At 40.1% G+C, this 70418-nt stretch overlaps 6 protein-coding genes across 7 annotated transcripts; 2 read left to right on the forward strand and 4 right to left on the reverse strand.

Annotated features, from left to right (window-relative positions):
- The first annotated feature begins 5769 nt into the window (after positions 1–5769).
- inpp5kb (inositol polyphosphate-5-phosphatase Kb) lies at positions 5770–12778 on the forward strand. The gene is made up of 12 exons (XM_078266727.1): positions 5770–5990; positions 6485–6589; positions 6710–6818; positions 7374–7490; positions 7986–8161; positions 8303–8414; positions 8495–8604; positions 11020–11233; positions 11365–11502; positions 11630–11713; positions 11910–12014; positions 12536–12778. The coding sequence occupies exons 1-12, from the start codon at positions 5770–5772 to the stop codon at positions 12602–12604; spliced, it is 1560 nt and encodes a 519-aa protein (XP_078122853.1). The 3' UTR covers positions 12605–12778.
- Positions 12779–13982: 1204 nt separating this feature from the next.
- Positions 13983–19862, forward strand: nle1 (notchless homolog 1 (Drosophila)). Of its 2 annotated transcripts, none has more exons than XM_078266078.1 (13): positions 13983–14218; positions 15584–15741; positions 15907–16127; positions 16308–16387; positions 16493–16569; positions 16652–16749; positions 17529–17721; positions 17854–17989; positions 18110–18156; positions 18243–18445; positions 18569–18728; positions 18825–18895; positions 18995–19862. In XM_078266078.1, the coding sequence occupies exons 2-13, from the start codon at positions 15604–15606 to the stop codon at positions 19005–19007; spliced, it is 1437 nt and encodes a 478-aa protein (XP_078122204.1). In that variant the 5' UTR covers positions 13983–14218; positions 15584–15603; the 3' UTR covers positions 19008–19862. The 2 variants fall into 2 exon arrangements, with proteins under 2 accessions (XP_078122204.1, XP_078122202.1); XM_078266076.1 differs by lacking the exon at positions 13983–14218 and adding an exon at positions 14842–14926.
- A 467-nt stretch (positions 19863–20329) lies between these two features.
- Positions 20330–26578, reverse strand: slc25a1a (solute carrier family 25 member 1a). Its single transcript, XM_078266079.1, has 9 exons — positions 26259–26578; positions 25626–25733; positions 25428–25527; positions 24687–24825; positions 24492–24576; positions 24205–24309; positions 22580–22695; positions 22433–22506; positions 20330–22341 (listed from the first exon to the last, which is right to left on the reverse strand). The coding sequence occupies exons 1-9, from the start codon at positions 26494–26496 to the stop codon at positions 22227–22229; spliced, it is 1080 nt and encodes a 359-aa protein (XP_078122205.1). The 5' UTR covers positions 26497–26578; the 3' UTR covers positions 20330–22226.
- A 1064-nt stretch (positions 26579–27642) lies between these two features.
- On the reverse strand, positions 27643–29960 carry LOC144527306 (F-box only protein 39-like). The gene is made up of 6 exons (XM_078265216.1): positions 29500–29960; positions 29200–29371; positions 28748–29035; positions 28195–28419; positions 27857–28033; positions 27643–27768 (listed from the first exon to the last, which is right to left on the reverse strand). Exons 1-6 carry the CDS (start codon positions 29958–29960, stop codon positions 27643–27645), a joined length of 1449 nt encoding a protein of 482 aa, XP_078121342.1.
- Positions 29961–30857: 897 nt separating this feature from the next.
- LOC144527663 (uncharacterized) lies at positions 30858–33534 on the reverse strand. Its single transcript, XM_078265870.1, has 6 exons — positions 33397–33534; positions 33125–33227; positions 32799–32967; positions 32550–32623; positions 31323–31553; positions 30858–31197 (listed from the first exon to the last, which is right to left on the reverse strand). The coding sequence occupies exons 1-6, from the start codon at positions 33435–33437 to the stop codon at positions 31153–31155; spliced, it is 663 nt and encodes a 220-aa protein (XP_078121996.1). The 5' UTR covers positions 33438–33534; the 3' UTR covers positions 30858–31152.
- A 7210-nt stretch (positions 33535–40744) lies between these two features.
- On the reverse strand, positions 40745–42760 carry LOC144528240 (uncharacterized). The gene has a single exon (XM_078266728.1). It carries the CDS (start codon positions 42758–42760, stop codon positions 40745–40747), a length of 2016 nt encoding a protein of 671 aa, XP_078122854.1.
- Between the last annotated feature and the right edge of the window lie 27658 nt (positions 42761–70418).

The following is a 70418-nucleotide window of genomic DNA, read 5'->3' on the forward strand; positions in this document are numbered from 1 at the left end:
TAGTTGATAAGACATTTTGGGGGCAAACTGTCAGCTGTAGCCAGAAAACGCATTCTAACATATTGTTATACATGATTATGCTGCAGATTTAAGGATGCTCCAGCAAAGCACTGCTGTGTAGCTTGTAGTTGAAGGAAAAAAATAAATACAAATCAAAAACCCTGTTCACTATTTCCTCTCCTTCTGAAATTGTTCTTACCTCACAGGGACCATGTCTCATTGGCAGGACAGTGTATAGATATATATTTTTGTTCTGAGTGTTGTTGTACCTCTGTTGTCAGTCTCTGAACTACACTCGCTTCTCTCTCTGAAAAGGAACATATAAGGGCAGCTTGGGTCAGTTCATTGATCCACATTATTAGCTGATAGTGTCAGCCCTACAGTAAGTGGAGCCTCGGTGCAAGGTAGATTTTCTCCTCCTATAGTTTGTCATGGGGATTGAGGGGAAATTATTCTGCATTTAGAAGCACTGGGTGCTGGAGGGTTGGAGTTATAGCTATACAGAAAAAAAGACAATTAGATGTACTGGTTTGAAAACATACTGACACTAGGTCCCTTTTACAAGTATAAAGACACCATACAAACTTGTGAGAGAACATGGTTTAACAGAGACAATCTCATAGATATCTGTTGTTCGATTCCTCAATTTATAATCAGAATATAAAACCAAATGATTCCACAATCCCAAACTGTTTTTAAATCTCTCTTTCTCTCTCTTACTCCCTCTCACTCCTGTTAACTTGTCGCCTGTTTTTCTTTCTTTTATTGTGAATTTGTGCCTTTTTGTCATCTTATCTTCCAATAACACTGCTGTACATTGGAGACGTAAAGAAATTAATAAAAAGAAGCAAAGCAACTGTACATACATTTTGATGTGAATGTTTTTTTATGTAATGTGCAGTACAAGATTAATGATTTCCTTACTTAATTACCATTGTGGCAGGTAAGAAGAGAATTGATTTAGGTTTTTAAGCACAGGATCTTTAATTAACAAACCCCATGTGTACGTTTCCTATAGTCATGGGAAATCTGAAAATCGGACATCTTCTCATTTCCACAAAAGCTTTAAGATAATTTGAAATATTACAAAAAACAAAAAAACATGATGCTTTATAAACCACTCATTAATTATGAACTAATTATTAGAAGCATTAGTTGCAACTTTATAATAGCCATCCAACCAATGTTTATGGATGGTTTACAAAACAATTATTAACTGTGACTATATTAGTTAACTATATTAAAGAGGCTAAGTCGCCAGACGCTTTGCAAATTACCCGTGCTGGTCTGAGAAAGCGAATATTAACAAACTATTCCTATTCCAAAACGTTGAACACACCATCAATCTGGTAACCTAAGGAAAACGTGAAGTTCCAGAATGATCATTTGGGATCACTATATAAATTGACTTTGATCTTTACAAATGAGATATTGATTATATATTAAATAAATACACCAATGCTGTGAACAATATTTTTTAGAGTTTTGAATAATATTTTTCCAGACCCAATAATTCACATGACATATGTCACTTAGATGGCATTGCCCGGAGTCAAGGATAAATGACTTTTTTTTTTACTGAACACACAGTAAAGCAAAGCACACACATTCCAAACTGTTAAGAAAGTAAAGGATTATTTATGAATATACAAAGAGGGCTTTAGTGCAACAAATACCATGCGTCATGGTGACATTCAATAAACAGACATGTCCATTCATGAATTAGATAATACTTTCTCACCAGGTTGTTAACCAACCTAATAGCTTGATCCGATGTTACGCTTTAAGTCCAGAGCAGGTTGAGTTGGGAGCTTGATGGGCAGCAGCAACAGTCAAACAACGGGACTCACCATAGGAAAGCAGATCCAGTCTCTCAACATCCCTTTGGTGACTTTCGTTGTCTGTGCGCAAGGGGTCTGTGGCTTTTTCCAGACACCACAAGAAAGACACATAAAGAAAGGTAGGCTACTGTACTGAATTGACGGAGGCTACTGTACTGAATGAATGATAGTGTTTTTTTCAGCAGCTACTTGAAAACTGAAGAAGCAACCATTCAGATTTGATATTATTAATTGTAATGAAGTTAAAGGACACTGAGGAGGCAAATGTGTCTCTTTGTTTCAGACAACTGGGGTTCTCAAAGGTCACGAACACAGGTAGAAGTGTCCTAAAAGGGGCCAAAGCATTTACGTAACTTCATAGGTTGAATATGGTTACAATGGCTGGACCCTTGAATTATTTAGAAAATCAAAAAGCACTAGTTTGTGGAATTGGTTTTAGAAAAAAATCAAGTAGGGATATTTTTTATGGTTGTCAGTGCTTTTTGTTCAATGTCTGTGTGGTATTATGAAAATCTAGTCCCTTAATGTGTATGTGTGTGTGTGTGTGTGTGTGTGTGTGTGTGTGTGTGTGTGTGTGTGTGTGTGTGTGTGTGTGTGTGTGTGTGTTTAGCTGTTAGTGTTTAGACAATTTAGCACTAACGTTAGGGCAGGTCAGGTTTGGGCAGAAAGCAGTTATGGTTAAAGCTACACTTATCAATATTTAAAGTGAAAGTAACTATCGGAGTTGTGATTACAAAGCCTCAGATAATCTTACCTGACTGCAGTTTCCTTCCACATTTTTAGCATTTTAGCATGTTTCAGCTCATTATTTTAGGTTTACGACCCACCACTTTACTGTTTTATTTCCCTAAAAAAACAACTGTAGAGTAGAACCTGCCCAGCACCAAACAACAGGAGTACCCTCAGGAGTTGGTGGAAACCAAAACTGACCTAAAAGGTGAGAGAATATTGGACATTTGTCAGGTGACTAGAAACACAACTCCAAATGAATGTGTATCTTAATGTAGTTCTGTGTCTGCTGCTGCAATTAGCCAACTAGTTTGCTAACATGTTAGCCATAAGGTGATAATATTTCAATCCAACTCTATTAACACGCTTTAAGTCAACACAATGTCCTCACAAATGACAAAAACTATTGTCTATTACAGACTAGTCACAGATGGTGACTCAGTAGGCGATTTGAGGGTTGATGAGAGGGCCCTTGTTAACAAGTCACCAAAATGCATTGGTAATCTGGTATCCCCCATCTCCATTTCCTGGTAGCAGAGAGAGTGCAGGGGCAGAGAGCTTGTTTAGTTGAGTATGTTAGTCTAGTCTGCCTGACTCATTGATCCTTTATCTGACTGAGGTTTTTGTAGATTAAAATATATGGCCCCGACCATGGCTCTGAAATATCAGTAGAAACTTTGTATTGATAAATCTGTGGCGCTGTCCGTGGTGCTGAAGTAGCAGACGGATTTGTACGACTTTTACCCAATAAATGATCCCAACTGCCAGATATTCACCTTAACAATGTAAACAAATCTAATCATTTTTTTATATATCACAATATTTTGAGCACGTTTAACAAAATATATCCCAGTTAAAGTGTTACTGTTTTTACATGTGACCTTCAGGGCACTGGTTCTGTAACGTGGATGAAGCTAACCGTGATTTGACATGATTAAAAAGCCATTTCAGAAATGACTTTCAGGCATGCCTGTCAGCTCTGTTTTGTTCGGCAATGGTCTGCGCTCCTGGTAAACTGTCATAAAAGCAAGTCTTTCATCTTATGTGTGTTTTCTTTTTGTTTCCACTTTGTTTAGGCATACATGTGTTTGTGTATTCCCACAGGGGATAAAATGAGCACTGGAAGATTACAAAGTGGTGGGAGAGACAAGTTCAGGTAAGATCAGAATCCAATACAAATATGTTCTTCTTTGTCCTCTGGTCTTAAAAGAGCAATAGGAAGGAACAACAGAGAGAAGATGGTGATGAAAGTCATTGTGGGAGAAAGCACAGACTTCAGGCAGAAAAGGGTGTATGTAGAGACCAAGAGAGTCCGGAAAAAGAAGGTATAACCCTTCTGTTCAGTAAGTGAATTGCCTAATTGTCATAAGAAGCTTTGAGGCAGCAGGTTCTGAATCTTTGCAGGGTCTGTGATAAAACTTAAATAACCTCACATTCTTTACTTCTCACTGAACCAGTGAACCCCCTTGCTTATCCACTTCACACTTCTGCTTGCTAAAGAATGTGCCCTAAGTCTCTGCATGTGACGCTGTTACATGAAGAGGCAGGGAGAACTGGGGCATCCAAGATTAGCATTTTTTATTTTGTAAGGGGCAATCTCTTCTGGTTGTTTCTTTCCTATTGTCCCCCATAGCTTTCCAAAAAATAAAACACTGTTGACTTTATGGCATGACTTATTATTTGAACTCTGCTACCATGTCAGTGACTCAATCAGAAATTATTTTGTATTCATAGGTTGTAGAGTCGTTATTTATTCATTTCTGCAAACGTGTTTATCAGTTAGGAATATCCAAAATGAGATTCAATGATGTAATCCCAAAAATAATGCAATATAATAAATTCCCAGTGCTTTGGGTTAACCTACATGATAATAATCAACACAATATCCATATAAATTGAATTCTTATATTATTACCATGATTTTATATAAATCATTACAGCCACATAATGATTCTGTCCATAATCTCAGAGTCAATGATCCAACAAGGAAAGACTGTTTTCTGTAAATAGGTGTATGGGGTAAAAATAAATACTGAAGGGAATGTATGAGGAATTATTGGGGGAAATCATTGTGGTGTTTATAGTTCAAAATCTCTAAATTATTGAACCCAGTGTGTAAAACTGTATCCTACTGTTTCTAATCCTATTCTTTTTTTAGACACATTTTCCGATACTGACAACTTCATTCTGGAACTAAACTTTGCAGCTGAATAAAAAAATATCTCACAGCATTCATGGTTTTGAAATCCTTAAACCATTTAAGGATTGCGCAAAATGCTTTGGAGTTGCTGATTGCTTCATGAATTGATCCGATTCAATTCTATTATGCAATTTGTCCACTATTTACAGTGCTGTAACACTTGTTGATTAGAATAATTTAAGCTTTTGTTCTTAGAAAAAAAACGTCCATGTCAGAGCTTACAAAACTGTGTTTAACCCCTCACTTCTCTCTGGGTTTACAAAGATAACCTTTCACCTATATGAGGAGAGAGTGGATTGAGGCCAAAAGAAGCTAATGCTATTGTGCGCTGTTGTCCCCTCACTAATGCATGACTATAATTGCGGGGTTACATGCATTGTTCACTCAGCTGATAGAGAGATCGCTGGTGGTAAACCTCTTAGGGATCTGAAGGGTTACTCTAGTCTTGCAACACTACTCACAATGATGGAGGATCAGCCTCCAGTCCACCTCTTCTACTCCCTGCGACTACACACACTCACAGACAAACACACACATGTTCACACGCCCGTCTCCTGCCTGCGATTAACGTCCAAATCTTAATTCTTGCCTACATTTCTGAGTCAACCCCACTGCTTTGTCAGTCGTTGCTCCATTGCTGCATGACTCTGCCACTGAGAGGACTGCACTGGTACAGGAAAACTTCACCCTGGGCTTTCCAGTTTTTCATCCTGGTCAGTTTGGAGGACCTAAATCAGATACTGCCTGAAGAGAGATTTGACTAACTAGGAATCCATTCATGTTAGTTTCAGCGGCCTGAGCAGAGTGAAGGCCTTTCAAATCAAATGGCTGCAACCTAACCAACCAAAGGAGAAATCAAGCTAAAGGAATTTCTTCCACTGGATTTTGTTTGTTTGCCCTTGCAGGACAGCATCTTTATTTTTTATTTGAGTAATCTTAAATAACATGCAGGTAACAAAGCCAACACCGGAAAGACCTGTTTCAGTCCAAGATCCAACGATGGACCTGTTTAGATTCAGTCCACGTTTGCGCTCAGACAGTATGAGCAGCTCAGCATCTCAGGGCTCTAGGTCCAAGGTGCTCCTCCGCCAGCGTTTGTCTCAGCTGTTGACCTGCATAGAGGACATGAGCTCTGACGACGAAGCCAGTGAAGAAGTGTCCCGCACGCTGGACGAAGCGTTTCAGCTCTGCGGGTCCTCCATTCCCACAGACGCATTCAGGTTGATATACGCATGTGCTTGTTAATGTATACAGAAGTTTACACTGATAAACAGGCAGGAAGTGTTTGCATTTATCTGGATGTCTTTGCAGTTTGACACTTCTTAGTGGTTTCCTATTATACGATTAAAGAAAATGCGGATGTTGAAAAAGTAAATATGTTATTAATATTCTTCTTTTCTTTACTTTATTATTTTTCCAAATGTCCAAGAGCACAAACTGTTGAATGCTGTGTTATATGTTGCTGAAATGAATAAGTACGAATGAAAGTAGACATAGAAATAAAAAATAAATAAAGTAGAATTTAATATTAGGATTAAGATTAGGATTAAAATGTTGTTTTCCAGTATTATCATTTGTAGTATTACATTTGCACACCACCAACTGAAGATAATAACTTGGGACTAGGGTGTTTACAACAAGGCAAATGTAGCAATGCAATTGATATTTGTCACTGTTTTCTCTTTTTCCATCACTTTGGTCAAAACACTGACAGGCTGCACATGATGACCTGGAACGTGGCCACAGCAGAGCCTCTTGAAGACGTCACCTCGTTGCTGCAGCTAGATGTCCAGCGCCCCACAGACCTCTATGTGATTGGGTGAGAAATAACAATACTGAATCTGGAATTTAAAACCTTGTCAGAAATGGAACTAAAGGATAAAAGTATCTCTTTTTGCCAGTGTGTGTTTTTTCATTTGTTTGTGCCGGCGTGTGTCAGCCTGCAGGAGGTGAATGCCACCCCTGTGAGGTTTATCTCTGACATGTTAATGGAGGACTCTTGGAGCCACGTCTTCATGAACACACTGGCACCCAGAGGCTTCGTCAAGGTGAGAGAGGACAGAGGGAAGTTACACATTTGGTTGCTGTGTATTTTGTGTGTATGTGGATGCGTGTACCTAAACAGTGTCTTTGAAAATGTATGTAACCATGGGGCTACGTTGCTTAAAAATCCTCAAATTATTTTAAAGAAAACATTGCTTTTTATTTCTTCTGTAAAATAGTTTTTTTAACTTGAGTTTCAAATGACATACTGTATATTAGGCACTGTAATTTGTATTATATGAGAATAAATATATTGCATTAAAGTTAAAATTAAATGAAACAAAATGCTACAAGTCTCAAACTGTAAGTACACAAGTCAAAAAGAAAGAGGGTGTGTACTTACAGTTTGAGACTTGTAGCATTTTGTTTAATTTAATTTTGACTTTAATGCATATATGTATGCTCATATAATACAAATTACAGCGCCTAATATATGTCATTTGAAACTCAAGTCAAAAAAATATTTTACAGAAGAATTAAAGGAAAGGTTTTCTTTAAAAAAAATTGAAAAATTAAATAAAAAAAAAATATTATTGAAATCTATCTCCATATCTGTCTAGGTCACATCCATCAGGATGCAGGGTTTGCTGCTGCTGGTTTTTGCCAAACAAATTCATCTCCCCTACATCAGAAACATCCAGACCACCTACACTCGTACTGGCATCTTTGGCTACTGGGTAGGTTATCACGATGGGAGCGCTGGTTAGGTTAGCCCTGAACCTTAAACAGAACAACACTGTTAAACTCTGCACACCAGGAATCCCATTGCCATCAGATGCTGTAGAGTTTAAACACAGTATGAAAGGCCTATTGTGTTTGTTTAGTGAGATGTGCAATAGTTTTGACTGAATGAGCACTACAGTAAAACTGCTGCGCTACACTGGGGCAATTACTTGCAAGACAAATTGTCTATTCCAAGTTAAAGAAAAAACATCACCTGGCTGAGTAAAGACCAAACTTTTTTTATTCATAGTAAAAAGAAAAGTAGTGATAGTGGGGGGGTTAAACTACAATATATTGCATTTTCCTGTAAATTCTGCAGTAAAATGAATCTGTATTTTTACTGCATCATTCCTTAAAGAAAAAAATGTTTGTTTGTTTGAATCTTTGGAAATCCACTTTATCTTTCACTTCACATGCTGTATCCCTGCCCCTCTGTTTATCTGTGTCAGGGTAATAAAGGAGGAGTGACCGTGCGTTTTTCCTTCTATGGCCACATGGTGTGCTTCCTTAATTGCCACCTAGCAGCTCACATGAACTACGCTCTGCAGCGCGTTGATGAGATTGAGTACATCCTGGAGACACAAGAGTTTGACATCGCTGACACCCCACATGTCCGGGATCACAAGTTAGTGCACTGTACATAGGGGCACACACACACACACACACACACACACACACACACATACACACACACACACTGTAAAATAAATATGCACTTTGGGTTGTCGTATAGAGAATGAAGTGAGGCTCCATCCCTCTCACACAGGTTGGTATTCTGGTTTGGCGACCTGAACTTCCGCATTGCAGACCACGGCTTGCACTTCCTCCGCTCGTCCATCAACAAGGAGCGCCTTCATTTGCTGTGGGACAAAGACCAGGTGATGTGTTGGAAAAAGCACACACATGCACGCATACACACAATATCACACATTCACTAATTTATTTCATGTTCCTGCAGCTCACCATGATGAAGAAGAAGGAACCCTTCCTGCAGGAATTTCAGGAAGGGCCATTAAATTTTAAACCCACCTATAAATTTGCCCGTAACTCTGAAACCTATGATACCAGGTAACTCAGTATACACACAAATACTCAACAGGTTCCTCAGATTTCATCTGTGCTCTTGTTTCCGTTTGATTTGTGCACAGCACTCCGAAGACATGGTTGGGTTTTAAGTAAGACTCACTCTATTTTTTTAATCTATGTTTTTGTATTGCATGCCCCGCAGTCCCTTATTTCTTAGACACTGCGCCTTCTGTCCTTTTTCCTGAAGCTTTTGCCACCACGTCTTTAGTTGAAACGACACATAACCCCAGAGACGTACTAAAGAGGAACCGAAAGCAGTAAACCCTGGTGTCTAGATTATAGTGGAACCATCCCTGACACTAGCACCATGTATGTGTCTCTCTCAGAAAGAGCACTGTTGCGCTGCCACTAACCATATACAGACCCAGGCCCCTGCAGCGCAGAAGCACCACCCTCTTCTTCCTCCTCATCTCCCTCACCTGGGGGCTGCTCTCTGTGTGGTTGGGGGCATGGTACAGGGAGATAGACCCGCCAAGGTGGGTGTCTCCATAGATATACTGAGGAATATGAGTGGGCCCCATAGAATAGGCACCTTTAAGGTTTAATACAATCACTTAAAGGAATATTTCACTGCTGGAAAGATGAATATATCTTTAAATTGGGTCACTTATGTAGTAGAAATGTGATTTTCTTTTAGAAATTGGTGCCTTCTAGGCCGAGAAAAGCCAGAAAATGTGTTTTTGGCTCATGTGGATGAAAGACACCAAATCCCAGAATGCACTTGCTTTGCTTCACTACGAGGCCACCCCAAGCCATGCCTACCGCTTACAGAGAGGCAGTCAACTGAGTCAAGTCTATTGTGTTTTATTGTCATTTCAACCATATACACGAAACAACTTTTCACTGTGGCTCAAGTGGTGTTACACATTTAAAATATATAAAAACGACATACAAAACAGGCTACATTTAGTGCACAACACATTATAGGCTCCGTAAAGTTCAACTAACACATTGCATTAGCGCTTGGTGTAATCACCGAGTATAAACAGCCGTGAATTTGCGTGGAATGTAGCTAGAATGATCGGCATTTAACAGTCACAAACTCCACCAGCGGTGAGCAGTAGTTGGATACAAGCATACCATTTCTGCACCAGTCCGTATTAACACAGCCCACCTCCATGAGTTTTATCCGGCGACACAGCAGGGCTAGCAGGCCTGGTAGCTGGATAGTCCGGTACACTGTTGTTCAGCCATGTTTCCACAACAACGTTGGGAGTTTTGTTGAAGTTGGATGTAGTCCAGTTTGTTGTATAATGAGTCGGACACTTGCAAGCAGGATGGATGGAACAGGTGGCCTGGCTAGCGTTAGCTTTCCACCTAGATCCTCCCCTCGTCCTGCTTTCCACACACCGCTGAGGATGTGCCCTTACCGGCTACCGGCATCGAGCAAAACCGCAGGCTAAGGTGCTGGTCTCCGTAGCAGGTGAAGCTCGTGTAGTGTGTCGAGTATTCTGCCTGTAATAAAGTTTCCTGCATATTCTCTGATCTGTACTAATGTATCCCGGTGGTACACATGTGTGGTAGTTTGAATGCACATAATTGTTGTAAAAGTTTTCGGCTGAAAAGACCTTTTATATACTGTCTATGGAAAAGACAGACCCTGTTTAGCGAAACTTCAAGATGGATGACACTCGGCTTACTTCGGCTCACTTCGGATAAAGACAACAGTCCAACCCCCTATGGGCGGGTTGAAAACATGCGGAACTAGCTGGCTGTAGTCCACAGACGCTGGGCAAAAAATGCCTCAGATGACGCAAAAATTACGATTTTTGCGTCATCGGAGGCATTTTTCCAGACACACAATACAGAGAAGTCTCGTCTCAGGGGGACATGAGGGAGGGAAGCACGGTCATTCGAAAATACTACCGGGTTTCTACTGATACAAAGCTTAATGCTAAATCGGTGAAGTATCCCTTTAATAACTGGAGACACTGATATAAATGACAAGACACAAATGGGATTTAGTAAACACAAATAACCTTGATGAATTTCAGGGATGCTCTGCAAATTCATTATACCTGAGAAAACTCTCTGTACTCAGCATTGCATTGTTTGTTCTTGCATTATGTATGTGTTGCTTTTTATAGTGAATGTACATATATGTACATAATACTAATACCATGTGAAATTGTATTGTCCACTTGGGACATCCATTATTTATCCACAGCATGCTACATTGTAGGTATAGCTCTGCATTATATGTGCGTGTGGTGTGTGTTTTTTCACATGTAGTATTGTTTCCAATATTTTTGTATAAGAATAAGAATTGTCACTTAAGTTGACATAGATAGACACAAATGGAAATGTGACACATCTGGTAAGAATTACAAATAGAGAATTCAACTCAATCTCAAATTTGAAGCTGTGTGATCAACACCTGCCTTTTGCTCTGCTCAGTGGCAAGAAAAGGAAACCGGCCTGGACGGATCGGATTCTCTGGCGCATCAAACCCAAAATCCAGACTTCAGAGGACGATGATGAGAAGGCATCGACTTCTACTGATGATGAGCTCGATGAGTATCCACTCCTGGTCACTCAGGACAAGTACACCAGTGACATGAGCTTCGGAGTCAGTGACCACAAGCCTGTCATTGCAACCTTCAGTCTGGAGGTGAGAACAATCTCACTGTAAGACCCCAGGACTGTTAATCAATACATTTTTTCCTTCTAAAACAACCACTAAATGCAGTTTTTTCCCGCATTATTAAAGCTCCTTCGATTTCCTCCTGTCTTTTCCTGCAGCTGAGGAAGTGCTTTGACACACCACTGGTGCACGTATCTCCTCTGGGTGTATGGAGCGCCGACCAGGATGTACTTCTTAACTACACCATCCAAGAGGACTTCATGTCCTCCACATGGGACTGGATCGGCTTGTACAAGGTACTGGGACAGACATAGAAATATATATATATATATATATATATATATATATATATATATATATATATATATATATATATATATAAATACAGGAAACATTTAAACTCTTGGGTTTATTCTCCTGTAGGTGGGATTCAAGAGTGTGTTCGATTATGAAACCTTTTTTTGGGTTAGAGAGAAGGAGTTGCCAGAGATAAATGAAGTCATACAGGTAAGTAGTGCAAGTTCTATCATGTTTGGACAAATACTATATGAATTCTTGCTTCATTAATATGCATGTGTGTGTGTGTGTGTGTGTGTGTGTGTGTGTGTGTGTGTGTGTGTGTGTGTGTGCGCGTGTGTGTGTGTGTGTGTGTGTGTGTGTGTGCGTGTGTGTGTGTGTGTGTGTGTGTGTGTTTTGGCTGCAGTTATCTGTGGATAAGGATAAGGTCCCTCTGCTGTGTGGACATTATGTTTTGGGTTACTACAGTACAAACATGCAAAGCATCGTTGGCCTCAGTGCTGACTTCCAGGTAAGTGTAGCACTATCACATCTGTAGTTATACTTTATTATGTGTATCTAATTTTCAGTTGTTTACTCAGAACAGGATTGTGTCATTTATGCCCTTAGACACTTTAGTCTGTGCTCATTAACATCCACTGTTGTAGGTACTGCCAAAAATAAAAGAAAGGGCTTGACTAACAATAAAATCCTTGATGCCAAATAGTACTAAGCCTAGTTTCTCTGAGTAATTGTTAAAAACAAATACAACTAAATAATTGAAATGTCATCCTAATTGTGTCATGCATGTGAATAGGGAGGACAAAAATTAGAAACACCTCTCAGTTTATTGCACATTTCTGACAATATCCACAAAAACAGAACATTAGAAACATTGTGAAGGTAGAATTTATGGCAGAGATGTTGTATTGAATTCCAGTGGATTGTACAGATGTACCTAATCAAGTGGCCACCGAGTGTATAGTTGCCGTAGGAAATTTGCGTGGCAGCGGCCTACTTAGTTTTGATCTCATCTTTGTTTCGATCTTGCAGATCCTGGAGTCAAAGCGTGCCGTCATGGAAGGTCTCGTTCCTGAGAACATCAATGGTCTCAACGAATAAGAACAAATTCACCACAGCGCCACATCGTATTCCTCTCCCCTGGAAATGTACTGCTGATTCAGTCATTAAAAAATGGCCACCACACTGTCACATGGACTGGAAACTTTAATTTGTTGTTTCCAACTGTGCCTTTAAAGAGTTCACTTTAAGTCAGATTCACTCTTGAAGGAACAGTTTATCTACAAAAAGAGAGGCATTTTTTGCCCGTTAGAGCAAAAAAAAACTATGGAATAAGTTACGTTTTGTTTGTGAAAGTAGTGGTCATATACTGCAGGTCAATGCCGTCCTTGGTCAAATTGTATTTGAAAATACATTTTTATGTTTTGGTTTGGTCTACATTAGTGCCAATGCAGAGGATTCTACAATAATTCTAAGAAAAATCTGCTTATCATGGGAAACTGTTGTTTAGAAGATTCTGTTGATGCAGGCTGTTTTCTTTATATGTGCTGTCCTAATGCAGAAGGATGCATTTGGTAATTGAGTTTTTCAAATTCTTGTTATTTTATTATTATTGGACCCAAGTGTTTTAAGGTGAAATGGTAAAGATGGGAGACACATTTAAAATATAAATCCTCTAAGAACATTTAATGATGTTCTTAATGATGTTTGATGTGGACTTTTACACTGAGGTGTTTGAGTCTTATATTGCTTTATAACAAATATGTGTCATGTACATGAGATCATATAGCTAAGTCTAATGTGTACCATGACAGACTCTAAGGCAGTGAACAGAATTATATTATTAATAAATAAATTTATAAAATTCTTAATCGTGTTTTAAACTTCTTAACTCTAGTTTCTCACAATAGTGCAATACATGATGCTTTTTCTATCCCAATGCAAACATTATGATTATTGACAAAGAATAAAGTGTTAAAATGCCTGTGTGAGTGTGTTTTATATTGAAATTGTGTGTAATTGATTGATTGATATATCACATTCACAGAATACAATCATAAGCATGTATGTGTATTGGGATGTGTTTCATTGTGGTAATAACATCCAGTACAGTATATGAAATACAGGTTGTTGGTTAGGGAAGTTCTGAAAGAAAAAGCCTCTCAAGTTCAGCTTTGACCACTGTTGAAAGCAAGCAGAACTTCTGTTTCTCCTGATGAAAATGTGTTAACCCCCACCCCCAATATGGTCTAATTAAAAACTGAAAATTAGCAAACTGACTGAGCGATAGCCTAGAAATCTAGACGCACCCTAGCGGCAGCAAATTTAATTTGCAGCCAGGGGGGTCTAGGCACTCTCCGTTGGCTTGCGAGCTGGAAAAACCAAACTGGTCAGGCCAATCACATCGTGTATAGAGTCAGTAGGCGGGCTTATGGCTGCTGCTGCTGCTGCTGCTGCTGGGAACAGCGGTCTTCTGGAAAACTTGGAGTTAAGCTTTTCTTTGAGAAAAGAACAAAGAACGGCACTGAAATCATTCTTTAAAAAAGGAAGATGTGTTCGGAGTTTTGCTGACCGGATACGGCAAAAGTTTAATCTATCAACTAGCTCTGCTACCTTCTTCGTTGCTCTGCCTGGTTGTAGTGCTGTCCTATTGCGTGCAGAGGGAATTTGAAAGACAACCGTTTATCCCGCCCCTCGGATTGAGCCCTGTCAATGGTGAGTTCCCAGACCCAACATCTTGATGTGGGTCTGGCTTGTCAGGCTAACTGAGAGAGTTTCTTGGCATCTTAGGAGTAATTAATTTGTGATCGTAGATATTCTTGAAAATGATACAACCTGTTTTACCCCTAAGGTTAAGGTATAATCAGTGGGATCATAATACATTACCAATAATTCAGGAATGTAACCTATAACCTATAACATTTTATTTAACGCCAGAGTGCTAGCATACTACGACATCACACTATTCTATGACACATATGGGGACATGGTTTAAGACTAGGTTCTAATTTATATTTTATTTTATATATTATATTTTATTTAATACATTTATTTAGAAACCATCATTATTATTATTATTATTATTGACAATAATAATGTACTCTTATAATCAAACACTAATAACATAAATGCATTTTGTGGTGGAAGGAAAAAATGTGGAACCTCTTTTTAAAGTGTTTATTTTGACGTAAACCACAAAGTTGATGTCGAACTTACAGAAATATTATAAAAGTAATGAGTACGGCAAACCAACAGAGGAAACACTGTGGACGGTTCTACCCATATGGCGCTACCCTACATTACACTCCCATAATACCTTGCGCAGGTCCGTTCACTGACAGTCGTTTTTGTAGAGTCTCTCCTGTGAAGGCTCTTCGATGTTATACACGTGGGGAGTTTGAACACATCGCTACCTCGCTAAAGGTAAGGTTTTAGCACATGTACGTGTCAATTCAGTGTCATATAAAACTAGACAGAGTTGTGTGAACAAATTACGGTTATATTACTCTACTGCGATCGCTGCTAAAGGGAATTAGGTGTCCAAAATGTTAGCTAACAGCAGGTTAGCGGAGTTAGCTTAACTTACTGAAGCACCCATAGGCTACGGTTGACTTTGGCTAGCTAAAAGTAAACCGCTAAACAGTTAATTTCAGGTGATACAATTCGGTCAAAATCTACATTATACATTATGTTGCTTAGTGTCCTGTTTTCTAAATTACCGTTAGTTAACGTTAATGGGTATTCTGCTAACGTTACAATGTTGCCTAAATTGAGAAATGGCAACCCATCAAAATCCAGCGTTATCTACTTTAATGCAAATACAACGCAGCATCCAAGAGCCCCAACACTTAGCTAATACATGATCTATTCACCTTTACTAAGGGACTGGATGTGTTCTTCTTTCAACAAAAATAACGTTTAGATTTTACAGCAGGAAACTCTGCCTCTGCCGTTCAGATCTCCCAAACACTAAGAAGAAACAACATTAACAGTTGCCTGTAGGCGTTATTTATTTACATTATGTATAGAACATACGTGATTATAACTTCTTTATAGTCAATATAACGTGTTGTTTTTTAGGTTAAGATCCAACTTCGAGGATGACGAGTGAGGACGTGGAGCGGCTGTTGATCCAGTTTCAGGATGAAGAAGGGGAGGTTCTGGGTTCACCTTTTGATGTGCCTTTAGACATCACCCCAGACAAACTACAGCTCGTCTGCAATGCACTGCTACAGAAGGTAACCAGCTGCCATTATATACTGTAACATAGATGTAGAATGTAAGTTGTGATGGCTGCACATGAAAGCGTTCCCTATTATATGTTTAGCCAGGCCAATATAACTCAAATCTGAAATTTTAAATCCAGTGAACATCTCTTGTTTTTTTGCTGTTATCCACTGTAGGAGGAGCCAGTGCCACTGGCATTTTTTGTGCGCGGAGAGGCTGAGGTGGTGTCCAGTCTGAGATTGTGTGTGCAGGCTCTTGGGGTTGAGACAGAGCAAGTTCTGCCAGTGGTGTACCAGCCTCAGGCTGTGTTCAGGGTTCGAGCTGTGGCCCGTTGTACCAGCACACTACAGGGACACACAGAAGCCGTCATCTCGACTGCTTTCAGCCCCACCGGCAAGTGAGTAACTCTTATGCAGAACAGCTGCCTTTTTGTCACGCTTTTTTGTACTCTGATTTGTCTACGAGTCCTTGTAATATAACAACAATTAAAGGGTGTGAAACTATAAATCATGTTTCGTACACAAACCCATGGGCAGATTTAGACTAGATTGACATTAAATTGTCATGTTTGTTTCAGATACCTTGCGAGCGGTTCAGGTGATACCACAGTGCGTTTTTGGGACTTGATGACAGAGACGCCCCACCACACTGCCAAAGGTATGAAACCACTTCTATAGGGAAGCATGATCTGCTGTGCATCAAGATACAAATGATTGATTAATGGGTTTAGACACCATTGAGCTGGATTCTGCTTTATTGAAGGACACACACATTGGGTACTGAACATCGCCTGGTCACCCGATGGCAAGAAGCTGGCTTCAGGGTGCAAGAACAGTCAGGTCAACTTCCAACACACATATAGTATTAGGATGTATGCCATGAGTGCAGTGTATTTATTTTGTTGTGGTGCTGTATATGTAGATCTGTCTGTGGGATCCGGTGACGGGTACACAGTTGGGAAAAACTTTGACTGGACACACCAAGTGGATCACTTGGCTCAGCTGGGAACCTCTCCATCTGTGAGCACTAAATTCATCACTTTCTCATTTATTTATTTTTTATTGCTGCCTATGTTACTGCTGATCCAGGCCGATTCAGATGCAGCTTCTGCACTGATACATTTTAGCTGTGAAACTTTAGAATTACAACTAAAAGCCTTTTTTCACAGTGAACATTTTGACATGTCACATTAGGAAAAACACAGGTGTCCAAATATCAAAATGGCTGAATTCCATTTAGCTGCTTTAGTTTTGGGGTCCGTCCTCGCGCATGCTGGCTCACTGTCACACTGTCAGGACACGTGAATAGAAAGGAGCTATCGTTAATGCTATTAGCGACACCTGTGCACACAGTCAAGTCAGTGCAGACCTTCCATCTTTTCCTGTTAGTACAAAATGTTACAGTAATTGAGTACTTGAATGAGTGACTTACTCCCCAAACAATACACTAAAACATTGTTATATAGGGAGCCAAAGTAAACTGGATCACCTGAGTTCTGTTCCAGAATTAAGAAAATTTCATTAAAATTACTTTGACATTTTCCATGTTTTGACTAAAACCGTGTTTGCTCAGTGGGTAGAGCAGGCGCACATATACTGAGAGGGTTTATGTCTTGATGCAGAGGTCCAGGGTTCGAATCCAACCTGTGACGATTTCCTGCATGTCTTCCCCCCCTCTCTCTCCCCCTTTCTCAGCTAGCTGTCCTGTCAAAATTAAAGGCGGAAAAGCCCCCAAAAATAACAAAGAATTCTGTCCTGATTTACTGTTTGTCTGATCTGCCTCTTCCTCTCCCTTTCAGTAACCCAGAGTGTCGGTACTTAGCCAGTAGCTCCAAGGACGGCTCGATACGTATCTGGGACACTGTGTTGGGGCGCTGTGAGAAGATCCTGACTGGACACACTCAGTCAGTCACCTGTGTGAAGTGGGGCGGAGATGGACTTCTTTACACATCCTCCCAGGACAGAACAATCAAAGTCTGGAGAGCCAAAGATGTAAGTGTGCGTGTGTGGGGGGGGGGGGGGGGTGTGACTTCTTTAAATGTTAATTGCCACTGACAATGAGCTGTAAGAGGCTGTGTGTCAAAGCAAGACTTAATGTGTGATAACTTCTATTTGTGGGTATAGGGTGTCCAGTGCAGGACTCTGCAGGGTCACGCCCACTGGGTGAACACCCTGGCTCTCAGCACAGACTATGTCCTGCGCACTGGAGCTTTTGAACCTGCAACTGCCACTGTCAACCCCCAGGACCTCACTGGATCATGTAAGAATCATGTAACTTTCTTTAAGGAAACAGTGCTAGTGTGAGCATTTCCTACTCTTTGAAGAAGAGGCTTTCTGGCTTATATGTTTTTGTTTAACAAGCATTTTTCTTTTCCCCCAGTGGAAGAGCTGAAGGCGAAAGCTTTGCAGAGATACGATAAAGTTAGAGTAAGTACAGTTGGTTGTCTGTATTAGTGTGTTAAATTCAGTATGTCCCTTGTATCAGTACCCTTACTCCTGTTATCGTGCTGCAGGGTTCAGCTCCAGAGCGCTTGGTGTCTGGATCCGATGATTTCACCTTGTTCATGTGGAACCCTGCAGAAGACAAGAAGCCTCTGGCCAGGATGACTGGCCACAGCGCTCTGGTCAATGAAGTGCTCTTCTCCCCAGACGCCAGGCTCCTCGCCTCTGCTTCATTCGACAAGTCCATTAAAATTTGGGACGGACGCACAGGAAAGTAAGAAACTCCTGAATCCATGTGTAATACTGTTGTTGTCCAGGCGATTGTGCTGTAGGCAAACAATTTGTGTGTTTGGCACCGAGTAATTATGTCTCTGCCTGCTTGTCCACTTTTCCAAAGGTACTTAACTTCCCTGCGTGGCCATGTGGCATCTGTGTATCAAGTGGCGTGGTCAGCGGACAGCAGGCTGCTGGTCAGTGGTAGCAGTGACAGCACACTTAAAGTTTGGGACATCAAGACTGGGAAGCTGAACATGGACCTGCCTGGCCATGCTGATGAGGTGAGGGAGGGACAAGTGCTGCCTCCTCATAGTTGTATATTAATTGTGTTTTTTATTTAATTTTTTGTCAAATTGCCTTGTTTCTTGTGTGTAAAGGTTTATGCAGTGGACTGGAGTCCTGATGGACAAAGAGTGGCCAGTGGCGGGAAAGACAAATGTCTCAGAATGTGAGTGAAATCCAGAGAAGCAGTCTTTATCTTTGGGTCAGTTATTTAAAGTTAAATACCAGTGATTCCTAACCCTTTGGCCCTGTGTTGTAATTCCAGATGGAGACGATAGCCGCACATCTGTTCACTTTCATAACTTTGGCAGAGGATTTCCCATCTTCTACTATCAAGACACCTGACGGCTGGAGTAAAGATGGCTACACTGTACCTAATCCACCCATTTGGCTTCATTACACCGTCTGTCAACAATGGCATTGTGTCAAGGAGCTCTAACCCAGTCATGATGCAAATGCTCTCTCCAGGTTTCGAAAACCATGTGGAAATATTAATGCTGTAAAGGTGTTTAGCGGAGTGCTAATGGAAAATGGAGAAGCTACGCTGTAAAATGTGTCAGTGTTAGCATCTCAAATTGAAAGGGTTTCCATTCATGTAGATGCTGTTTTGTACACATCAGGGGTGCTGACATGTTGTAAAGAACTTAACTCTTAAGTTTAAAGCCTTATTAAAGGGCCACGCCCATCTGCAGAAACCCACAAACATTATGTATTTAAAAAATAAATACATAACTTCAATACAGAATATAATGTAAGGAAATGAGATGCATACATAGAGATTCAAAAGGGATTTGACTTTATTAGGTGAACTATATACTGCAGGTGACAGGTGGACCAGTGAGGCAACAGGTGGGAGTGTTTTAATACCATCCTCTGTGATGTTAATGCCGACCGCTCGCCCTGCACCTTCAGCCTTTAATCTCCTCTGTCCTGTGCTCGGCAAAGCCTCAGTCTGCTGATTTTTCTGACGCTGCAGTGAGGCCAAATGCCACCAGCTCTTTACTCTCTGATCCTCCATCCCACTGAGGAAAAACCAGACTCACCATTACAGTTAGAATAACCTGTTTTACTTTCTGTATTTAACCGGCTTTGTGAATATTTGATATGAATAAATATTTACATCACAACTTTAACCGTGTCAGACAAAACCTCATCACCTGCTTGACGTCACACGTCCCCAACGTTTAAAGACGCTGCTTTAAATTAAGTATTGGTTGCAAACCCTTGAGCAAATGCTTGGGTGGTGGTCTAAAAATGGTGGAGGAAACCAACATGGGATTAATCTTACCCATAAGTATTTAGAGCTCTATAGCATAGCATGTAGTCCACTTCCAATTCATTTATTAACATATTCCTATTAAGACAATCCAAACCTATAAAAAAAATAAAAGCAACTCTAACAGTTTATTACTATGCAGATACATGTTTTTCATATGCACAGAGGCTTTTAGATCATTTGTCACACATCTTTGAATACTTTTTTCATAAGTCATAATTTAAAGTTTTCTCTGGCCACTTGGCCCATATTTACACATACACCTCTGACTATAGTATCTAAATTACAAGCTATTTTTAACACACATCTCCAGAGTCACACAGATTGGGTTTATCAGTCAGTTTATTGAAACCATGTTATGTCTAAATAATTTTTTTCCAGAGGTTTCCACATCTGATCATGTAAGTCATAAATTTTTTCTGACATCCTCCCAACATATTCCACAAAATCTCCTCATTCTGCACAACAGGATGTTCTGAAACGTGAATGATCAAATCTGATATATTGTATGATGAGGTACATGTGCTGTTGGCCTTTTTATGAAAAGCAGCAAAGCGTAAACGCAAAGATTATATACAGTAAAAATGTGCGTTAGTTAATGAAAACAAAACAGTAAAGATTAAACAATATGTTGCTCTTGGTTTAAAATGTAATAAAGATTTGCTCCTATCAGGGATACTACATTGGAGATTCTACTGAAGTAGTTTGGCAAAGAGGAGTAAAAGGCTTGTGTGGTGCAACTAGGTCCATCAAAACCAAGCCTTGCTTAAATACCAGTCACTTATGTTATCAAGCCTCTGAAATATCTACCTTTCCCTTGTTGTCGCTCAACACATGTAAACACTTTATTAGACAAGAATAAGTGCATTCAAAGATTGCTAATTTCATTGGTTAGCATACAAAAGGCTTGTGAAGCAGGTTAGCTTGAGGTAAACAAAGAATATCAAAGTGACATAATATCTGACTAGAGGACAGTCTGTTGGATGAATAAATCAATAAGCACAAGAAAACATTCAAGGCGCAAGCGCACTGAAGTCATATGGCTTACATAGTCGGACACGTCATCTCATCTTGAGTAGAAGTGAATTCACTTACGTTTCAGCACCTGCATGGAAATAGCAGACTGACAAAGTATTACTGGTCAAATATTTCAAAAGAAAGCCTTCACATGCAGCTGTAGAGAACTCAACCACCTACCGAACCGCTCAGTAACCTGTCTGATGTTTAAAAATGTAATAACGAGCTCACTAACTTCTATTAACGACTTTCATCTCCTCTTAAGACTGCATGTGAAGATAGTGCTACGTATGGATTTTTTTTTTCTACGTGTGCTTCATGACTACTTGTATCAGGTTGTAACACTCCACTCCACACTGACTCCAGACCAGTTTGTGTAGCCTTGATAAGCCTGCGAGTCCTGTTATCAGTCGGCGAGTAACAGGACAGATGCCACATCAAGATCAATGCAGCCATACTCCGCAGCAGGCCATGAAATGCACAATGAACAGAATCGAAAGGTCATCACCAAGACGCAGCGAGGAAATACCGCAAATGTTTTAGTGAGCCGACACTACAAGCACAGTCAGGTACGCAATTACAACACAGAAGTGTAAAAGTACTGCACAGACATCTTAAAGTACTGCAGCGAACTTGTTTCTGTCCAGTAGCATCTCTGTTCTTCGCTCAGTATAGTCAGGACTCAGTGAATCAAAAGACACGTTTATGGTTTCAGTACAAAGTGTTCACTCTACAACTCTGTACCATAACAGTCGTTGAAAGCTAAAACATTAGACATACGTAATATCCCTTTCTTAACCAAGTTTTCTTTTTCTTCTCCTCCCTCTAATGTGAACCTTTGGTAATAAAAGTATGCGTGTTTCTTTTCTAAATACACTTTCTGGTAATAAGACTCAAGAAACATTTGACTTTGCCTTTTCCTGTCGTCCAAAATAAAAATGATCCCTCTTAATTCCTAAGTGACCACAAAAGAGAAAGTGGAGAAATGCAAAACTGAGTCTCTCTCCCTCCCTTTCTTTTATCACCGTTTTTAAGGATATGCATTTATTTTTATGTAACAAAGTGGAAGCTGGTAATGATGAAGTGCCATCTGCCCAGGGCAATGCAGAGAGCTAGTATGAACTAGAATAGAGGTGTTCAGTTGTGCGTAGCATGAGGCACTGGTCTGTGCTTCCCTCCGGACCTCTGTTGCCGTCTGGCCAGTCTACTGGGTCTTCCACACATTGTTGAGTAGTTTGACCACCTCCTCATAGATGACAAAGACTATGGCCACGTCCAAGCACACGCGGCCAAGCCTGGGCACTGTTCCTTTGTAGAACCTGGGTACAAGATGAGGTTAGACGGTTTGTCTATAGTAGTGAAACCTAACAGCACACGGCATGCACCAGGAGCAGGATCATGGTTACTCACGCCTGTGGTCCTTCATGCTTCAGGATCTGGAAGGCACAGTCCACTGTGTTTTTGTAGCGGTGGGCCTCCAAACCCTACAGAAAACAGAGTATTAAAAATGACAATCCTGATGACCGTAATAAAATCACCACATGGTGCGTTTCCTACCTGCATCCTGGTCTTTACCACATCCAGAGGTGTATTTCCAAAAACACTGGCTGCTCCCGCCGTCGCTCCAAACATCGCCGTGACAATTGGGTGCATGTCTCGTCCTGGGTCGTCACCTAAGAGGCCAAATCCAAAAGTTGAATTCATGGGGAATGGAGGGAAATGGGAGAAGAATCAATCCACTGGACAGAAAAAGCACTAATACTGGTCAAAAACAGGGACATTGGGCCTCATTCACCAACCGTTCTTACGAAGAAATGTGTTCTTAAACCCCACTTACGCACTTTTTACGAAGATTCTGACATTCACTAATGTTTTCTTATCTTGGATTTGTTCTTAGCTAAGAACGAATTCTACGAACACTCAAGAGCACTCTTACGCACATTTGAGTGATGACAATTTGCTCCAAATAATTGGTTACTGCATTTTATTTAATTCTACAGTTGTTTACAATGATAGTATTGTACTGTAATGTATTTCTGATCATTTGTTGAAAAACAAAATCAGTATGCAAAGAAACACTAACACTGCAATTTACATAAGCAATTAAACTGACTAAATCCTGCGTTACTTGGTGATTGATCACGCTATTTATTGGGCCAAAATGGAGTGGTTTTTACTTCGTTACATTTTGCAGCAATTATCTATACTTTCTACTCCATTACATTTCTACAACGTTCCGTTACATTTTCTGATCAGTTTTTCCCCCTGCCAAAACGTCTTCCTGACCGTCGCACGTTTGTCTCACCAGTGAAGTTTGGTTGCCATAGATATATATGGGGCACCGCTGATCCTTCATCGGCTTCCAAGCCGGCTCCGGTGCTCCAGAGCCCGGGCACATCGCCGCTGACCCTCGGTAATACAGCCTCCGGTAAAAGTGAAAATGAAAATGTTTGTTTTTTATTATTCCCGTTTTTAAATCATAGTTGCCTCTCCACAGCGTCGTTTACTTCTCCGCCAGGCAGCGTAACGCATTCATATCTTATTTATTTGGCTGGACCTTTTCACATCTCCTCCCCATTGTCACTGCTTCACACACTTTATTTGCTTACATGGTTAAAGAACATAAAACCGTCTTAAAATGCATCCATGAATAAAACCAACTGCATTCCGATTCTAACAACATATTTCCGTTTTATGCTGGTTAGGATAGGAACTTCTTTTAAAAGCCAGCTGGCCTTGTTTGTGGTGGTGGACATCTTCTACTTTTACTAAAGTAAATATGTCTCTGGTTATTTGTACTTTTACTTAAGTACTGAGATTCAGTACTTCCTCCACCACTGCAATGTACAAGTCATCTGCGACTCTGACAATTATCTCTTGAACGCAGTCTCCCGCTTCCCAGGAGGTGCACAGGAAATGTCATGTCCTTTATATGGGAATTTGCGGGGCATTTTCTTATGCTAATTAGGAACAACTGGCACGCGCTTTCAATTACGAAGACGTGGGATTCATCAATCCTAAGAACACAGGTGTGAACAATTCAGCTGTTTAAAAACACATCATGAATCCGACGTAGACTTCTCTTAGGGACTTTCTTAAGAACATATTTAAGAGAAAACTTAGGAAGATATTGGTGAATGAGGCCCATTGGATTTTGTTTTGCAGTCAGTAGGCTTTCTTACCTTTGTACCAATTGCGCAGCGCGTTCATCACATAGAATCGGATGGCCTGATTGGTTCCTTGCTTGAGCACAGTCGCCGTCAGACCTTGATACGTCCCCCTCACGCCTAAATTAGTCAAACCGATTAAGTTTCTTTATGGAGCACAAACCACACATATGATTATTGGTAGTTACAGACTCGGTTATCAAACAAAATGGAGCAGAGCCAAAGTGACAGCACAACAAAAGATGTAACAAATACCTGTGTGAGAGCCACTTATTCCATGTTGAGCGCCCCTGCTCTCTTACCCTGTTCTCTGATAATCTCACTGACTCCGTGAAAGAAGCCTCTGTAGCGAGGTCTGAGCGAACACTGGTCATGGATCAACTTCACCTGGAGGATGAGGGAAGAAGCACCTCATCAGTCCATTGTTCATTCAGATCATTGTTGATAAAAGCTTCCTACAGTCAAAGAAATGTGTAACAGCATCCAGCTCCACCAACCTTGAGCGTCTCCATGGGGCAGACGACCATGATGGCCTCCGCTATACCTGCTCCTAAACCACACAAGAGGCTCCGCGTGTTGTCTAGCCGACCTGTGGCGTCTCGCATTGGGTTGCTGAGAATTTCAAACGTGCCAAACCTGTGAAAGATAGGAAGGTGAAACATTCGAGAATAACAAGGGTCAAAATAAACAATAGAGTAACATTTGTGTGATGGAATACACCGTAACCAATTTGTTCAATGACCAAATTAGACGTTTTCTGACTCCACAAACAACTGACTCAACGGTAGTATCAGTATACCAACTCCAGTAAGTTTGTAAGTAGGAGTAGTATAATTGATTAATTGGTTAGTTGATTGACGTTTGATTTTTTTCAAGCAAAAATAGCAAACATTTGATGGTTCCATGTCCTCAAATGTGAGAATTAGCTGCTTTTACAAGTTGTACAAAACAAGACATTTGATGAGATTAATAAATCGATAATAAAATACTAATTAGTTGCAGCCATTCAAATTTGGCCATCTTTAACGTAAGTACAAAGACATGCTGAATCACTGCTTTTACATCAGTCGACTGTTGAATTAATTTCAAGTTTACCACCCTGCCTATCTATGATGCTATAAAGCAAAAAGATGCCAGAGACAAATTGCAGCTCCATCTAATTTATCAAGCTTTTATGTATTTTTTTTACATTCAATCTGTGAAGTAAAATCTACTATATATCATGTGTGCATCTTCACCTCACTGCAGACTTGGGTATTGATCCATAGAGCAGGGAGCTGAGACCTCGATACAGCCCTCTGAGCCCGTGATCTTGCACAGTCAACTTCACACAGTCGCCTGCACACACACATTGCATCCAGGAGTGAGTAACCCAGCAGAAGCTTAGCACACAAACCTGCAGTCAGGCAGCAGTCATACATGTCCCAGTGACCTACCGATCCCTCTGTATCGTGGTGGGTTGGCTCTCTCATCTAGCTGCAGCTGGGTCTTGACATACTCTGTGGGGAAGGTGATACAGATCTCTATTCCTCCTGCAATGCCACCTGAGTGAGAAAGGATAGAAACACAGGATTTGTTGACTCACTGTGCAGAATTGTTCTTGAATAGTCTGGGAACAGGAGGAACTCACTAGCGTTTCTATTTTCGTAGTAAAAACATGGGATGGATTAATTGCAGAGTGGTGTTTCTACATCTTTCCCCTCTTTGTGTTTTAATTAAATGCTAATGTGGTGTGATTACACAGCAGGGCCTGCATTGAGTTGGAAAGAATAGCTGAGGGCTACTCAATGTAGATCTGCTTCTATTCAATATGCAGCATAAACCGTTTAGCATATTTAGAGATGTTTATAGATGAATGCAAATGAATCAAATTTGAGCATTTAAATAAACACACAACAGACACACGCGACTACTATAGCATCACTGGCTGAGTGCGTTTTGACCCAGTTCTGCATGGACAGTCTTAATGGGCGACAGACTGAGATTAGACTGAGCTGTGCAGAAAGCAATAGGCGACTATGAGGGGGGAAATCTGCGGACTAAATGAATATTTGGGTTGCAAAATCAACCTGCGAGGATGGCCTTTCCAGGATGCGTGATTTTCCTCCCCCCGACTGCAGCAGCCGCGAGGTTTCTCCTCGCCCCGTACGGCGGCTGGTGGGCCGGCAAAAAGCCCAGCCCCGCCGTGGCGGCCAAACGCTGAGATGGAGGTTGCTGATGTGGAGTTGAGCTCCGGCATCCTCTCCTCACACTGCAGCTATCGCACGGTCCCTCACACACCGAAAACGGCTTCAATAGGGACGACATTTTGGTCTTTGGGGCAGGTTATAGAAATCTCCCACTGTGGCGATGGTCCCACTCGGACAATATGTCAGACAACAACAACACAGGAAGGTGCACCAGTGCCGGTGTGGCGAGTGAGGGAGCATTAATATTCAAATAGCGGTCGGGCGATCGGGCAGGCCATTGGCTGCAAAATGTCTTTACTCAATCACATGACTTTGCCTGACTTTTGGCGACCAATAACGTGGAGGTTGCTGTTTTGTTAATGTGTCGAGGTTAATTTCTAGTCTGACTGTCAAATGCAATGATAATCCACAACAGTTACCAACCAGTATTATATAATTTTGCTTAAATATAACTTTTTTTTCTTTCTATGATCTAATAAAGGTTTATATTACTATATAAAGGGTGTCTAACATACACACAAGATAGATAGGGTACACTATCAATCCCAATAGGACATTATGTTGTAAAGCCAAGTCACAAGTACAAAAAATAAAATACTCAAGGAGGTATGGTACAACAAAAAGCCACAAATAATTATATAATAATAAAAACCTAAGTAAAGTGACTGACCCACAACTAGGACCATATATGCCAAATATATGCATGTACACAAAGTGTGCAGGGATAATACCCAATAATACACTGCAAAGTGCCATAAGATTAGAATGGATGTATAGGCTACATTTACAGAAGTGTGTGTGTGTGTGTGTGTGTGTGTGTGTGTGTGTGTGTGTGTGTGTGTGTGTGACATGTATGTAATAATAGAAAGCTATTGAGGTATAATACAGAGACTAACACTAATAGTTATACTCCAAGAGCAATGGAATGCTGTAATAATAATATGAATTAGAAGAAATCAAATGAATAAGATTAAAAAAGTATTGAACCAGAGTTTGATACATTGCTGCAGCCTCTTAATCCTTGTTCCCTTAAATAGTGCTCCCGCCATGCCAGAGCACAGACACACACTGCCTCCCCCCATCACCCTTTACAATGAAACTAGGTCAGTGTTTCCACCCACAGCCCCCACCCCCCTGAGAAAAACAGAGAGCCAGTCAGTGGCAAAACTCCAAACTACAATAAATTATTATTCTTCATTTTGGGTCATTGATTTGAAAAACAGATGAATTTAATGCTTCATTAATTTTATTTATTTATGTGTGATCATACAAAGGGGCAGACTTTAGCGAAAAAGTCCAGTTCAGGAGCGAGATGCAGGTAGGAAGACAATAATTCCTTCAGCTGGTCTTCCTGCTCTTCAGTTTCGTCATTTATTGAGTAGACTCTCACCTGGAAGACATAATGATAAACAAGAGCATTAGTCTCATCTCAGTATATGTCCAGATTTGAGCAGTATCTTTTAGTATCTTTTTCTCACTCTGATCTTGTTGAGTAAGCTCTTTTTTGTCAGTCTGATGTGTAGCAGCCTCTGCACAGTGCTGATTTCCAAGAAAGCCCAGATTCTCAGCTGCTCCAGGCGCTCACACACCTTAACCAGTTCCAACAGCTCTTCATCCAGGGATTCGCTGCAGTTGCTCAGGTCCAGGCTCAGATACTACAGACAGATGAGATAAAGGTTAACTACAACTCATTCATGTCCCACATTTCCTCTTCCCCAAACCCCTTCATTGCTATTCTTTAACTATCCCTTCTTTCAGTTTAACACCATCTCTCTACGCTTTGCACTCTGTAATGCTGCCAGCTCAGCACCCTGACCTGCAGACTGTGCCTGTATCGAGGCAGCATGCGACAGAGGAGCGGCAGGGTGCTCCAGTTTTGATCGGGGGAGTAGAAAGCTGTCATGGAGTATTCTGTCAAGGGAATCTCAGGCAGCAGTATCCCTGCAAGCCTGTCAGTGTTGATGATTTGGTCCACTGTAAGCTTGACTTTCAGGCCAGGGCAGCTTGATGCCAAAGTTGCCCATGAGCAACCACACACCACCTTGACAGAGAGACAAAGGAGGGGAGATTCATTTTCCCCAGTGGTATTTCATTTTTTCTTCTTTTTTTCCACACCTAGGACTTCTTATCTCACAGCACCTACACTATTATGTTGCCAAGAGGAACATTTCACTTGTGTGTGTCCTTACACTCAGTTCTCCAAAGCTGACGTCTATGATTTTTCAATAATAGCCTTCAGTGTCATCACACTTTGGCCATCTACATAAGCAGTTAGGTAATTTTCATTGGGGATAGTCCACTGGAGCAATGGCTGCTATTTCTCATTTTTCAGATAAGCAAGTAATGTGATCTATGTATGTCTTACTTACCTGTTCATGGGGCTCATTCAAAGTACAGTGCAGTGAAAATGTTTGCAAGTAGGTGACATCTCTCCATCCTCGCTGTCTGTGCTGGAATGCCATTAACAGCTCATCTGACAAGCAGGAGTAACTCAGGCTCAGGTCGGTGAGTCCTTGCAGGTAGCGCAGGATGCGGGGCACGTCAGAGTTACGGTGGACTTGCAGTTCACCAGAAAAGAATCCCCTCAAGTCCAAAGAAGAGCACCGGGGGTAGTAGCACCTCTGTGAATGTGCCAGGACAGAAAGCACCTCCAGACCCTATGGTTAAAGGATCAGGAATCAGAAACGGATCACATTTTTTTAAATGCCCTCAGATGATGAGGTCTGACTTATTTCTTTGATTACCCCTGGTACTTTGGGGAAACCCCTGCCACAGTGATATATCTGCTGAAACACTATCTTTGGACTGGTGTTGTAGTCACCTGATTCATGCAGATTCGCATCTCAGTCAGACAAACAGAGGTAAGCCTTGAGGCCCCTCTGCGGAGGAAGAGAATCAGGCAGTCTACTAAAGACTTCCTGAGCTCTAAAGTCCAGGAGGGCTGGTCCAACCCCAGTCTCATGAGGGAGAGGGACTTCAGTGGTGCATTTACTCTATGGAGACAAAATCATGATCAGGAAATTGTCAGTTACAGTCTGATGGATTGGGATTAATTGGGGTGTTGAATTGTGTAAAACCAAAATCCTGTTTGGATGGGCCTGAAGGAAACACACTCCTTTACCTAGTAAGCTCAGAAAATAGCCCGCTGATGGCTTGCTCCAGTCGCCGGGCTACTAAGGACCTGCGTGGAGGACACACACACACCTCCAGCTGCTCCAGGTAGACTCCCAGAGAGCGGACATAGGCCACAGCAGAGCAGTATTCAGACTGCCTGTATTTGGACAGCCGACCATTGAAGTGGAAGAAGTGGGAGCGCCAGAGAGAGGGAGAACGCATGACATTGTGCCAGTGGTGACAAACCAGGTCTGCATTACTGCGATTACGGTCAGTGAGAAACCTGAAAACGTGCCGCAAGCACACATCAGGAAGTGACCCCCAACCGCTCACCCTCTCTGAGCTACACCCATGACCTGCAACACTGAGCACTTGTCCCATCTCTTCTTTTCTGTCCTCTTCTCCACCAAAGCCCTCCTTCAGAGTGCTGTCTTCTCTGTTTTGCAATGGGAGAAACTCCTCATCCATTTTTGTTTCTATGATTTTGGCACACAATATTCTATAGTAGAGGCTAATCCCTCTTTAGATTTATTTAAATTCTGAAATGTGAAAACTGGTACTCGGTAAGAAATGGGAGACAGAGAGATTGCCTGTTGCTACAAGCAGTGAATGGAACACTGTGGAAGAACATACTACAGAACGTTAGGGTTATATTGTGACATCACAATAAATCCATTCTTAGTTCAGTTCTCCATTCAGTTTTATTCAAAATACTTGGAACCTCAAGGGGAAGTTCAAGTCAAGTTGGTTTGCAAACATAAAACTTATAACAAAAAATGAATTGACACATAAAAAACATTTTTTTTAATAAAAAAAAATCCATTTGACTGGATGGATTGGTTGACCACTCTATCTTTCTTTCTTTCTTTCTTTAGTTTTGCACAAAGTACAAAGTCAAATAAGAGAGTGGACATGTACAATATTTTTCAAAAAGAATAGGAAGCAAAAGCAGAGGTTACAAAAACAACACGTTAACTTATTAAGATTTATAACCACAGATATTAGTGATTTATTATTGGATTGCCAACATTTATAGCTGCATTCTACCTAAATGATAGGATGAACACCTGCCAAAGGAGGGTTTCTAAACCTGGCAACCCTAAATGTGTTCTTTGTCATTGCTCATAATGAATCTTCAAACATTTGTAAATGACTTATTAACTATTAATAAACATATCACATATAAGCCCTTTTATAGAAACACATTTCTGATGGTAGCTTTGCTAAAAGTCTTAAAAGAAATGTGTTGATTCATAAATAACTGTATATGGAGTTTTGAGGACTTGTGTTTGGACAATTTTTTAAATGTATTTGAGAGCTATGGTTAACGAAACAAGCATGCTTTTTATCATGTTCCTCTCTCTCTCTCTCTCTGTTCTTTTTTTGCAAAGAGAGGCCTACATCAGACAATCAGACTGATTTTGTCCACACAGTTTATTTGTATTAACACAATATTAAAAATATCACAGAAACTAAAGATGAACTCAAAATGAAATAAGGAATCGACATGGCTAAACTAAACAACAGAGAGTTGTTTACAAGATTAGGCAGATATTGCACATAACAATTAGTTATTAGTATTTCCTGAGAGCATTAACACAGAAAGTAAACAGCTTTTTTTTTAAGTAAAAGCAACATTTTTCTCTGATGATGACTCCATTTATTTCTTTGAGTCCCTCTGCTCTTCAAACAGGAAACACTTAGCCTGTGCAGAGATAAAGAAAACAGTCAGAGGCTCTCTGGTAAACAGAGTGACATAATCTGTGGTATGTTTGGTGGAGACTGTGAGCGTCTCTATGTCTGTGTGTGTTTACAAGTGTCTGTGCCAACCTCATGCCAGCGCAGTGTGTCAGGGGGCAGCCCCAGATGGCAATGGGGGCAGGTGTGTGTCTGATCAGGCACTTCCTGGTTCCTTTGCCCCCAGCCGGGACCCTCACTGCCCCACAGGGGGCGGCATGTGGAGTGGGAGGACCAAGCTACGCCAAAGTGAGGTCGAGGGTCTGTCTGGTAGCTCACTTTCTGGCCACTAGAGGGCGACGGTGACAAAGGATCTGAGTCTTCCTGCAACACCAACAGCAACACAGTCCAAAACAGGATTGCACAACATATTTTACAGGTCAGTTTTCGGAGGTGAATTTGAGTGTTTAACAGCAAAGAGGCAAACTGTAGTGATTTCAAATCCTGGAGCTGCTCAACACAAACTGAATGGATAAACAATGCAGATTTTACTGGGATGTATTGAACTCATAACAGCATGATGAAACTACATCAAGCAGTTCTACCAACCCACAGACTCAATATAACTTAGTCTCAATGGGCCAACTCCCAAAAAGTGTTACTCATGAATTTAAGTATTGATACACACCCTCAGAGTCAGATTTCTCTTCTTGAAGTTATTGACTTCTTTAAATTATTGAGCAGCTTGATAAATAATAGAGGGTTGTTAAGCAAATTATTTGACTTTAGTGTAATGTTAGAATCAAAAGCAATAACATATGGAAAAATGACCTTTGATAGATAAATGTATGAACTTGTACATAATATATGTCAGCCACATGCGGTATGGCATGTCTAAAATAGGATTCATTTATTCCATACAAACTTTATATTGTACACTTTGTATATTTGTTTAACATGTTCTTCTCACTGGGCCTTTACTCTGTATTCTAGAACTTTTAAAACTTTTTTAAGCATTGTAACGCCAGTTGATACACATCCTACAAAATTATGACAACCCTTTTCTTTTGGTACTATGAATTAATATGAATGAATGTTTTAGTTTTTTTACCACACAAACTATATTTCCTCTGATCTCAGTAGTTCACAGAAAAAAGCACAAAGATGTATTTCCATAAAGAAGATATGGATTCCCTGTAAGATCAGGCTGCTTTATATCCTTAAAATGGCAAATTTTCTTTGCAAGAGGTTGTCCATTCAGTTTGTTTTTGTGAAATTACACAGCTATTCTAAAAAAAAAAAAAGCTTTTCCACTTCTCAATGTATCTGATCAGCACTGTCACACAGTGAAATAATGTGTTTAGTCAGAAATGTTAAAACCTGTTCAGGAGTTTCAGGACGATACTCTGAGTCAAGAGACCTCAGGCAATACCAGCAGGGTTCAGATGGACGATCTGCAAGAACACAAACACAAAGGTACTAAACCACGGTTCTGTTCAGCGTGTGTGTGTGTGTGTGTGTGTGTGTGTGTGTGTGTGTGTGTGTGTGTGCGTGTGTGTGTGTGTGTGTGTGTGTGCGTGTATGCACGTGCGTGCGTGCGTCCCTTCGTGCATACGTGTGTGCGCTTACGCTGTGTTTTGTTGGAGGGATGAGATGACACTGAAGGGAGGGTCAACTCTTCCTCTGTTGGCAGGGGGGACAATGGGTGGAAGTCAGCATCGTCCTGTGTGTTTGTGGCTAGGAGAGTCTCCTGTGGTAAGGTCTCTGCGTCACTGATACATAGATCCTCCCCCCCGACCTTCATCATTCACACCAACCAAGGGACAAACACTTTGAGTAAAGATTTGTGTTGTACCAATTTATTTGAGTTAAATTTACTCTGAGGGTGAATAATAATAATCATGCTGGTGTAGTGTGAATTTTGTCCTGTCAAATATGACCTGACTGGGCTCTACCTCTCCATCACAGGCTGAACTCTCGGCCTGGTCGTTTTGGGGCTCTCTGTTCTCCTCACTGCAGCTCTGAGTCGGTGTGTCAACCTGGGTAGAAGTCGTCCCACTGAGGTTTGAGAGAGAAGCAGCAGAATTAAAAAACATGCCCTCCTAACCGCCTGACTAGAAGGTTATCAGCCAATCAATCTTCAGCTGATTACACTAGCGCAGCTTCTACTGTTACACTCAAGACGAGCACCTGTTTAGGCAAAACATTCACTCTCTCCTTTCCTTACCTCTGGGTGCTCTCTGCCCGTTCCTCCCTTTCTTCCTCCATCCCTGTTCATGTGTCTCCCTCCCAGGGTGCCTGATGTGTTATTTCCTCTTAATTCCACCGTTCTTTGACTTTTCCCTCTCTTCCACTGCCCCTGTTTGTCCTCCTGTCTGTCCGCCTCTCTGCCGTCTCCCCTCCCTCTTTGTGTGTGAAACGGAAACTCCAGGCTTTTAATATTTGATGTGTCTGAATAGTTCACAAGCAGGTTTCTGTAAAGAGTAATCAGGTGAGCACTCTAATGTCTCTGCTGTGTGTGGAGTCTGCTTTGACATAAGGAAGCCTGCTAATACCAACACTAAATACACTTTCTGCAAATTTTAAACCTATAAAATGTCTGACAACTCCATACAGCATAGCATACTCCTAGAATATACCGATGTTGATAAAGAGAATTATTTTCAACATCACAGTAAAATATATTTATTTTGATACAAAAAAATGTCTTAATCTTAATTTGCAATTTAAGATATTTACTACAGAGTATTTCACACTCTGTTTTATTGGTACTTTTACCTTGTAAAAAAATGGACAAAATAAAAATGTCTCACATTATCTTTATCAGCTGCAGCTCAGTATGTGTCATTCTGTCCATTGTGTTCATATGACTGCCATCTTGTGCACACAACAGCAACATGACTGCAACATTGTAAGTGACTTATTCCTCCAGCAGATGGAGGAAGAGCATTTGCTTTGCCGCTCTTAAACTGTTGGTGGACAAACAAACTAAAGCCACATCACTACCCCAGGGCATTTCTGTCTTTCTCTCTTTTTCTGTGTCTTTTGTTCATTTTGTCCATTTCATTAAGTCTCCCCTATAGTCCAGGAGATTCTCTTGCATGAGCACCTCTTTATTTAGCTCTGCATTCCTGCGTGTTAACTTCTTCATTGACACAAGTTTACACTATAGAAACTTCACATTAGCCTGTAAGATATGAATGAATGCCATTTTCAAAAACAATTATCAACTAAAAGTTTTTATTTCAGGGTTTTAAAGAGCTTTTGTGTGTGTGTGTGTGTGTGTGTGTGTGTGTGTGTGTGTGTGTGTGTGTGTGTGTTGTGTGACACGTATGTGTTTCTGTACGTGTCTTCCTGTAAGTGCACAGCAGGTAAGGAGTAATTTGAATGTTTTTCTTGTATATGTGTGTGTGTGTGTGTGTGTGTGTGTGTGTTTTTGTGGGAGGAGGGGGACAGGAACATAAGTGGCGATGACTCACCAGTCTTTTGTGACAGTGGTGCAGAGAGAGTGCTTTTCACCCATTTCTCTACCTTGGGGCCTGCATACAAAACAAGAAATGGAGAGAGGATAAAGAAGAAAAGGAGAGGAAGATTAGGGAGCATTAAGGAGGAGTTGGAATGCATGGATAATAAAGGAAAAAAGGAGAAGATGCGGAGAGATGAAAGGAGAGAGCAAAAGCACAAGGGTTGCAGAGATCATAAACAAATGATGCGGCTTCAAGGGACAGAGGCCGTTGCAGCGCTACCTCTGTTGTCCTAATGGCTGATGAAAGTGTGGTTGATGAGGCATATTATGTGGCAAAAAATGATGTTCAACAATGGTAGTTTAACAGACAACACATTTAACAAACATGGGGAGGAGAGAGCCACGATGACATGGATCAGATTATGGGAAAGTTCATGACTGTTTGAGCAGCTTTCATATCTTAAGAAGATAGTCATTCATGTTTCAGCAACTTACTTGCAAAACAACCTAGTGTCATGTACAGTACGGATGCAAGGCATACAATTTGCTGTGCATGATTCAAAGTGATGTTTTCTGAGGTGTTTCTAGATTTGATAGCATTTTAAGTAATTTTGTGGTACTAATATGAAACCTATATTCTGGCCCAGAGGTAACAATTTGTAGGTGTTTGCCATATCTCATGTTTTTCTTAGATACTTTTAAAATTGTAGACCTTGACTCTAACAGCTGTTTTTATATCCTCAGGTCTTTCTCTAAATGAGAAACCACAAGTCACAAGCTGTTAAAGCTTAGTAATGTACAGTACACGTTAAACAATTAAATCAAACCGTGACAGAACCTGAATTTAGAGTGCAAGAATCAAATATCATAGTTTTATTAAGCAAATCAAGAGACATAAACTGATCGCAACGCTTGTGATCGCATTTTTCACTGTACAGTTGTTCGATAATGATTTGTCAAATATGTATTGGACTAAAGTTCACTGGGTCAGAAAAAGCATCCTGGCATGCCTTGAAGGTCTATAACTCTGAAGTAATTTAATCACTTCAAACAGTGCAACAAAGATGGGTCAAGTTGCAGGTTAAATACCAATTAGCAACATTTCTCAGTTACCAAATAGGCATGACACTTGGACATGCATTTTTCAAAGCAACATGAGGCAACCAACAGGGCTCTGACAAGGCTAAAATATCTTGTGTTCAAACAGGTGCATCAAAAACATTGCAGAATTAGGTAAAATCACATCAACGTACAGCAACACAGTTAAATTGATAATAAAAAACCACCAGGAAGTGTATGATGGCCAAGCGCGGCATGTTCATTGTAGTTTGTTTTCTTATTTTTCTTAATCTCAGTTTAACCTGAATCATCTCAAAATATCTTTCTTTGAGAAAGTAATGGCCAAAATAGCAGCATAATCATGTTACACAACCCAACACAGAGCAGAGACATACAGAAAGATCAAGGAAAGAGAAAAAAACATCAAAACAGGGCATAAAATACACCATTTACTGAACAAAAAAACCATAAACAAGATAGTGCTTGTTGCCATGCAACCTAATATGACCCATTTTGTATCAGTAATGGTAACTCTTGGTCTTTCGTTTGTCTGTTCATTGCACCAACTCTTGCATAACCAGAACTTTTGCCAATGTTGGTCTTTTTGCACTCTCAGCGTGTAAACGTCTGTATTACTACAGTGTAAACTAGTGTAACTCTACTTTATATGCATAGATATGCATAGTAAATTCTGTTTAGTTAACATCACTCTGGCATAGTTGAGCCCAAGTCCCACTGCTGTAGAAATTCATGATCATCATTTAATCAGATTTTGAAGGTCTTATAGCTGTATTAATTCAATATTCACTCTACTAACGGCTGACATTTTCTCTCATATTTCTGCTTCTGTAAATGCATAGGCTTCTTGGGGCCATTACGGATGAATTGCTTTGCTGTCAGACTCTTTTGTGCCAGGATCTGGATGTATATCACATCATGTGCCTGTGAAAGCAAATGCATTTTAATTATATACACCCAACAGGCAAAACATAAATGATTATAAGGGTGTAATGTGATCTAAAGCTTGACACAATTATCCCATTGTGCTGGAAAAAATGTAAATCTCATTTGTGTAGTATGTCCTCTGCACTGCCTCTGACTTCTCAAGACCTACTTTTAGCTTTAGGATCTTGTTGTTAGAGGGTTCGATCATCAAGGTGAGCAGAGGTGTCTCCAAGTCAGAGAATGCAGATGTTTCCTCACTATCTTGTTAGTGATAGTCTGTAGAAAAAAAACTATCATAGCACAAAGATAATAACTGATGGTACCGGAGCATTTGGATAAAAGCAAGTTATGTTGTGATGTTACTGATCGAGGCAGTATTCAGCGCAAGTCATCATCCAAACACTTTTGAGCTGATTGGACCTTGTCAGTTGATCATCCTGCATTGTACTATCCTCTTAAATCCATTGGTCGGCTGTGTGTCATTCATTACAAACTCAAGGTCAGCAGCCAAACCAAAAACTTTATTTTATTTTTCATAACAGGTGGAGACCAAAAACAGAGCTAAAAGGAGAGTGAATGTTACCTTGTGTCTGCTGGACACTAGTCTATATCGACGACATTTCATTTACGGGATTGTTTCCGCTGGATGTCCCTCATTTTCGGCTGGATGTCCCTCACCTTCCACTTTATTTGTGTTGGCGTGCTAAACTCCGGTTGATTTATGAAGACTATGGTTAACTGCTCCTCAGATCTCTGCAGGGTAAATCCAGACAGCTAGCTAGACTATCTGTCCAATCTGAGTTTTCTGTTGCACAACTAAAACAACTTTTGAACGTACACATGTTCCACCAAAACAAGTTCCTTCCCGAGGCTATTTTGCAGAGGAACCGTTGCTCCATCCGGCGCCCAAGATGATTGTGATTGGTACATAGCATGTTTTTCTCCTAATATTGTGTGGACTAGCCAGCCTACGGAGATAGGTCTGGCAATGCGAGACTAGCTGGACACTAACTACTGTTTGCTAACATGTTCTCCATTTCAACTTATAGGGTGATGATATTTCAATGGATTCTGGTGTGTTATGCTAGTAGCAGCTAGCCTCCAGCAGAGATGAGGACCAGACTACAGAGGTATGGTAAGCTCACTTCTTCCTAACTCCACACCCCCAGATATTTTCTTTTAATTTCAAACTTAAACTCTTCTGCACCAGTTGACGCTGACTTAAATGACATCACTTAAGGCGATTTATTAGACTTTGCACAGCTCTCTCACAACTTTTTTTCACATATCCAGGTGTACTCCCCAAGATCTGTGAACCTACTTTGATGTGTACAATTGGTGGAGTTCACAAGAGAAATAAAAGGCAGAAACTAAATGTTACGGATAATTATTATTCATTATTTAACTATTATGCTAAGCTAATTGCCTGCTGACTTTAGCTACAGACATGAGATTGGTATTGATCTTCAATCAAAACCATCAAACTCTCTGCAAACGTTCACGTCTAACTTATCCTTTGCCTTGCCTTTATACCAACAGTCCAACCACAGCACATTTTATTATTACATTGCTGAATTTATATAAATGTTATAAACAAGGTCATTAACTCAGCTGTCAGCAGCTCTCGTAGTCTTGTTGACACTTGTTGCATCTTTTTCTTAGTCCCAGTAGTACATACATCTGGATTCATAACATGGTGTCCAAGAATCACTCAACAAGCCAAGAGACAGCCATGAAAGATACCATTGCAATCAACTGGTGAGCAAGCTGGCAAGATAACATGCGATTAGACCATATTGACAGCCTGCTAATCACTGTCAGTGTTTGTTTTGATGCCAAACAAGTGGCAGCCACTAGCGCTTCAAGGAATTAAAGCAGAAGGGCATATTGCCTGTGTGAAGTGAGAGTGAGGAGGAGGTGTGGAAACAAGATATGGCAAAAACCTATCTACCAAACACCTTTCCACTGGCTGATTGGCTGGCTCGAGGCAGGGGCAAACATGACTCAATCTTTATATTGAATGCCAGCAGCTAAATTACTATACAGCTCAAAGAGAGAGAGTGTGTGTGTGTGTGTGTGTGTGTGTGTGTGTGTGTGTGTGTGTGTGTGTGTGTGTGTGTGTGTGTGTGTGTGTGTGTGGTCCTGCGCAGTAAAGTGTACAGATGGATGACTCATCCACCAATCACGTGACTCATCAATCACTGCAGTTTACCATTTCCCTCCCTCCTTCAGAATTTCTCCGTTCTTCCTTTATTCCTTCCCTTTTTCATTTCCATTCTTTCTTTTATTCTCATCTTCATTCTTTGATTGTCTAGGAATATAATAAACTCCCTCTATAGGTTTTTTCTTAATTTGTCTCCATATTGATGCAACTGTGACATACTGTATATGAGTCGACGGTCACTATAAGCTTCAACTGATTTCCTCTTTCGTGTATTTGGATTTGTTACTCAAGTATCAAGTGATCTTGCTATATTTGCTGCTATACAAGTACAACATAGCAATCGCCAAAAAGCCATTAAAAAACGGAACTTTAATAAAATAATTGCTTTTATTTTTTATCATATAGCAAAACTAGTAATCATCATGCTGTTATTTACACATTGCACGGGCATATTTATTTCACACTGTACATCTTACAATGCTAAAGGTGACATCAACAACAACACTCTCCTTTTACAAGACAGATGGCTTCACTGTGGACACAGTGGCCCTCCTCCTTTGAGATTTCTTTTTTATGTTCACAGTTTATTCAGAGAAAACAACCATCTTGAATTCCCTATACTGTTTTATTTTTTTAGTTCTTTTTTTTGCTTCATTTTTTAAGATGCAAGTAGAAAGACGTGCATTTAACGCTTTAAACACAATCCCTGACTCCCCGGCCTGAAACTTTTCAATGAATTTCTTCTGTAAATGAACAAAATGTTTGTAGCCTCTTGGTGGAAATCTGTTCTAAAAGGCTGCAGAACAGATTTGTGATTTCAAGTATTATTTTTTTTTTAAAGAAAGTAAAAAATAGAGAAATAGAGAAATAGAGAGAATGGGTTATGCAAGAAAAATGGCAAAAGAATGTGTGCAGATATGAATTGGAGATGAACAAAAATATGAAGGACTCCTACAAGGTCAAGAAAGTACTGTATGGTGGCGGTGATGGATCTGCCATAAACATGTTGACACAATAACCTCTGGATCCCAAAATGATTGAAAACCCTTCGTCCACCAGGTTGGAAGTGTTTAGTGTTTAAGTTTGTGCTTTTGGAGTCCACAGGGTTTCTACATTGGGACCGGTTGTGATGATAATATTATGCAATATGATATTTCCCTTATAGAACCATGCTGCTTGTAAGGCAAAAATCTAAATCTTGAGTTTGAAAAACTGAAATGTGTGTATTTGGCAACTTTGCAAATTGCAGCTGTTTAAAGTTGATCCAATCGGGAATAAGAAAGGCAACTACACACATCAAATACAACAAAAATATACTGTCATTGAACATTTGACAATAGCAGGTTTTTTTTATATTCGTGTAGCTAAGAATTAATTAAACTATTTAGTTTTGTAATATGACATACAGAATATAAAACAAAAGATACTAAGTGATGTTGTAAACATGGTCCTCTTACAATGGGCACATCTTGTGAATGTGTCAGACGTGATTGTGTGTGTGTGTGTGTGTGTGTGTGTGTGTGTGTGTGTGTGTGTGTGTGTGTGTGTGTGTGTGTGTGTGTGTGTGTGTGTGTCCTTTAGAAGACTCTGAATAATGCAAGAGCATCAGAGATTGACCTGAATGGAGGCAGACATACACCATGGTATGTTCTGTTTCAAAATGTAAACTGAGCAAGAGGCTGAACATGGTTACAGGGAGCCTAAACTGGGACCCCTTCATCTTCTCCCTGACCGAGAAAATCAACAAGAAATACAGTGATTGAAACAAAAACTATATAAATCTTACTTTTTTACTTCTTGGCCCTTAAATTTCCATCAGGCTCAAAACACATATCTCCTCTGAGTCTTTTTTTTCACCTCTCTTTTAGCTTTTCTCCAGCTACTGTATATCTATCCCACCTCTGTCAGTCTCTCTGATCTGACAAATGTCCAAAAAGTCTCTCAGTACATTCTGCGTTTCATGTAGATCCTCTCAATAAAGTTTTCCAGTTCCTCCTCACTGTCCAGCTGAGGCACCAGCCCATCTTCCTCATAATCATCTCCCGGTGTGACTTGTTGATAGAAGTACGGGGGTCGCCTTCCTCTAGTGGGCGTGGTTATTGGTTTGGGCGGAGGTAGGGGTTGGTAGGTCCGTGGGTGAGGAAGGATATAGTTAGAGATATAAGGGGTAAGAGGCAGGCGTGGCACTGGCTGCTTCCTCCAGCCCTGCCCACGGTTCTTACCCCCAGCCCTGTGCCTGCGCCTTGGGGTCTGGAGGTCAAGTTCCTGGGGGCCGAAAGGCTGGTCTCTGGAAGGGGAGGGCTTGCCATAATATTGTGGTTTGGGATATGGGAAATAAACAGGGTAGTATGCTCGATATGGCTTCTGGTAGTATGGATAAGAGGGAAAGGCTAAAAACTGTTTCTGGGGTTTATACCAGTAGTCAAGCTGCTTCTGAGGCTTATACCAATAGTCCTGCTTGTATGACTTGACTTTGTCCTTGTGCCATTTCTTGTTGGACTTGTTAAACCTATAAGGGGCTTTCTTGGGGTTTTTTGAGGCAGTGTAGTGGTAGATAGGCGGAGCAGCCAGAGGAGGAGGTACCAGAGGCCTGAAGCGTGGGGCGACAGGGTTGCTGTTGGTAGGCAGCTGTTGCAACTCTTTCCTTTTCTTCTTTTTCTCCTCCACGTCACTGATAATCTCAATCACATCATCAGCAGGCAGATGCAGCTTGCTGCTGATCTCAATCAGCCTGTCGATCATTTGCTGGTCCAGGTCGTCTTCATCGGAGATGACCTCCTCGGAACGCTTGTCCTCGGCGGTGTTGCTGGCGGCCCCCATACTGCTTTTCTGCCGGGGCTTCATGTAGGACTGCTGCTTCCTCCCCATGTACTGCAGCAGCATGTCAGAGGCGATGTCTGCCAGCCTTTGCTCCTCCTCTCTGGCTCGCTCCGCCTCCTCCTGCTGCCGGAGCACCTCCTGTTTCTCTGCGCGTGCTCTCGCCTCCTCTGCCATGTGGGAGAGGCTCTCCTCTTCTTCTTCAACCTCCTCCTCCAGCTCCTCTCCCTCATCATCAAAGTCATCCATGAAGTTGCCCCCCTTGGTGGGTCGGTTACGGGACTGGTTCTCCTCCCAGTGCAACTTCTTTCCGGCTCGTGCTAGCTGAGTGTTGTATGCCTTGTAGCCCTTCAGAGGAGGCAGGATCTCATTATCTTGGAGACCCAAGTCAATGTTTTGGAAGTAGCCTCTTATTTTGCGCTGCAGAGAAGGATCATCTCCCTGTGAGGCGGAACTTAGTCTGGCCTTGTTTAAGAAACTTTCTAAATAATTTTCCTCCTCCTGCCCCTCATCTTCTTTCCCTTCTTCCTCATTTACACTATCAGCTCCCACATCCTCCATGGACCACCCTTGATCCTGCTCTGACCTTGTGTTTTTATCCTCCTCAACATCTTCCTTTAAGTCATCACCCTGATTAGCTGTCAAATGGCTTACAATTAGCTGTTCAATAGCCTTATCAGCCACTCGCCCCTCCTCCTCCACCCCCCTCTCTCCCCCTGTCTCCCCTGTTCTCCTTATCTCACCACCCTCCAGGCCTTCAATGGAGGGCAGCTCCTGACTCTGATCCTCTTCCCAGTCTCTGTCTCTGCTCGCCTGGATTTCACTCTCCCCTGGGTGGTCCAGGGCCTCCAGAAGAACAGCAAGCATCTGCGCAGGGTCCATCAAGTTATCTGATTGGTTATCTTGACCCAGGCCCCGGCCCCGGTCTAGCGACACGTTGTCAGGGCTGGAGAGACTCTGGGGTGGGGGTGAGAGAAAGGGGGCGAGGTTGTCCTTTTTAAGGTCTGTCCGGGTGTGCCCCTCCACCCCTCCCTCCCTTCCCTCACCCCACACAGGGTTGGTGCCAGCCAGATGTGGAGTGACAATGAGCAGGACCAATAGGATGAGGTGGGCTGTGGAAGGGGCGTGATGACAGGTCATGACCATGCAGAACTGGCAGGAGGGAGGTTACGCACCTGAAGAAGAAAGGAAGAAGGCAGAGGGAGAAGAACAAAAGACATGAGAAATGATTCACATTTGTTGTATTTTTTTTCTCTGGATTCATGAGTATGTGGAATTTCAAATGGCAATATACTGGCACATCTTGATCAATCAAATAATATACAGCTGTTTTGTGAAAAGGCCAGTCTAAAATGTACAGAGGATGACTGTTAAGAAATACTTCACTGACTTTAGTATTATAGCACAAATAGCCTGGTAGAAATTAAAATAGCATATAGATTGACAGTCTCTAATTTAAAAACAATATATATTTCCACCATGAAGCCACCCTACAAAAGCAGCTATACTGTGAGCAGTTTTGAATTGAACAAAGGTGTGAGAACAAAGCATGCAGCCAAACGCAGTCTATTGAGCAATGTCAAATCCAACAAAGAAAGTTGCACGCTCCTCTCTCATGTCTGTTTTTTTATGGATGTTTGTGATGAAAAATCAAATTCTATTTTATAATATTTATTAACAGATCCATTTGTTTGCCATTGAAATCCCTGTGTATGTGGAAACACAGAGATGAAGCTCTGATCTGACCGTATAAATCAGTCGTGATTCTTTCGATATCTAATTGCCCATGTCTTTCAAGAGGAAGATACTAATTTGCATACAGAAATTGCGCTTCGAACCTACACCAGAGCCATTTGTTGTCTGTAGTCGTGCGTTAACCCAGTCATTATCTCTCCAACGCACGGATGAATTGATGCATGCTCTCATATATTTGTCTTATCGTGAGATTTAACCGAGTTAACTGTTACAACAGTCAAGAAATTTAGGTATTGAATTTTCAGTCTGAAATTCTGGCATTTAAAAAAATGTCTCACCTCTTCGTCCAAGCAGGCTCCTCCAGAACGCACGCACTTGCCATTTTAAGCGCAAAACGTCTATTTAATTAGAGAAATACAGAAATACGAATTGATCCGAGGTCTGTCTCTGTCTCAGCTGTGATTTTTCTGTCTCTGTCTCAGCTGTGATTTTGGTATTCCATGTGTCAAAGCGATGTGATCAGGATACCGGTATAAAGACGGCACGCACGGGGCATTCATGCGTAAAGCTGGCTACGGTTGAGTTATTTAACCCTACGGTCCCTGAGCGGTCCATCCAAATTGTAAATGAGTTGGTTGTTAAATTTAGGGGATAAAGTCGTTTTTTCACAAGGAACGGGGGGGAGCAGGCAGTAAGTAACGCGGCTTTGTCATTGTGTGGTGTGGATTTTCTCCTCAGTGGCAGTGGTGGAATGCAGACAAGCACAAATGTGGGCAACACAGCACAGAGTGCAGCCCAAATTTTAACTATTTCCATTTTATAAACTGGATCAGCAAGGTGGAAAACGAAACAAATCCACTTAAGGTAACTGGCATGCAGAAGACGTGATTTAGACTCTAATTTAATCTAGAATTAATCAACAGAAAATTGACAGTGACATTTAAATCACAAAAAATGTTGTATGTTATAATCGCGTTTAAAAAATATCGACCGAATTTCTATTCGGATTTCTTTCGCATTCTTTCGCAGCAGCTGCACACAGAAATATTTCTTAGACATAATTTCCTATGCAGTGTAAAGGCTTGATTCTTTAATTATACCCCGAAAATATATACAAAATAACATATGCTATTGTTTTTTTGCTGTTACAATTATCAATTAGTATTATACATATCAATACATTCATAATAAAAAAAACTTGATTATTTAATAAATGTGTTAATTTCTCAATTTAGTGATAACATATAAGTAAGAATAACTGGAAAATAATTGTAAAAATATTTCTCGATAACTTAAGTTTCAAAATGTATTCAGTTTGACTAAAAAAAAATAGATCATATAGAAACAGTCGCAATGCATATCTTATAATTAGACAACCAACAGTCGCCCAGTTCCAGCAAACAGATGAATTCCTCTGATAAAGTTGAGATTGTAGAATAAATTCTTCCACACTCCTCAAGCCTAAAACACCCCTCACTCCTCCTATGTTTTTACAAATAATAATCGGAATGCAATATCGATTAAATAAATAACTGTATAAAATGTCTTAACCGATCTGATAATGGCTTGTGAATGATACAAAAATGAGATTGTGTTCCACTTACCTGGAGTCCCACTGTGGGGTGGGGAAGTGGTGAAACTCACAACGCGGGTAAAGCCAAGATTATTTCATGAATGGTGGATCACCTGAGAGAATTTCTGTCTTTCCCCCCTCTCTCTTTAGCCTGTGACCAACATCAAGAAGAAAAAAAGCTGGCGGATCTTTATTTAGTTGTGTAGTGTGTTTGTATGGCAGCAGCCCTGGTGCTAATGTACAATTGAGTGAATGTTTTCACTGTCAGCGCAACTTTATTGTATATAACCCTCAGTGAACCACGTGACCACTCCCACCACCCCCCTACCCCCCCTCCCCCAGCTGCAGGCAGTGCTGACGTCACTTCCATTGATAAGAATGTTGGTGTGGAGATGGCACTGTGAGTCTAGGCTGGCCCTAGCTGATGAATGAACGGAAATGGCATGAATGAAATAGTACTTTTCCTCAATGAAAAGAGAAAATTGTAGAGATAGAGCTGGTACGCAGCCATTTTCTTCCTCGCATATTAAAGGTTAGTGTGGTGCTTCTTCCTCCCTTGTTCCTTCCTTCCTGTGATCCGGCTTGTTTCAGATTCAGGAACGGGGGGATTGCAGGCCATCATTTAGGGTCATTTAATGACATGCTCCAAAGAATCAATGACTTGCATCTGCAGCTTCAGACAGAAAAGTGGTATGCACTCCAGGGGCCGTTTTTTCCTGCAGCCTGGTTGTTAGGCTTTTGTCCGAGGTGGCCCTGATCTTCTGTGGCTACATGGCTCACAGGCCACGGGAGCAGCCGTGCCAATTGCTGCTCAATTTCCAGGGATTGCACAATTTTCCACCCGCTGTCTCGCATAATTTCTGGCTGCTCTCCATCTGTCAGCAGCACATTGTGCTCTTAACATATCACCATTCTTTTCACACCACAGAGACACAAGTGAGTAACCTATTGTGTTCAAATCAGTAACACTTTACAGTAAGGGTGCAAAACGCACTCATAATTGATGCACAATGATTTAATGAATGAATGAATGCAGGATGTATGATGAAGTCACCATTCAGAAATGAAGTACCTATGAATTTATGTGATTAGTTACATACATTTATATGCCCCCAAAATAGCTTGAATCCAGTTATGTACATAGAGGAGGGAATGTTGGCCCCTTGCATTAGATCAGCCTCTCTAAAAGCAGAACACTACCTATTCTCATAAAAATATGAGGCTGTTTTATGGTAGTCAGAATGAAACATCTACATCACAGTAGGGTTTTTTAATTGATATTTTGTTTTTGCTGTTTTTACTGGGGAGTGTAGCACAGGAGTGCACTCTAACCAAAAACATCTAGCGAGTGGCAGATGACAGATCAAGGGAGAATAGATGGACTTGATTTGTATGTTTGAGCATATCAACTTATGATTATCAGTTTGATTATACGGCTTCATATTTCAATGAGAATTGGTACTGTTGCATGATCAAATGCTAGGGTCTGAAAGTTAACATTCATTGATTGATGATAAATGAAGCATTATCTAATCACATAAACTCATAGTGACTCAATAATCCCTTAGTGACCAACAGCATTTAATGATGCACCCTGCATTCATTTACATTAAATCATCCTGACCCATGCATTAGTTGCGCATTACTTAAGAACCTGATTTGTACCCTAATCATAAAGTGTTAACCATCAATGCATATACTAAATATGAAAGTGTACAACTTTTCTTAATGATTACTTGTATGCTCTCTGACTCTAATTCTGACCATTATCAATACCAAGGCAAGGAGAAAAATCCAGCAGCCTTGCTGAAAAGTAGCAGTGTGGAATAGCCATACAGTAAGTCTGCCTGAAGGGTTTAAACTTCTAGTGCTAGTGCTTCCTGAAACAGCAGAAGAATCAAATCTCACTGAATTAAAAAAACTCTGGGATGTTGAGGGATGCTTTGATCACATGACCCACTCATGTGAATTCGCCTCTGTTCTTTTTTCGACTTTCTTTGTGCTCTATTTCTTATAAAATAAAAACCACTTCCACTGTCAACCTGTCATTCTCAAGGCCTGCTGTAATGGAGCATTTTGTACATTATGGTTGAAGGGCAAATAAGTACACAGCCATGTCTGATATTAAGCTTTCTTGTTGTGCTGAAGGTAAATAAAGACATTCCAATGGCATTCATGTGCTGGATAATGTAGAAACAAGTTGATTCACAATGTTAAAGCCAAGCTCATTTCCATACACTTCATTTGTCAGTCCCACTAAATTCAGCTGTCAGTCCTCATATGGGTTTGTTTCTCACTGCATCAAGGCTTTTATTTCCAGGTGTGTGTCTGTGTGTGTGCACGCACGGTTATGGATGTTTTCTCTGTCTGTGTGTGCTGTGTTAATACTTGCACTGTACGTTCAGTTAACCACAGACAGGGATTTATATTATCAGCAATGTTCTAAGGTTAATTGGACATTAGCTGCAGACGTCAGAGTCACATGAGGCCAACTTTATTAAGCCATTATTGTGTGGCCTGATTCAAAATGTCATGCTCTGCTGTTAGATTTTAGATACTTCTTATCTGATCAGAGAAATATAATGTGGGGATGAACAGAAATATGTTTGCTGTCTCATTTTACAGGGTTTAAGTTTATCAAAAATAAACATACAAAGCTCATAGTGACGCTGCAGCAATTATACAGTCCTGTGTTTGTGAGCAGTGGAAAGCAAGGAAACATGCTCACTCTCTACCCGAGAACTAAAATGGCGCTTTGTTTCTGTTTTGAGGTTTTGACTTGTTCTTTGTGTGTGCAAATATTAGTTTTGTGTTCACAGACGAGATATGCACACATCTAATGAAGTTGTAATTTGTTACGATGGCTTGAGGCGCCACATAACCTCTGTTTGATTAGATTTGTGCAAGGGACTGTTTGCTGCAGAATGCGGAGTGTGTGTGTGTGTGTGTGTGTGTGTGTGTGTGTGTGTGTGTGTGTGTGTGTGTGTGTGTGTGTGTGTGTGTGTGTGTGTGTGTGTGTGTGTGCTTGATGGCAGCAGCAGGCTTGGAGTGGTAAGCACGGAGCCGGAGGGCAGATGCTGATATAACGGTCTGGCATTATCAACTGCCACTCAGCATTAGTTGGCCCCTTACCCTCACTCCATGTCCGCACCCCCGCACTGACTCACTCTCTGCCGCCTGCTTGGCCACTCACATAGATTAACACTGGTACACCGTGCTTGCATTTAATGGAATACACACTGGAGAACACACACACCTCACAGTAATAGTTCCATTTCTCTCTCCGTTATGCACTCTGTCTCTCTTTCTATCTCACACACACAGAGACAAACACACTCTCTAACTGTAATGTACATTACAGACAAATGAACCTTTGGAGGAGGTTGGGGCATGCTGTCACTGATGGTTTCCCCCTGCAAACTGCTGAGACAAGAGGCGATGACTATATGTGGACGGCCTTTAGTTCCATTAAATTAACTTTCTTTTTCACTGTTGGTATTGGACTGAGGAGGGCTGCAGGGTCATCAGGCGGAGCTGAGAAATCGACATGTTTAAAACAAGGGGAGATAGAGAATGATGAATTCCCTGTTTTTTGCTGACATTTTGGCCACAATTATGGAAATGCAGTCTGGGGATCTTTCGTCAAGTGTGCAAATGCAGCTACCTCGCACAGAAAAGGGTCTCTACCTGGAAGTGATAAAATAGAGCTCATGATTAACAGAAGCTTTTCCACCCACGCCACTTTGTCAGGGGAGGAAAGGACAAGTAATTGCACCATAAGGTTCCTACAACACGATGCATAGCTGGGACTTGCAGGACCCTGGTGCCCACACTATAATCTACAGTTACATCTGGGGATTTTTTTTTCATACATGCTTTTCAAAAGTTAGAATTTGCTGCAGGCTACGTTAGTTACACACATTTCTGATATGCATTTTGTGTGTGTGTGAGGAGACAAGACTATTTGTTTTATGGTGTAAAAAATGAAAGAGTGATTTACAGTGTAACTTAATATGTTTATGATAACGTAAGGATAATCTTTTATCTATCAATCCTATTTGTTAGTGATCCGGTACAGATGCAGGAAGTAGAAGTTGTCCGTTTTTGGCCCAGTTTTAAATGCCATTTTCAATACCAGAGTTCAATATATTTTTTCTCTCTCTCTCTCTCTCTCTCTCTCTCTCTCAGGTCGCTCTCTGTGAGTCGATCAATCGTAATGTATGCTGGGAAAGATGCAGCTTGACAGTTAAAAATGGACTAAATGTAAATAGGACGCAGAACATTTTTAGGGAGTTGCATTTTCACTTTGTGATATAAAAATAGAACAGAAACCGAACAGAAATCTGAATAAATCAATACAATTTGATGTTTGTGGCTTGCAGGAAAAGTAAATGAAGTGATACAGACTCAAATATTAAAAAATGTTCCGCCTCCATCCTCTCAGTTCCCTTAAATCCTTTACCAGCCCTGCAAAGAATAATGTATTTCTATTCACATTGTACAGCACTGTGAATAAACACCATCCCTTCATGAGTAATGGGTTAACACCTCCACCTTGATCAATGTGGTGTTAAAAGTAATATTTGAGTCTATGAGCCAATATAGAGGATGTAAAAAAATAAGCTTGGAACAGCTGCTGAATGCTAAATGTCTATTGCATAAATTAAGCCTAAGAAGAGTTATGGTGGGTGTCGATGGACCCCTTTGGGAAGTGGATTCTAAGTGAATAATGTGTGCGCATTGTGACGATTGTTGTCCTACTCTCTTGTTGTCTGCTACTCAGAAATTATTTACCCCCATGAATATTAGCTGTACAATGCGCATTGCAACCTTTGAGAAACTGGTGGCGTCAGTGACGGATGGTGTTGAAGGCCAGAAGCAGGCAATGAATTTGAGGTTGATGAGGCGACTCATATCAGAGTGTGCGACATCAGCGCTCACCATCAATCTCTTCCCCTCTCCCCTGAAGACATCTGGCACATGCATCAGCAAACACACTATTGAAAGCGAATTGAACCCAACCCTGACAAAAACACACACACACACACACACACACACACACACACACACACACACACACACACGGTTTCAGAGACAATGCTGCACATTCAAGGCCTCAAGACAAGACGCTCGGCCTGCAGCCAGCTGCCTTTAATGTCCTACAGGAGAACCTAGACTGTATTAGAATAATAGCTTACATCCACATCATTTGCAATTACTGCAACAGCGAGCAAAGATGGGAAAGCCATGGACTGAAGATGTAATAGCAGGGAAACCACGCTTTTACAGACCTTCAATATAATATGAGTCAAATTTCAAAACACATTTAACAGTTCGCATTGATGTGATGCTCCATGTTCACCATTGAAAAACACTGCATTTGATTGTTCTAGCTTAATTCTGTTGCAATAGCAGCTTTTATTTTGGACTACATAACAGCTATGCAGAGGTCTTTTATCTTGACTTAGTTTTTTAATATATATGTAAATTCTATGGATAGAGATGGTTAGGAAAATGTAATTAATATGGAAGAGAATCCACTAGTTCGGTTGACACAATAAAGTTGCCTTGAGCTATCCGGCCCTGTTTATGTGTCCTCCTTCAAACACATGATTTGAATTCCAGTTGTATGGCGGCAGAGGGAGTTAAATGGCTAGTAGTAGAGAATAGATATCGGAATCATGCAGTCAGAATGTTAAAACTAAAATGAAAATTGTAAGCTTGTTTTGGAACAGTGAGTACAGAAAGTGGTCAATTTATTTATATGTTTTTGGGGTATCCTTTATTCATTTCATTTTTTCTGTATGACTTGCAGCATGTCTGCATCTGCTTGTGTTTTCTGTTCATGCAGCACATTTCTTTATGAGTTGTGAAATTTGTGCATGTGTTTCTTAATATGCTTGTGTTTTACTAATGCTGCCTTTTTTAAGTGGTGTATGTTGTCAAAGAGGTGACAATGTTTTTCTTTATTTGCTTGTGTTTTATCTGTTTGCATTCTTCTTGGTGCAGTGTGTTGACCTCTCAGTGCCACCCTAACTCACTACACCAGGCTTCTGCAATGTTACTGCAAACAAAATAGGTAGGTGATTTGGTTGCCCTGTATAGCTTCAATAATCATTTGTCAGCTTAAATTAGCCTTTTTATGAGCAAAGATTTAATAGGCTTCTCCTAAAACATTTTCCCACTTCTCATTTTTATGAGCTACTTGGTTTCAGCAGCCCCAGGGTCAACAAGTTTGAGATAAAGAAAAAGCCAAATAAAGAAACCATTGTGTTGTTTTATGAATTTCTAGCTGGCTAGCTTCTAATGATCTTTCTATGAACTCTAAGCTTGTCTGTGTGTGTGTGTGTGTGTGTGTGTGTGTGTGTGTGTGTGTGTGTGTGTGTGTGTGTGTGTGTGTGTGTGTGTGTGTGTTGCAGGCCTCCTCACTGTATGCACTGCACACTGTAGGCCTAATGCAAACAGGCACAGGCTACACATAGCCTATATCCTAAGGCAGACAAACAGAAGGAAAGATGAGTCCTCTAAAACTCCTTGTTGAAATGAGAACTGTTATCGGTTATCAGCGCACCACCCGACTGGAAGCGAAGTAATTTGAAAGCTGTTTGAAATGCGGTAATTTGCCGGTGTGACTCATCGCCAACACCTACAGCGACAAAACCTCTGATCCTCCAAAGGAAGAGCAGGGTAGCACAACTCAACGTGTGTGTGTGTGTGTGTGTGTGTGTGTGTGTGTGTGTGTGTGTGTGTGTGTGTGTGTGTGTGTGTGTGTGTGTGTGTGTGTAAAATAGACCAACAAGCTGGTTTTGAGGTTTATAGATAGAAAGCTATAGGAGGATATGTAGCTTCAATCATTTAATTATGGATCATACATTTAAATATTGTAATGCTTTACTGCGAAATAAATCATTTACTAACCATTAATAAGTATAATTAAAGAATTTTTAATTGATTAAATACACAGGAGTTACAGTGTCTGTAACTGTAAAGTGGAACACATCCTCTTTTTATTGTTCAGCTAGTCAACAAATGTTTCTATTGACAGATGTCTTGATAGATGTCCTGTGCAGATTTATTGACATTCCATAAAATGGCAAAACAGGTTTGCTGTGGGTTAAAAGGGTTACCAGAAGGCCGGGATACAAAACGAACAGCCTACATTTTGATATCAGACAGAAAGCCAGGGTCCAGTTAATACAATTTTGACGACAACCTGATGGTATCGCAGCAAAATAGGGCACGCTCACTTGAGGTGTCAGGGTGAGGGAAATTATCATGATTAATGCAGGGTTGCGATTAGGTAGAAATGTAATCTGTCTCTTACTTGTTAATCATTATCTCTCCCTGATTAATTTTTGCTCAAGATTTACAATAAGATATCAAGCTTCATTGTGTTTGGCAAAGACCTTAAACAAGACTTTCCATCATGGATCCATTTTAAAAACAATCCATCAAATGATAAGCTGTAATTCTATGAGGCAGATATATGGAGTTAGCAATTCATACTAAATTGTACATTAATAATCAAAATAATTACATTATTTGGTTACCAAAGTGCTTAACTGGATTACAATAAGACACAGTACAACTATAAATGGGCAGACATTGTACATTATTATTAATCTAGTACACCACACATGTTCAGCCTTTCTGCCAAAACATCCAACTTCTATGTTCATACTGCATGGATCAATCGATCAGACGCTTCATTGGTGTTCATTGTCATATCCAATAAAGTTGATTCAAAGAAGACAACCGCGTCCTCAAAAATAGTCTGAGTTCAGCAAGGGGTAAGCTTCTCCTCGGAACGTATAGCTCAATAGCTGTACAAGCCATCACCTCCCGTTAGCATTCCATTGACTGCCATTCATTTTGGCGCCACTTTGACAGCAAATAACTTTACATCTGAAGTGTTTAAAGACTCTATTTGTCCATTGTTTATTTCTAAAGAAACACGACAATGTATAAAAGGCTCCATTACATTGTATCTCACGTTTTGGCTCCATAGCAGACGTTTTTGTAAAAATAGGCTAACGATTGTGTCATAACCACACGACTTACTGTTGCACAGTAGAGAAATTACCGTATAGTACAGTAGAAGCTCGCAGGCAGTTTCGACTCAGTTTAATTAATAATGTTAACTAGCATTTTAGTTCAATAATTAGCCTGTGCCTATGTTATCTCCTTACATATACCTACGCTCTCTCTTCTAATATCCTTCACTGGTCTCAGTCCAGAGCAACGGGATCTGTTGGTCCATTTTATATATGTCAATGGTGTTCTGCAGCAAAGTTATATCACAGCACAGTCTCAGGCCTAGTCCACACCTACACAGGGGTTTTTGAAAACAGGGTTTCTCCCTCTTTCGTTCTTAAAATAAAATTCAAAAAAACGCAAAAACACAATTGAAGCACTGTCAAGGGCATGCCACGTCAACAGGTAGTGATATAACTCCAGTCACACAAAGAAGAAGAGGAAGATTTTGCCTGGAGAAAAAAAAGCTGTTACTGGAAGGCTGCCCACCAACTAGAAGTCCAACCGGGTCTCATCAAAAACTGGCAAAAAGGTCTTTGTCGTGGCAGTGATTATGTTGCAGTGACCTCCATAGCGCATTCTGATGACTCTGTTCCACAATACAATGAAAGCGTAACTATGTAGGCCTATGTGTAAACATGTGAAAAGTCCTGCTAGCAAGCCTGTTACCAGCACTATTTTGGCCACATCGGGCATTGCAAAAAATGTTGTCTCATTTGGGACGCCTCACAGAGAAGATAACGGCTCTTTTACAAGCCCAAAACTCAGTTTTTCCTCTCTACACGACAACACTAAAATGCTGTTTCTTTTTTGTTTTTAAAATGCTGTTTCTTCACCCAGGTCGGAGTTTACCAAAGCTTGAGTTTACCAAAGCTTGTATGTTCTATTTTCAGTGACCTAAAACGCTGTTTGCATTTGGACAAACTGCATAGACAAAGCTTTTTGAAAATACCTGTGTACGTGTGGACTAGACCTCAATCACGACTTGTAAAATACCACTCTAATAATAATAATAATAATAATAATAATAATAATAATAATAATACAGATCTTTAGACAGCATCAGTGTGGGAAAGTGGACCATGAAACTGCTCCAACTGCCAGACAGTGGACCAAAATCCAGAAATGTCAGAAATCCATCTGATCCTTCAACAGTCAGATTGTCGACCCCCCTAAAACTGAATGTTAGACAACAACCAGATCAGAAATTTGTCTGAATTGGTCATCCAATTTGGGGTTAAAATCAGGCTTAATGATTACAGAGTATAACAGGCTATAAACACACAAATGGAAAGTATGGAAAAAAAGATGAGCTATTGACTTGCAAGTCATCTTTAATTGGACTTCAACAATCACTTACAGTGTTGTGCTAGTTACTTATTAGTTAGTTAATTATTCATCTGTAGAAGTAATCAGTAAAATGACTCATTACATTATTCTGCTCTGTCAAAAATGTCTTCCAACAACTCCAAATACTCCACACCTACACATTTCATTTTAAAAATTAGAAACGAGACATTAAGAGAGCCTACAGTTTGGACTTACCATCAACAGCTAGCTCAGCCTCAAGCTGCAGGCTTCACACACCCTCAAGCTCTAAACAAAACCAGGTGACTCCTTAATGTCAGCTGACCAGCTAGCTAGCTAAGAAGAAGAAGACAATGTAAATAAGAAACTTTGGTGTTAGGCAAATTCCTCCTGTTTTTGTTGAGGCTAGCCTCACATGTTAGCCCCTGCACCAAGCTAACATGTCAAGCACCAGTCTCCACTGAACGAACAAGACGGTAAGACAGTAATTGAGACCGTAATCGAGGGTTACTGGAATTAGTTACATTAAGAATGTTAACACATTACTCACTGGCTCAATTTCATCTCAGCCCCCCTAAATATTCTAATAATAAAAAACTTTTCTTTTTTTTAAAATTAATTTTGGGGGGGGAACTTGACCTCTTAGTGAGGACAAACAATTACAGGTTCCAAGGGCTTGAAACAGGTTTAATATCCTTTGTTGCTGTCGCCGATGCTATGCACCTGAAACTCAGTCAAGGAAAGGGTTAACAGAAACTTAGTTTTGGCCAATCAGAGGTGGTTGTGCCAGACTCCCGCCTTTGGCTGAGTCTCTATCTAATCTGTCAGAGGGAGAGCAGGAGTGCAGTTGTGAAGTTTAACGTTGGTAGTCCCCAGAGAAAGAGAAGAAGTTGGTAATTTCATGGCGCAGATTAGAACCCAAATTGAAACGTAAGCAACTAAAATTGCTGAATGTTAGAAGATTGTGTCAAATTGGTCATTATTACTGTGACTTACAAAGTGTCAGGTTTAGTTCCATCATAGTGTTAATAGTGTCAAAAAACGTTAGCTGACGTTGTTCAGTTGCTAGCTCAGAGATTATCGTCTAATGAAATTACTGATTTAGCAGGGGAGGTTAACACTTTTGCATGCACTTCATCCGTGTCACATTCTCATTAGGGGCTGAGCCATCCAACATTTGATAAAGTGTCTGCACAACTGTTAAACATCTACGTCTGACAAGGTTCTTAAAAATTTGCATAACATTTACAGTTTATGAATATTTGGGAGTCTGGTTTAAATGAAGAACTAAAATTAGATAGATCCTAATAATAACAAGTTGATGAAATCCCAAATTTGGCATGAAAAGTCAAGAAAGTGTAAATTGTTTATGTTCATATATATATATATATATATATATATATATATATATATATATATATATATATATATATATATATATATATACAGATTTTTCATTTGATCTCTTCCCTGACACTGATAATCACATTGAAGTGTGTAGCCTATTTCTAACATCCCACACCTTTGTTTGTTTTTAAATCACAGAATTAAGCAGTGAAATTAATGGATTCCAGAGTTGGACACCTTCATAGCTTTAACAAGGTTTAACAGAGCAACATGTCAGGAACGTGATCTTGATCTGTTTTAACGCAGGGCTGTTTTCAGTCTGAATCCCTGCTTAGAATTATCTGGTAATTAAATATGAAGCTGGAGCCAGGAAAAGGTTAGCTAAGCTTTGCATAAAAACTTGGCTTCCAGCCAAAAAAGTAGTCCGGCACATAAACTTCACTTGAGTTTCTTTATGGATAAAACAAGGCTGGTATGAAGTGTTAATTAGTAGCATTTAGAGGATTTTGTTATGTTTGGACATAGCCAGGCTAGTTGTTTCCCCCTGTTCCCAGTCTTTGTGCTAAGCTAAGCTAACTGGCTGCCAGCGGTTGCTTCATATACCATACATTGTGTGTACCGACCGTCTCATCCAACTCTCAGCGAGAAAGCGATAAGTGTATTTTCAAAAAGGTCAAACGAATTTGTGCGACCACCAATTTTCTTATTCTTTAAATTTCTCCAGGCACGACTGAACTTCACGAATGGTCTAGACCTGTAAAGATAGTCGAAAATGTTAATGTATGAGGCCCATCGAGGGGAAGAGGTGAACAAGAAGTTCATGGATGTTTCCTAACTAACCTGTGGCACCCATAATACTTTTTGTTCAGTGACGACAGAGAAGTCCTCAGTGTAGCCAGTGGGAACAACCTGAGCTTGTAAATGTAAAAGGGTCAGGTAGTAAAAGACTGAATAAAAGCTTATATCCAGCCAGCTCAGTATTCATAAATCCATTTCCCAGATAGTGGTGTACAATGAGATTTCCCATTTCTTTATCTGTCACTTCTGCTAATCCAGACACTGATCTCCCTGAAACAAAGCTGTGTTTTCTATACATGTACGTAACTAAATGTCATAAACACTTCTCTTGTCTCCTTTATCATTTCAACTCATCACCTCCTCTATTATGGCTGCATGCATTTTTTATAATTTTCAGTTTCCCCTCTTTTCTTTATCTCTCCTTTGTATGTTCTATTTCCAGGCATGAGCATCCTTATCTGTGTTACTGCTGGAGAAAGAACAAGAAACAGCATTGACAGAAGACAAAAAAGAAAACACGAAAAGGAGGACTGCTTGAGCACTAATGTATGGGAGGCTTTATTTCTTAATTTATAATATATTCATATTTTTTTCAGTTTTTGTTTAATGAAAGCTTTGTCCTCTTACACCTAAGAGCTACTGGTTCCAACAGTATTTTCTCACACTGTTAATTTACATTTGATAGTTTACTTTTAATTGTGGCCTCAGTGTGTTATTCAACACACAAAAACTGTGGAATCTCCATCAGTTAAAAATAAACCAAAGAGCATCATCAGCACTTGTTACTATGGAAAGGGGCCCAGGCCAAAGCCGAGCATAATAGGAAGGCTCCATTGTTGTAATCAGGGACAAAACCATTGTTTCAGAATGCATTGTGTACACATACATTTCCCAACCTTTGTTTTTCTAATAAATAGAGGTAGATAGAGGAGAAATACCGTAGTTGCATAATACTAAAATTGGCAGACAGGAAAGAGAAAAGAAATTAAATACATGACGAGTGTGGAATTCCTGGCCATAATCACAAAGCAAAGGAGACATTTTACATGGTAGAGATAAAGGATGACGTATTATTACTTTAAGTTGAACTTTGTCTTCTACATATCTTTCCTTAAAATAAAAAAAAACCTGCTGGTGTGAAAGGTTGATGGGTGTTACGGGCTGTAAATTTGTTTGGCACCTGGCGTGAAAAGGCCTTTGGTCAGCTGTCTTCGTAACAGACTCGCATTCAAGCACCTCACTGATGTATTTAGTGTTCTGTTTATACAGGGAAAGAATCGGATAGTGTTGTAATTGAAACATTTTATCTTGTGCCTGTCCTGATCTGGACAGATGTCTTGCTGATAAACTGGTAACCTTTTTCGATTTTTTACTGACCCAGATGGACGGAACTATTGAATCATTAAACTGATGCACCAGTAAAGAGTCTAATTCACAATATAAAGAAAACAAATCAGAATAGATAAACAGAAATATGGGAAAATTAAAATGTTGGCCTCATGACGGTGTTTAAAAAAGCTAGGGGAGTTCAGAAAGACCGTAAATGTCTGTTCCATGGTATTCCCCACAAACTGCAACATCAATTGTTAATAATTTTAGTTATTTCAGTTTAAAAGTAGTTTTAGAGGAATTTTCTTTACAGAACTGCTCATTTAAATCCAAGTAAATATTTACTTATAACTAATTCATAATAGGAAACTTTATTCTTCATATATTCTGAATTCTATGTTTGCCTGTGGACGATTTTCACATTTTGGTATATTCAGCTGACCTGCTGCAGAACTGACCAAAAGTCTAGCTTAGCATTTGGAATGGTTTTGAAAAGTATACACTGTACACCCAGATTTAGTTGTAATTAAACTTTTTAGTGGTCATTACTTAATTACATTAGTTGTTTGTAATAATCAGCTTAAGTATGCAGTGCACAGATCATATTAAGCAGAGATAACTAAGGATGTTACGTTTCTATATGGGGGGGGTGGGGTCATTTGAACTGTTCTGCGCTGAAGTGATGCAAAGGCTCGTGGGAAATAAATATCTGTTGTGAACAGTTTCTGTCCTAGTCAAAGTGTGTTTTAATAATGTTCTGTTAATGTTTTGGGTATGCAATTAAATTATCTGGGTTTTAGTTTTGTATGGTTGATTTAGTGTTCATGTTTATCTACATTTATTGTTGCACCATGACCGAGACCCGGGTGGGGACTGAAGAGGTCTGGGCAGTGAGACAATGTTAGGTGGCACATAAACAGTTTGGCAGTCAGTTAATCTGTCTCCTGAGTGAGAAGTTCAATGCACTATAACTCATATGAAAAGTACAATGTTGATACTGTATCCTTGTTGTTGTTAGGAACTAATCTATTGAATACATTGTTCTTAAATTCATACTGTCATAAAGGAGAAATTGTATTAAAGCATACAAATTATTTCTTTAGTTGTGATAAGAAGCCCAATGTTTTATATTTGTTATGTTTCTTTGCATGTTTAAAGCTACAGCGCGTAGTTTCTGTCTCCTCCGTGAGGAATTCTAAGTAATGACAACAAAACTTACGGCTCCGCAGTTGCTAGTAGCCAAGGAAGACACGGAGGATTAAAAAAACATGATGGACTCTTCTGAAGAGGTAATTATCTTCACTTGATTTTCTGCGCATGAAAGTCGCAGGATGACACCAGTTTCTGAACATAGCCGAACTGAGAAATACAGAGAGAGTTGTGCGGAGCTGATAGTCTTAATGAGCTTTGTAGCAACTCATTTGGCAATGGCTTGAATGTAACGGACGTTTATTAATATCAAAAAGTTACGCACTAAAGCTTTAACTTAATATGCTTATTTTAGACAACATGACTTCAGTGAAAAAAACTATTTATGTTTACTTATGATAATGATAATAATTTTTAGTAATGACAAACTTGATTTGTCTACTGCATCAACTTACTGCTCTGTGTTAATACAACTTGACCTGTTAAGTTTCACCTTGTGTAAAAACTTAGATGGTTTAAGGCAACGGGTTTCCAGGCAAATTTCTAGTAAAGTCAACTAACGGGATAACAGTGTAGCTACTGTTTCTATTTTTTCTATAATTAGTACCAAATTGGTTATTTCCAATAAATTATTGGTAAATTATTGGGAATTCACGTACCTTTAAAATAAAGTATGACCGTTGATTCAGAAGTGTTTATTGTCCATTTCTTTTTTTAAACCTTAACCATAACTTAATGTTTATTATATTTTTTGTTTATTTTTATGCATTCTCTGTAGTTATTGTCAAAATGTCATCTATGCAGTTTCAACAAAGCACCTTGCTATACCAATACAATAGTATCTACAAGGCTTGCACTAACCGTGTGCAAAGTATGACCAGGCTCTATCATCTACTAATAATTCACTGACTACATTCATAGGCTGCTCATTTCCTTCAAGTCTTTTTAAATCTTTAGGGTGCTACCAGACAGGAGTGTCCATGGCAATGGTAATGGCAAAGTAATCTTTAGAAGCTGTACACTGTGTGGGTTTAGCTTAAGACAAGCAGCTTAAAAACTGGTGTAAAAATTTCAAAACTTTGGCAAAAACATTGGAAAAGATTTAGTCACGCATTGCCAGTAATCCACACAGCATTCAGAGATGGGAGAAAAGCCTGCTCTGGTTTATTGGCATTTCTTTAAACCAATGACAATTATCTTGGGCGGCGCTAAGCCCCAGACACAACGACTGTGCCTCTGCAAAATAGCCTCGGGAAGGAACTTGTTTTGGTGGAACGTGTACGTTCAAAAGTTGTTTTAGTCATGCAACAGAAAACTCAGATTAGACAGATAGTCTAGATAGCTGTCTGTATTTACCCTGCAGAGATCTGAGGAGCAGTTAACCATAGTCCTCATAAATTGACCGGAGTTTAAAATGCCAACACAAAGAAAGCAGAATGTGACGGACATCCGGCCTGAGGGACATTCAGCGGAATTTCCGGTGGCACCTGAACAGTCCCGGAAGTGGAACGTCGTCGATATAGACTATGCATTGGCTAACGATGAATAAAATTGTCACCAAGTTTGTTTGGTTGGTGCCATAATGGTAAGTGCAGTTACAAAGACGCCCTCGTACCTATGCAACAGAATAAGGCCATTGCCAATGACTCCAAAGCGACATATAAGACCGTTTTATTTAATGTTGTGAAAAGGCCACATGGTGACCATTTTAAATACGTGACCGCAGTGGCAGTTTTATTCATGTGACCGTAACCATTCTATTTAACGTTGTGAAGCTGAAGTAGTTAAGTTTAGGCATGTGGTGGTTAGGTTAATCCTCCTTACGCAGAGTTGTGCGCTCTTATACACGTCACCTTACTTCCTCCTTTGCTTTACTACGGCCACTAGAGCTTGCTAGAGCTTTAAATGTAAATATGGGTTGTTATCAGCTGCTTGAACAATCGATCTATACGGTTGTTTTCTGGGTGAGGACGGTTTAGACTGGCAAACAAATTATAAATATAGACCATGAACAACAATGTTCATACAATAAACACAATTAGATGGTTGGTTACTATTTACATATCTATCTAGAGTATCAAGCTGTATTTACTTACTATTATTTGTTGTCATGAAGGTCAACAAACGATTGTAAAGCATGCAGGACCATCAGCAGTCACCATGAATAGTAGCTACCACCATAGGCAAGGAGGCAGGAAGAGTCAAGGACCACAAAGGGCACAAATCACTGCCCAGTCGCATGATCTGGAATGAAAAGAGGTAGGAAAAGCATTATTACAGTGGAAACTCTCACACAAACAAAAATGCACCAGCGTGAATAACAGGTGCACTCCTACCGGGTTAAACGGGCTACATTTTCATCAGAACTGTTATATAAAAATGTTTTGCAGTGTGCATTTTTTATTTTGACTGCAGGTAGGTAAGTAGCCGTCCTCATGGGATCCAAGGATGCTCAGTTATATGTGGGGAGCAATGAGATCTGCTAAACAGTATGGTGCAATCCCATGTAATGTACTGTCACATCTTTCATGTGTTGGGAGCCATGTAGAGGACTGGATGGGCCAATTGGGTCTTATGTGGCACAATTTTATTGTTTTGGTTAGGAATTTGGGAAGCAGTTTTTGAGCATGAGGAAACCAAACTGAATATGTTTTCTTGATTTCCACATTTTGTATTGTAAATATAGGTTGGATTTTAGTAATATAATGGATGTGAAATTGCCATTTTAGCACTTTTTCTTTGTGTTTTGGGGAAATGGGAAAAAACATGCAGCCAAGATACCCAGCTGTAATCAAACTGGAGATATTGCTGTTTTTAATATATGTCTTAAACTATTCTAGTTTTACTTAATCATGACACAAAGACAATGATTACAATCTGCAAGACAATACTTGTGTCTATGTAATTCAATAACATCAAAGTGGTGCATGACTGTATTCAGGAGTTGAAACTTTAGTTCTTTGTTTAGTTTCACAGCAGTTTACCTAAGACTTAAAGCTGGAGACACAGCACAATTCAAATTTAGACATACAGTATTGTTATAATAAGGGAGTGAGAGATTAAAGTTGAAATTACTCAGATCCACTGGGATACTTAACAAAGCCTCAGAACAAGCAGAATCCTAACGTAAGGAATGAAAGGCTAAATTTCTCAGATAATCTTATTATTATGGAATTTGAATCTGCTCATGAGACATTTCATATCTGCAAATATTAATAGTTTTTTTTCCACACACATTTTTGAAGTATATTACTTTGTTTGTGTAGCAACTCTGGCAGGCTTAGGCAGAGATATATATTCAGAAATTGGGCTATGTAGGCTAGAGGCAATCATTTAAATCCCACACACACTGATATTATCACCAACTGACAGTGTTTGCTAGGCATAATGGGTTTTTTGTAAGCTCAACTCTCGTGGGTTATTAAAAGTCTACAGTCTTCAAAGTCTGCTTTAGGCAACGTCCAAGTTCGAGCCATAAATATTTGAAATGTTTGAAATAAAGGGCGGATACTCCACTGGAGTAGTATCTAGTGCCATAACATTGAGTCATTCTCCCACTGTAAGGCACGGATTTTGAATTATCAGTGCTCGAGTTGTTGTTGTGTTCCCTGCATATGTATGCAACCGGTGTCCTTGTTGTTAATCACAAACTTTGAAATCGGCATGGAAAAGGTCAAAGCTGCAGAGTGGTGGTACACAACTAATTTTGTACCAGGGAATTCCTGTTTTGAAGTAAACTGCTCCAGAGGCTCGATGGTGTTTTAAGCCCACAACATCAACTTCAAGGCAGCGCTGCGACTGTCGACTTCAAGGCACCTAACCCTAACCTTAACCTTAACCATTACCATTGCCTAATCCTAGTGCCTTCCAGGCAACGCTGCCTGGAAGACGACGTTGGGGGTTTAAAACAACAAACACCGCTCCAGAGCCACATTTATACATTATTCTGTATTAGCAGAGAGATTTTTGTGAATTTATTTTATAGATAGAGCCTTTTCTAAACAAAGATTTAAATGTGTAATTTTTGGGTTTGTTCACATGTTGAAAAGGACAGTGGCTTTATCAGGAACGTCCAGGATGTACACACAGTTAATGTGCATATGTTGGAACAAGATAATAAATAATATTTACACCTTGGGAAACCCTCACACAATCGAGCCGCGTGGCTTTATAAATAAACACACAGCTTACAGCATCTGTGAGCAGACTACCTTGAATTATCACTGTCAGCTCAGAGGATAATAGTGCATGATCCCCTGACAAACTGAAACAATGAATGGCGAATACAAAAACTATTGCACTCAAAATGTAATGTTTCATCAGACAGCTTTGCTACATATTTGTGACGGCTCTCCCGGCGATAAAACATCTATCAGGAACAGAAGCATATTGGAATACATCCGCTTAGCCACATGTTTTGTGTAACTAATTGGATAACCACACCAAGTAAAGCACGAAATTGCCTTTTTTTTATCCCACCTGCAGCAGTGAATGCAACCCTCTCTGCAGGGCGTTGGTGGGGCACAGAAGCACACACATTTATGAGTCATACATTTAATATGCTCTCCCTTCCTACTCATATCATAAACACTCTGAGAGATGGAAACGAAACATCCCCTTTTTTCCTCTTTAACCACGTCGGAGACTTTGTCAAAGAGTCGAGAGAGATTCTCTCCTCCTTCGACTGTTTCTCATCCTTACTCTCCGGTGCCCCCTGACTCCTCTTCTCTTACCCGGTCTGACACTCAGAAATGATGCTTTGACTCCCCTTGTGCCAGTTTAAAAACTTTTTGTGTGTGTGTTTGGCTGAGAAGATAAGAGATTAGCATGAGTCAGATAATGATTCAGGACACCAGGTGGCAAATGTCTCAAATCATGTTCTCGCCCTCTCTCTTGTTTCCTCTCTCTTGTTCCCAGCCTTTACTAGTCCTCGCACTGCAAACGCTGTCAGTACTGCTCTTTTGCTCGCCGTCATCTCCCATCGTTCCCACTCAGAATATGAGCCCATCTTTCCATTTCTCCCTCTTTCTCTTTCTCCTCTGCGATGTCGCCTCGTGTTCCCCGTCTGCCTGCAACTGTGGCAAACTTAATAACCTACCGGTTCACAGGGTGGGCGTGGAGAGGTTAACAGGGGAGATAAAGAGGGTAAAGACAGATTGAGTGAAGAGGGAAGGTGGCGGGGGTGTAGTAGAGGGAGCGATGGCCAGATGTGGAGAGATAAACGGGAGCGTATCGGATTGAGGTGGAAATTGAGCACAAATCTCAAGGAGTGTATAGGGAAAAAAGCAGCAGCTCACGTTGTGCACGTGATGCTGGGTAATTTAGAAAGAGTGGGACATAGGAATGTGTAGTGAGAGGCAGAGAGGGTTATAGAGAGCTGTGTAGAGGTGGATGGAGGCAGGGATAGAGAGATAGAAGGAGGGGTGGTGATCCTGGGGGCCTGATGACTCATGGCTGTGCTGCGGTTTGTGCGTCACTGGCGCTGGCTGGAGGAGGAGATAGAAGAGAGGTCTACGCATTTAATTACAGCCTTCCAATTTAGACGCACTGTACACACACGCACCTACACACACACACACTCGCACAAAATAATATCACAAATAATAGTCTTACAAGTACACTAATTTGTGACACACACGCACACACAGTATGTAGACAAGCACGGACGTAGGTGCACACTGTGAGCACTCAAAGATGTTCGCAGCATCTTCAGCATACTTGCAAACTGAATGTTAATTATTCTTTTTTCTACATTTCTTTTTTTTTCCAACACGGGTATCGAGCTAAAACGATTGTGGTCACGAGCGTGTTGAGCATGCACATTCTCTGCCTGTAGCCATCCCATCCCAGACAGACCTTTAGGCACGAAACTTATGAAGCCCCCAAATAAAATCCAAAATACCAAATCGTACCCTTTGAGCAGTTGCACCACACAGCTTGTGACTGGAATATGAAATCGAGACACAGACATACATAGGGACGTGCAGGACTCGCTTTGATGACGCAGTAAAGCAAACTTCTCTCAGATAATACTGATAGTGTGATGTTTGAGTCATCCTGCTTGGTTAAAGGTCATCCTTGTAAGAGCAGGATTTCGGCATCACCTGTCATGTATTTTGTGGATTATTTGCGGTTGTATGGTTTTGAATAAGACACGCAAGGCTTGTGATTGACTGACTGCTGGAAGTTGTTCCAAAATTATCATATCCTTTACATTCAACTTGCTGTTTCTCCGCTGCTTTAGAAATCACTTCTCCTTCAGTCAAGTCGAGTTGATTTCAAAAGCACTTTTAACACCTGCACTTTCCCCAAGTGCTTGACGGGAAACAAAGGACACATGCGGATAGAAATGAGGGTTAAGAAATAGAATAAGAACATCATGAATAGCAGGAAATGGTGGCAGAGCCTGCTCTCGAAATCAGGCACAAAAGAAAGTGCGACGGCTGTGTTATACGATGTTTTCTGTGTATATTTTTGGCAACGTACATTTCCTTTGAGGAAAATGTATAGATATTGTTTATTTACATTACAAACCTGAGCTTAATGTTTAAAAAAAAAAAAAAAAAAACTTTGCTTTACAGATCCAATATATTGGACTGTTTTTAATTTTAAAGCAGTAGTTCCAAATGTAATATGTATTTACTATATTTGTTTGACAGCAATGTAAAATAATTAAATGCAGTAAAATACAATGCAATTTTTATACAATTTATATTAGATTAGTTGTGGCTCTTACATGATCAACATTATCCCAAAACATCCAAATATAAAGCATTTTCTCACATTCATTTACTCGCTCTCCTGTTGATATCTACGTTTTATTCGGTATAAGTGGTTCTTTTGTGGGCTTTTTTTTCCCCCTAACCCGGTAAATATCGATGTATTATTTTATCATATTACTCAGCCATCATTTTCAGGTTTCTATTAACCTACAGTACAGTGTTATTTGTGCATTGGTTTCAAGGAAATAAATACAGTACTCTTTATTGTTTTACTTTATCATATATGAAACTGCAGGGTAAATTGATAAAAAATAACATGAAAATCAAAAGAGCCCTAGGAAATCCAAGAACACACACTGTGTATATGAAATTAATAAAATATTTATTGTGAATGTAAACATGCTTGATTTCAGAACAGGTTGGTCTCACTCATTCACATTTAATTTGAAATGTTTAGATTTAAGCCCTTTCATCACCTATTTTTTATTTCTTTGACTATCCTTTCCCATCCAAACACATTACCCTCCTTGTGTGCCAATTATCCCCCTAAGAGGCTGCAAGCCTCACTCTTAAACAATAGGAGCGATCAGTTGCCCTCTCCCCCTCTGTATGCCCCTTTACTGTAGAGTGCAAAGGGAGGATCATTTTTCCAAACAGTATTGGGAGGAAAATGGCAAAGGAAGGAGAAAGGAGAATCAGAAAGAGATAAAGAAAGAGTGACTGGCCGGGGTCACGTTGGTTCACAGAGTCTAGAGGCACACCTGACAATACAACACTGCATGCAGATGTTTGCTGTCTTAAGCCAAGACAGGCAGATAAAGAGCTGCTCTATAACCCTTGATATAGATATTCTCAACCCTAAAATACACAAAAACATGGCCACACTGCTAGTGATATCTACTAATATTATACAACAAAGAAGCTGATGGATATCACAGCTTTTGCATTTTCGAAATTACAGAATACATTTTATTTACACACTCAAACATGCAGATGTATTTCTCAGACAAAAGACTGAAGCCAAAATGTCTCATATCAAAAATGTCTCCATGTCCGAACTAATAGAGTTTAACTTAATCATAAATGCTTCAATTTGGCTCTTTTTGTTGTTACTCAAATTATATGTTCAAATTATTTGTTTATCATAGTGTAATTTCATTAACCTTCAAAATAAAGAAATCTTTTTGATTAAAAGTTAATAAAACAAGACTTCATTCATTTTTGTAGATACATAAAATAAAGAAGCAATGCGAATTTATAACATAAATCATTTAAGCATTTTTTCAAAGGTTTAAGTAAAAATGTTTTAATCAATTCAGGGGTGTGTTTTCTGGCCGTTTTCCAGGTCTTTCAATTTAACGCCTATTTCCCCTTTCATTCATGCCTGCTATCAGGAGTCGTCAGCATCTCCGTCCCTGGGGAGGGAAATCCCAGCTGTCACTAAATAACTTTTCAGATCACACCAATAAAGCTAATGTCCACTAACACCAAAGGGCGTGGAGTCCATTTAACAGCTGCTTAACGCATGAGCACACAAGTGACACCCACACACACACGTATGCGTGTGCACAAACACACACGCGGATTGTTGTGGATTACTCTTACCAGGCTAATGATCTCCTCAATGGGACAACTGGGACTCTTCTGAGACCATCTTCAGCCGGAGGCCCCATAGGGACCTAGAGAGGGGCTCAGGGGTAATTACAATGTAAATGCTGCGTTTATGTGTGTGTGTGTGTGTGTGTGTGTGTGTGTGTGTGTGTGTGTGTGTGTGTGTGTGTGTGTGTGTGTGTGTGTGTCCAAGATTAGGTTAATCTACAATCAGGCAAATTTAGATTATAATTGATGTAAAAAAAAAAAAAACTGAATATCCAATTATTAGCAGTTTATACCAAAAAAACATATTTTTTTAGATCTGTGTTAACAGATTTAACCCCGGTATATATTCACTTGAGTTTAGACACTTTTTCAGTCAATTTATTTTGGCATAAGGCTTTCTTAAACATATAGTGTATGAAGATCATGAAATGAATAACTGTATGTAAATATGAATCCAATATATTGTATTTTAGCTCATTCTGAACAATCTTGTGAACAAGAAAACTGAAAGTCAAAGCACTGACCTAGAAAACGAACATAAAATACAATAAAGGAACTTCATTTTGTCCAGTCTTTTCACATCTAAACAGTTTTGAATGAAACATTTGTTAAAACAAAATACTTCAAATTGATTCTTCTTTTTTCAGAAAAGCTTAACTCTCCAATACAATTTGAGCAAAGTTCACTCACATGTTCGTTTGTGCACATGCCAGTGTGTGCATGTGTTTGCTTTCTGTTACCTCTTAAAGGATGTCTACCGAAATTAAGGTTCAGCTCCCTCTCTGTTCAATAAACATCCGGATGTGTTATCAAGGAAACAGAACGTTTTATAAGCACCTGCTCACATTTGAAATTATGTCTAAACATTCAAAATCAGTGGCAGAGGATACAGATGACTGGAAAGCAGAGGACAAGAAATGGAGGAGAGACTAATTGAGAGGGAGAGAGGGATGGGGTAAATGGATGTATGATTGATGTGAATTGGACGCTGGGAGAGAAAGAAAGAGAGGGAAGGGGGAGAGGGGAAGCAACAACAAAAACAGGGGGCAGGCACAAATTGATCCTCACCTTCTTTTTTGTCATTGTGCCTTTGTTTGGCTCATGGCCCCTCATCATCATCATCATCATCATCATTATTTCCCCCCTCTCTCTCCCTCTCTCTTTCTTTCTCGTTCTGTCACCACCCCTCTCTGTGACGCTCGCCATGCCAATCAGATCGTAACATGACATTATGGCTCATTATACCTGGGCTGAATGAACGGTCTGCTGCTGGTGGCCAGCTGTTTCAGGTACAATGCGGCGCACAAAGAGAAAGACATGTAAGAAATGTGCCTCAAAATGTAAATGTTCTGTTTCTTTGTCCTTTTATTTTCTGCATGTCATTTTCGTGGCGTCCAGACAGAATTGTACGAGGCAGGGCATTATGTAATTTGGGGATACAGGCTTGTAACACCTAAAGACAGCACTGAGGGAAAGAGATAGCGAGAGGGTGTAAAGAGAAAAATTTAAGCAAAGAAAGGGAGTGAGAAAATGAGAATCATAGGAGAGGGAAAGTTAGAAAGAGCCATGAAGGCTCAAGCAGCAGAAAAACATTGTGGTCATCTGCAGTGCGATGAGTCACCTGTAGGCAACACACACACACACACACATACACACACACACACACACACACACACACACACACACACACATGCACAAACTCAAAAGAGACAAGCTTTGCAATCTCAGCCCTCAGCTGTATAGTTACAATGCCATATTGTCTCATAAACTGCATTCACTGAATGTGTCACTTTGTTAAATCTGAAACACAATCTTCTGCTGAATGCACGAGTGAAAAGAAAAACTGATGGAATTTCAAAATCAAAAGGAAACTACAAAATGATTCAACCTTTTAAAGCCTTCCTGGTGAATTATTATTGAGCTATCACCTGGATGATTACCATAAACTGTTAAACAAAATGTTAATGAAAGACAGAAATTAGTCTTTCGATGCTTTACTGCCAGCATGATGTTGCTGCTTTGTTAAATAGTTATGATACAATCTGTGGATTAAATCAACCATCTGTATCCTGTGTACATATTTCCTTCTGCTACACCCTTCTGCTCCTCCTCTGTTAGCTCGGGCTTGAAAAGGCTACATCAGATGTGCTGGGATCAACGTGACTAAGTCATTCAACAAAGTTACTTTTCAGAGAGAGAAGGAATCAATCACAAAAATGTCACAATAGAAGAGAAAATCACATTTGATGTTACAATGCCATAAACCAGTAAAACAGCCTTTTGATGTTTGAAAAGACAAAAGAATAAATAAAAGCAAAATAAATCAGGGTCACATGGTTCTGCAGGATGAAAATGGTATGAAATGACTATAAAAATATATGTTATTCAATACATTTACTTACTACACTGTAACGCTAATCTAATGTGAATTATCTCGCAAATGTTTGTAAACACAAAATATTTGCAACCTTCAGTTTTGAAAGGTCAATGAGAAACAATATTTTTGTTATGAGAGAAACCAAAGAGGGAAAAAAGCAAACCTCACTTGCTCTTTTTGCTTTTTATTTATTTTCACTCATAGAATTTAATATTGAATGTGTTGATTTCTTAATCACAAATATCTGCTTCAGCCTCTGACATTTCTTTTATTCAGTGGCAAAGGACTTTCTTGTAAAGCTCTATGTTAAACTGACTCATTATTCATGGCCTGTCAGATAGTGCAAGGTTACTGTAAAACAAAAACAAAGCAGTCATACTGCAGCCTGACAGGAAATGAGGTGAGCTTTCAACAGCAACGTTAGCTAATTTCCAAACGTCAGTCCATTGCTGGGTGGTAACATTATGTTGCTATTTGAATGTGAAATATCTGACTAATGATACCTGCAGCAAAGTGTTTCTGATGGCTGTGTGGCTCATTGCCAGACAAGCATAAGGTTGCTGTTTCCTCCTTGAGGATAAAAAGATGGGAAATAAGGAGCAGATCTTCACTGATTCTAATTCTCTCTGCGCTTAACTCACACTCTCCAGTCCTCTGCCATCCCCCCAGCCAGCTTCATCTCTTTTCAAGCCTCATCACCAGCACACAACACTCCCCCTGCTCCGCCCCACCACCTCACTCCCCTCCCCAATTACCTCCATCCACTTTCATGTCCCTGAACAAGAATGAGATTAATTCAGTCCATTTGTATTAGTAGTAGCTGGTTGTGCTGCTTTAGGTTCCCTAACATCAATAAAAAGAAAAAAG

Source organism: Sander vitreus, chromosome 13 (assembly GCF_031162955.1).
Source record: "Sander vitreus isolate 19-12246 chromosome 13, sanVit1, whole genome shotgun sequence".
Taxonomy (NCBI): Eukaryota; Metazoa; Chordata; class Actinopteri; order Perciformes; family Percidae; genus Sander; species Sander vitreus.

What these genes read in the sequence shown, in the direction of transcription:
- slc25a1a (XM_078266079.1), bottom strand. Translation starts at nt 26,496, where the DNA reads ATGTCGTCCCTATTGAAGCCGTTTTCGGTGTGTGAGGGACCGTGCGAT. An exon ending in ACCACGATACAGAGGGATCG is followed by an intron (nt 25,528 to 25,625) that starts GTAGGTCACTGG and finishes GTGTGTGTGCAG; the next exon opens with GCGACTGTGTGAAGTTGACT. An exon ending in TGGTAAAGACCAGGATGCAG is followed by an intron (nt 22,507 to 22,579) that starts GTAGGAAACGCA and finishes TGTTTTCTGTAG; the next exon opens with GGTTTGGAGGCCCACCGCTA.
- nle1 (XM_078266078.1), top strand. Translation starts at nt 15,604, where the DNA reads ATGACGAGTGAGGACGTGGAGCGGCTGTTGATCCAGTTTCAGGATGAA. An exon ending in CCAGGACCTCACTGGATCAT is followed by an intron (nt 17,990 to 18,109) that starts GTAAGAATCATG and finishes CTTTTCCCCCAG; the next exon opens with TGGAAGAGCTGAAGGCGAAA. An exon ending in TGGGACGGACGCACAGGAAA is followed by an intron (nt 18,446 to 18,568) that starts GTAAGAAACTCC and finishes ACTTTTCCAAAG; the next exon opens with GTACTTAACTTCCCTGCGTG.
- inpp5kb (XM_078266727.1), top strand. Translation starts at nt 5,770, where the DNA reads ATGGACCTGTTTAGATTCAGTCCACGTTTGCGCTCAGACAGTATGAGC. An exon ending in TGCTGTGGGACAAAGACCAG is followed by an intron (nt 8,415 to 8,494) that starts GTGATGTGTTGG and finishes ATGTTCCTGCAG; the next exon opens with CTCACCATGATGAAGAAGAA. An exon ending in ACTGGATCGGCTTGTACAAG is followed by an intron (nt 11,503 to 11,629) that starts GTACTGGGACAG and finishes ATTCTCCTGTAG; the next exon opens with GTGGGATTCAAGAGTGTGTT.
- LOC144528240 (XM_078266728.1), bottom strand. Translation starts at nt 42,760, where the DNA reads ATGACCTGTCATCACGCCCCTTCCACAGCCCACCTCATCCTATTGGTC.
- LOC144527306 (XM_078265216.1), bottom strand. Translation starts at nt 29,960, where the DNA reads ATGGATGAGGAGTTTCTCCCATTGCAAAACAGAGAAGACAGCACTCTG. An exon ending in TGCGAATCTGCATGAATCAG is followed by an intron (nt 29,036 to 29,199) that starts GTGACTACAACA and finishes CTTTAACCATAG; the next exon opens with GGTCTGGAGGTGCTTTCTGT. An exon ending in GATACAGGCACAGTCTGCAG is followed by an intron (nt 28,034 to 28,194) that starts GTCAGGGTGCTG and finishes ATCTGTCTGTAG; the next exon opens with TATCTGAGCCTGGACCTGAG.
- LOC144527663 (XM_078265870.1), bottom strand. Translation starts at nt 33,437, where the DNA reads ATGGAGGAAGAAAGGGAGGAACGGGCAGAGAGCACCCAGAG. An exon ending in CGGGCAGAGAGCACCCAGAG is followed by an intron (nt 33,228 to 33,396) that starts GTAAGGAAAGGA and finishes CTCAAACCTCAG; the next exon opens with TGGGACGACTTCTACCCAGG. An exon ending in GTCCTGAAACTCCTGAACAG is followed by an intron (nt 31,554 to 32,549) that starts GTTTTAACATTT and finishes TTGGTGTTGCAG; the next exon opens with GAAGACTCAGATCCTTTGTC.